Source organism: Schistocerca piceifrons, chromosome 1 (assembly GCF_021461385.2).
Source record: "Schistocerca piceifrons isolate TAMUIC-IGC-003096 chromosome 1, iqSchPice1.1, whole genome shotgun sequence".
In the NCBI taxonomy this organism is placed as follows: Eukaryota; Metazoa; Arthropoda; class Insecta; order Orthoptera; family Acrididae; genus Schistocerca; species Schistocerca piceifrons.
The window spans coordinates 192,595,106-192,667,194 of NC_060138.1; the positions used below are offsets into that span (position 1 = coordinate 192,595,106).

The 72,089-nt window shown below is 43.1% G+C and overlaps 1 protein-coding gene across 1 annotated transcript; it reads right to left on the reverse strand.

Moving 5' to 3' along the window:
• Positions 1 to 29,750: 29,750 nt before the first annotated feature.
• On the reverse strand, positions 29,751 to 54,145 carry LOC124799108 (brachyurin-like). The gene is made up of 6 exons (XM_047262680.1): positions 54,058 to 54,145; positions 53,077 to 53,170; positions 45,319 to 45,478; positions 43,036 to 43,214; positions 39,389 to 39,546; positions 29,751 to 29,924 (listed from the first exon to the last, which is right to left on the reverse strand). The coding sequence occupies exons 1-6, from the start codon at positions 54,124 to 54,126 to the stop codon at positions 29,751 to 29,753; spliced, it is 834 nt and encodes a 277-aa protein (XP_047118636.1). The 5' UTR covers positions 54,127 to 54,145.
• Between the last annotated feature and the right edge of the window lie 17,944 nt (positions 54,146 to 72,089).

Below are 72,089 nucleotides of genomic sequence, written 5' to 3' on the forward strand. Positions count from 1 at the left end.
TCTCTAAAGCCAGACTGATTGTCATCGAACAAATCCTATATTCTCTTTTTGCATTATTCTATATATTACTCTCGTCGGCAACGTGGATGCATTAGCTGTTGAGCTGATAATTCTCGCACCTGTCAGTTCTTGGAATCTTCGGAATTGTGTGGATGAAGTTTCTCGAAGGTCTGATGGTAATCGTCAGACTCATACATTTTACGCACCAGAGTTGTCACTTTCCCAAATAGCTTTAGAAATCATGATGGAATATTGTCTATCCTTCTCCCTTATTTGATCTTAAGTCATCCAAACTTCCCTTATCTCTTCTATATCAATTTCTTATTTCTTCTCCCATGATCTCTTCAGACAATCTTCCTCCTTACAGAGACCTTCAGTGTACTCTTTTCGCCTATTCGCTCTCTCCTCTGCATTTAACGGTGGAATTGGCATTGCATTCTTAATGTGACCACCACCCTTGTCTCTAATTTCACCTGAGGTAGTTTTGACTTTTCTATATGCTTAGTCAGCCCTAGTGACAATCATTTCTCTTTTGATTTCTTCACGTGTTGCATGTAGCTAGTTCGTCTTAGATTCCATGCTCTTCATATTCATTTCATTATTATGTGACTTGTATTTCTGTTTTCCTAACTTTCCCGGATCACTTTTGTACTTGCTTCTTTCACTGATCAGCTGAAATAGTTCTTGTTACCCATGGTTTCACTGTAGTTACCTTCTTTATACCTACGTTTTTATTACCAACTTCTGTGACTGCCCTTTTTAGAAATGTGCATTCCTCTTCAACCGAACTGCCTACTGAGCTATTCGTTATCGCAGTATTTGTAGCCTCAGAGAACCTTAAGCGTATCTCTCCGTTCCTTAGCACATCTGTATCCATGATAACTAATTGAAACCCTCAGCTGCGGACAGGTGTTGTTGACATACCTCGTTGGGGTCAGCTAAAAACGTGTCCCCCGCCAGGGATTCGAACCCGGGATCTCCTGTTCATATGGCAGACGCTCTCTCCATCTGAGCTACCGAGGACACAGATGAATAGCGTGACTGCAGAGACTTATCCCTTGCACGCTTCCCGTGAGACCCACATTCCCAACTGTCCACAATCTACATACGTAATGCACATAATAGATATTTGTCCATCCACTCATTACTCGCGCACACTAAGGTGACGATTCCCGTACGGGCAACCTGTGCGCATTCGCACAGACGAAGGTCAATGGCTGGGTAGCCTTTAGCTATATATATGAAGATAGTAACTGTTCTCGAAGGAACAGATACCATTGATGACTGTGCAACTTCTCTATAATAAATGATAATTAACTGAAACCCTCAGCTGCCGACAGGTGTTGTTGATATACCTCGATGGGGACAGCTGAAAATGTGTGCCCCGACCTTTGGGAATGTGGGTCTCACGGGAAGAGTGCAAGCGATAAGTCCCTGCAGTCGCGCTATTCATCTGTGTCCTCGGTGGCTCAGATGGATAGAGCGTCTGCCATGTGAGCAGGAGATCACGCGTTGGAGTCCCGGTCGGGGCACACATTTTCAGCTGTCCCCATCGAGGTATATCAACAACACCTGTCGCTAGCAGAGGGTTTCAATTAGTTATCATTTATTCTAGATAAGCTGCACGGTCATCAGTGGTACCTGTTCTTTCGAGAACAGTAACTATCTTCTTATATAAATCAGTATCCCTCTCGTGTATCACATTAATTTTTGCCTGACAAGCCTCTTAAGTTTCAGCCTATTCTTCAACACTACCACATCGTGATCTGTCTGGTCCTGGGTACACCTTACAATCCAGTATCTGATTTAGGAATCTTCCCGTATCACCTGGTCTTTTCCAAGAATATCTCCTCCTCTTCTGATTCTTGAACATAGTATTTGCTATTACTAGCTGAAAATTGTTGCAAAACAAAATCTTTCTCCTCTCTCATTCCTATTTCCATCCGATATTGTCCCGTAACGCTTTCTTCTTCTCCTTCCTCTCAACTGCATTCAGACCCTCATGACTATTAGAGTTTAATCTCCATTTACGTACTGAATTACCTGTTCAGCATCCTCATATATTTTCTGTATAACTTCGTCGTCCACTTGTGACGTCGTATGTCTACCTGAAATGCTGTTGACGGTGTTGGTTTGCTGTCGATTCAGATGAGAACAGCCCTATCACTGAACTGTTCATAGTAACTAACTCACTGCTCTATCTTTCTATTCATAACGAATCCTACTCCCGTCATACCATTCTCTGCTTCTGTTGGTATTACCCTATACTCATCTGACCAGAAGTCCTGGTCTTTTTTCCATTTCACTTCACCGACCCCCACTGCATCTAGATTGAGCCTTTGCATTTCCATTTTCAGATTTTCTAGCTTCCCTACCACATTCTGATCCGCGCTCCGAATCGTAGAATGTTGTCCTCTCGGTCGTTATTTGATCTTTTTCTCATGATCACCTTCTCCTTGCCGCCCCGTCCCTAAGATCCGAACGGGGGACCAGTCTGGAATCCCTTGCCAATGAAGAGATCATCACGATACTTTTTCTATTACAAGACACATGATCAGTGGATACACATTATGAGTATTGAATGCAATGGTTTCCACAGTCTTCTCCTTCCTGATGCGGTGAATCATTTGCTGATTCATCCACATTTAGGGCAGTTTCTCACCCCAAATGGCAAGAGAGTGTCCTGAACGTCTGTCCGGTCCTCCGTCCTCTTTGACAAGGCAGGTGGCAGAAAGAGGGATACTTCTTATGCTGGAAGTCTTCGGTTTCCATTACTGATGATATTTATTCAAATTTTAAACAGTTGCGCAATTCGAACTGGGGAGCGAGGACGTTTTGGTTTCTAATCAAAGACAGTACTCGTGGACAATTACAAAAGCTAAATCCACTGAAAGATACCATGATACGATCATATATCAAAATTTAAATACTTTTCAAATTTTAATAACTTCTATAAAAGCGAGGAAAATAAAATAAGAGAAGAATGAGGAACTGCTGGAGTAATGTTAAAAATGGTTCTCAGGGCGTGTTGTTGTTGGATTAGCTAACTGGGACCTATGTTACAGCAGAATTCGTTTACTCTTGATGAGAAGTAAACATTTCTACGTGTAACTAGCTCCACTTCCAATCATAACGTTTAACGTGATTATGATTTATGGAAAAGGTAGGAAACTAACTAACGCAAGAGCGAACCGGGACAGGCGTTAGTGTGTTTTCTGAGGTAGTGCAATTAATTGCCTTATAGTTGAACCTACAAATTCATCTGTGATGAACTTTGTTGGTTATAATACCAAAAGCCTTCTGATTTACCTGGATGGATGGATGTCCTTAGAAACAACCGTTGTGTGACTCAGTCGTCTGTCTTATTTTATATTTATTTTGTGTCGTTTCTTACCTCATTCTCTATGCTTCTTTTTTGCTTCTGATTATGTGCGAACCTATTGTATGGAATATTAATGAGCTATATATCTCCGTTACTGTTACCTATTTATGAAGTGGATATTCGCAAAACTTCTGCGTAACAGCTGTGTTGATGAGGAAGTACGATGGAAGTACAAAATCGGCATCGGAGGTTGTAAAATGTAAAGTGAATTTCAATAGCTCTGTATTTTACGCCTCATTGACTACAGTCCGCATAATACATTGACATAAATGTGAAAGGTTTATCTGGATAGTTTATCGCAGCTCTGCGATGCAGCACTGTTTAATTTTGAGCACTGCATCACATTTTCTGGTTCACCGCCGACACACTTGCTGTCCGCTTCTGGGATTAAATTCATTGTGCGCTAGTCGCTTCTGTCAGTCAACTGGAGTTTTATGCTATTTCCTGTTACAGACTACAGTGGCAATGGCAACGTATTCACAGTTCATTACAACTTCTTATCCGCGTATCTCTTTCATTGTGGGAAAGTTCACTGCAACGTTATCAGAGGTGAGACAGATGCCTTACAGAGAACGAATGACAAAACAGCTTTCATTCGGTGCTTTGACCTCTTATCTTTAGCGTGAAGAGCGAAACTGGAATCCAGGAACACTATCTTTGTTAGATCCTCGGAATAACATAGCTCTACTGCGATGTGTCCATACGGACAGAACTCTAATTACACGTACTAGTGCTGTGAGACGATTCACTAAGCTAAATGAAATAGACAGCATTGTACGGCCGCTCTCATACAGTAACACCTCAGTACTGTTTCCATTGCTGTCAGTTGGAACACGTTACTGAATAAGCGGGCGAAGTAGCGCCGTGGATAGCACACTAGACTTGCGTGCGCGAGGACGACGGTTCAAACCCGCGTCCGGCCATCCTGATTTAGATTCTCTGTGGCTTCCCTAAATCGCTTCAGACAAATGCCGCCATCCATCCCTAGCCCTAGTTTGTGTTTTGTCTCTAATGACCTCGTTGTCGACGTTGAACACTAATCTCCTCCTCTTCCTCCGTGCTGAAAAGTAAGGCCTCCGAATTTTTTACGTGTGAACTCTCAAGTCTTTCTAAGTAAAACAAACGTTATTAACACTCTGTATCTTTCTTCTACATGATTACATATTTATTTCTCGGCTTAGTCATGCTGACAACTGAAACGCCCCCTTAGAAAAATTATAAATGACTGCGCTTAAACTGACACACAATATTTTTAGCGCAACGCAATCTGACTTTCAAAAATCCCTACAAAAGAATGGCCCTGACAACAATAACCTATACCTCGCAAAAATCTTCGTTGCTAGAACTACTGCAATACAGCGTGCGCCTATACTGCCAGCTAAATGAAAGATTCTAACTACTGAAGGCTCTAACTACTGATAGGCATAGTTAGCAAATGAAAGATTTTGATAGAGAACAAACAATGTATTTACCTTAATAGTGTTCAAAAGTCATAATATACAGGGTGTTACAAAAAGGTAAGGCCAAATTTTCAGAAAACATTCCTCACACACAACGAAAGAAAATATGTTATGTGGACATGTGTCCGGAAACGCTTACTTTCCATGTTAGGGCTCATTTTATTACTTCTCTTCAAATCACATTAATAACGGAATGGAAACACACAGCAACAGAACGTACCAGCGTGACTTCAAACACTTTGTTACAGGAAATGTTCAAAATGTCCTCCGTTAGCGAGGATACATGCATCCACCCTCCCTCGCATGGAATCCCTGATGCGCTGATGCAGTCCTGGAGAATGGCGCATTGTTATCACAGCCGTCCACAATACGAGCACGAAGAGTCTCTACATTTGGTACCGGGGTTGCGTAGACAAGATCTTTCAAATGCCCCCATAAATGAAAGTCAAGAGGGTTGAGGTCAGGAGAGCGTGGAGGCCATGGAATTGGCCCGCCTCTACCAATCCATCGGTCACCGAATCTGTTGTTGAGAAGCGTACGAACACTTCGACTGAAATGTGTAGGAGCTCCATCGTGCATGAACCACATGTTGTGTCGTACTTGTAAAGGCACATGTTCTAGCAGCACAGGTAGAGAATCCCGTATGAAATCATGATAACGTGCTCCATTGAGCGTAGGTGGAAGAACAAACTAAAATGAGCTCTAACATGGAAATTAAGCGTTTCCGGACACATGTCCACATAACATCTTTTCTTTATTTGTGTGTGAGGAATGTTTCCTGTAAGTTTGGTCGTACCTTTTTGTAACACCCTGTATATATCAGTTCATGACATCCTGTCTTACAAATTTACTCTTTCTGATGGACAGACGTCCAGATCATCCGTTCTCAATACTCCGCCATCTCACTCCCCACATCCTTCACTGCTGGCGGCTCACCTCCAACCGCGGAACGCTTCGCGCTGTTAACAGCCAACTGTCCAACACTATAATAGCAAATTCCAACAATGCAAACCAGCGACAGACTGCACACAGCACAGCCAGTGATTTTCATACAGAGCGCTACGTGGCGTTACCAATATAAAAACCTAAACAGCCTACTTACACAACCAGCACACTTCTTCCAATGAGAAACTGTACAATGTTTGACTTTGTCGACGGAGCCACAACCTCACCTCTGCTTGCACCGCCTTATCAATATCAATGTGTCGTCCTCGAAGGTGTACTTCAAGTTTTAGAATCAGCTGACTGAATCCAAGGCGTAGGGGGTGCTGCTGATGTCGCAGCAGTCGAGTTTGGTCTCAAATTGTCTTGCTGAATAAGAGGGTCCTCCATGTGTGGATGAATTCGAATTCGAAACTTGATTACAGCAAACTGATTCTGACACACTGACATAGTTACGTTACACACCACCATCTTACACGTTACAATTCGGAACCCTCTAACGGCAGAGAGCTGCTAGTATGAATACATGAGAAAAAAAGATGTAGACTGTCAAAAACGTTTGTTTTACTTAAAAGCCATAAGAATTTTCCCATAAAATGCGTCAATTCTGAGCCATTACTTTTCAGCACACCTTCGTATTACCTGAATGGAACCGGGACATAACTCTACCAACTGTACATTTTTTCTCATAGCGGGTGAAATAAGGAAGCATTAGACTGATGCCTAAAGATGTTCAAAACTGGTTCAAATGGCTCTAAGCACTATGAGACTTAATATCTGAGGTCATCAGTCCCCTAAACGTAGAACTATGTAAACCTAACTAACCTAAGGACATCACACACATCCATGCCCGAGGCAGAATTCGAACCTGCGAAGCATGTTCAGGAGCTAAGCCATGTAAAGAAGACCACAGACAGGTAAGTTCTGAGGAAAGGGAATGATAGCTGGCTTTGGTATGTGCTACAGCTCCAACATCTAGAGCTTCCAAGATAGTCCAAATGTGTAACACCAACTTAAAATAGATGGACAACACGCAACTGCTGCCAATCTCCGAGAGCGTCGAACAACATGACACCCAGTTACAATGTAAGAGACAACGTGCAACTGCATCCAGAGCCGCATGAAGCATCATTTCAAGCCATGAGGGATTTAGTTAGACAAACACGCAATTCAATTCACACAATACCAATGAAACAGATGAAATGTGTATCACCCCATCCATCACTTATCTGGTTTTGGTGTGTGTTCACCCCAGCTAATTGACTAACAGATCAACAGAGAGTGCAAAACTGCGGCAATATTGGATAACACAAAGAAAGTAATAAGGCCCTGCGACTCCTGATTGAACTGCAGTGGCAGTGTTCACATTAATTGATTCAGAATTGATCACTTTTAATTAAAAAAGGGATGCACATTAATGTTATATGCGGCTATTGAACACCAGATGCAAATGTTGAACACAAAATTAATTAAGAAAGTGACTTGGGATTTCAACTACTTGACTGAAAACAGATGCAGTCGATTATCACAAATTTATTTTAACTTACGACCTTCAATCATCACATTACATGACTCTCTTACCAGGCAGTGGTAATAAATTGCGTTTGCGTGGAGTAAAGCTCGATAAATCAAAAGTAATTCCTATCGACAGACCCAGGCGCAATGCGAAGTGCGAGAAGAATTCTACAGTACACGGCCCATGAAACCCTCATGGAAACTTTGCCGACGTGATCCAACAAATTAATCAGTGGCCGGAGCGGGCGCAATATCACCGAATACAGCGTGGCGGAGTGGCGTGTGGACGTCGGCCGACCTCATGGTGCTGCAAGGCTGTGCTCATCTATTCACTCCTAGCTATCTTGCTCAGTACATAGCTGAACCAAAACTTTCTATCTCCAAGCTCAATCGTTCCATTTGCTAAGTCCTAAACTGCAGAGATGCTCACTTTTTCTCAGGCAAGCTGAGTGAAGAACGCCACGTCCACACTCTAGGCAAGGTGGGAACAGATGACCTCTACTGAGACTTCTGACAGTCCATTCTTCGCCTCAGTTTCCCCTCCAGCAAAATCACTTACGCCAATTGCAGCACAAGTCGCGTTAATTATGCGTCGCTTCCCAGCGCCAACCAATGCCTGCTCTGGGAAGTGAACAAATTCCCACAAAATTTCCCTTCCTCTCAACTTCTTCTATTTAGCTCCCCCCCCCCCCCCCCCCCCAGGCCACCCATCAAAGTTAGTGTCTGCACAAACACCAAGTTTTCCGGAATTCTGACTCCCAGGAGAGTACTTCAAATTCCTTGGTCCTACATTCCCATCGGAGGCCGGCGTATTTCACGCTGTCGCTTTTCACCCGATTTACTTCAGGCTCTGTGGACCGTGAATTCAGCATGAAGTTGCTATAGTCACAAACATGCATATTTTGACCTCTGTTGACCGCTGCACCGTAGCTTTGCGCGGCTTTCTCGCATGTTTCACAGAAAACGGGACGACGGACATTTATCAACAGTCATACAAGTTATGCGTCTGTTTCCCGGTACACCAGCATGGAGTTGCGGTCAACCACCCACTCACTGTCACTCATCTTAAGGTGGCTGGAGGCCACACCACGTTACCGCTTTCTCAGAGCTTGAGCCGCCCTAAGATGCCTATTGTCGCTTCCCTTCGCCGTTCCCCAGCCGTAAACTAGTGTCCAGTAAATCGACTCATTTCCACAAAGTTTTCGTGTCGTGTGAATTACTTAAAAACCATCACCCGACATTAATTATTCCAATACGTCCATACTATACCCTCTACAAGATGCATTGTGCCTTGTCAGTCATTTTTTGATCAGCCCTACTGTTCGCTCAACGTGAGTTAGGTGATCTTTAATGACTTCATGTAAGGGGCATAGTTCTTGCCATCTTACAAATGCATTCAAAGTTTGAACATGGACAACGATCAGCTGTATAATGAATGAGGACAATGAAAATTTGTACCAATCCGGGAGTCGACCCCGATTTCCCACTTATTGCGAGTGGTCGTTTTACCAGAGCACGACCCACGGTCAGACCTATACTTCCATATGTCGCCAAATATGTGCCAATAACTTGTACACGTATATTTATTATGTATATTCCTATACAGGGAACAGCTTTAATTGAGATTCACTTGCCCGGTGTCTGCAGATAAATACGATATTGCAGTGCCTGTGTCGTCCAGACGTATAAGTACAATGCAAAGTGTTTCCAAACATGCATGCTTGTCCGGAGGAATGGGCGCTATGGCGACTACAGCCACTATACCATTTTCATACAGGCACTATGAACCACATGACCGGCGATATGTTGCGTGCATTTTATTGTTGACACTCGCAACTAATGAGATAGTTATATCGTTCTGAATAAGGGCACTAGGTGCCTGAAACTGGCTAAGAAATTAGATATCTTTTATGCAACTGGTTGCTGATGATTTCAACATACACAATCTACAGTTGCTAAAGAAGATAGATGAAATACTAAATACAGGTAGTGTATTCACAGTTGCGAATATGGAAAACCATCAGCTCGATAATGGAAAGACATCAATGAGAATTTGTGCTGGACTTTGATTTGTACCCTGATTACCTGCTTATCGGGAGCAGTGGCCGTATCGGAGCACGACTTGCAGTCAGACCTATATTTTCATGTGTCGTCAACCATGTGTCTACAACCTACTATCGTACGTTCTTGTTGTATATTCCCATTCAGGGGAGAGATTTTTGTTAAAAGTCTCTTGACCGCGATCGGCGGATAAATATGATATTGTAGTGCCTGTGTTGTTAAGAATTACAATGCATCGTTGCTTCGGACGTACATACAAGATTCCAACCACGGAAAGTTTGTCTGTGTTGGAGACTATGTGAGCAAAGATAGTCTACAATACACCTCTCAGTGTGCTGTTTGATACTGCCTCCCTCCATTAAGAAATGTCCGTTAAAAAAATTGTTTTCCTTGGTACATACATCCCATACCGATTGACACATGCATTTTGTTTATGATGTATGGTCAGTCCTCCAGCACAGAAATGGAATCAGATGTGTAAAAAAGATTACCGCCAAGTGTCAGTGTACAATACGGCCTGTCATTCCCGTTTTTTAGTTGAGTAACGCTGTGTGTGGCACTGCCTCCTGTCACAGCTTCTGTATGTTCTTATTGCCGCAGAATAGCACTAGCGGTTCGTACATTTTTTTTATACTCGAAAGGCGTTAATCTTCGGTCAGTTTCGCTTTGTAGCAATAGTAAACTTGTTGCAGTACGCAAATTGTTAAATGCCGACGAACGCTCATCAGCTGTTCACCTACTGGCGTCAGTCTCGCAGTTGACCTACCACATATTGAGCGAATATGCACCGGTATTCGCACAGATCACATTTTTAGGCAGCCGGCCGCTGTTGCCAAGCGGTTCTAGGCGCTTCAGTCTGGAACCGCGCGACCGCTGCGTTCGCAGGTTCGAATCTTGCCTCGGACATGGATGTGTATGATGTCCTTAGGTTAGTTAGGTTTAAGTAGTTCTAAGTTCTAGGGGACTGATGACCTCAGATGTTAAGTCCCATAGTGCACAGAGCCATTTGAACCCAGAAAAGGCGTGCGACCATTATAAATAAACCCTAAACTACAAAGACAAACACAACATAACAGAATGAAGTATGGACAAACAGATTTTGTTCGTTCAATCTCAAACCAACTTCAGACAATAGTTCTGTAGTATTTTTGAACTGCCATTGCTGAACTAATAGAGGGGGTAATACGGACAAAAATCTGCATTTACATACTTCATTTGCTTTGGATGTCTTCTCCTGTATATTTTATTGTTTATTTAGCAACTTTTACCTCTTCACCCAGGTTCCTAGTTTCATTTTTTATTATATGTTTTCTAAATGGTTCAAATGGCTCTGAGCACTATGCGACTTAACTACTGAGGTCATCAGTCGCCTAGAACTTAGAACTAATTAAACCTAACTAACCTAAGGACATCACACACACCCATGCCCGAGGCAGGATTCGAACCTGCGACCGTAGCGGTCGCTCGGCTCCAGACTGTAGCGCCTAGAACCGCACGGCCACTCCGGCCGGCATACGTTTTCTACATAAAATATTTTTATTGCTAAACTCTTTATGGATTCCAAACTCGTCTCTGCCATATACTGGCATTAATTTTCATTTAAAATGCATGAAAAAATCTGTGGAGATTTTATGTCAGTTATTGTAATACGACGATGTATTGATGTACCACATTTCCGTGAGAGCTCTGATTTCTCTTGTTTTGTTATGATGATTGTGTCTCCCTACGTAGATCGGCGTCAACAAAATAATTTTACACTCGGAGGAGAGTGTTGGTGATTGATATTTTGTGGGAAGAGCCCGTCATAACTAGAAATAGCTTTGTTTTAATGATGTCCACCCCAAATCCTATATCATGTCCGTGACACTCTCTCCCCCATTCCTCGATAATACAAAACTTGCTGTCTTTCTTTGAACTTTCTCGGTGTACCGCGTTAATCGTATCTGGTAAGGGTCCCACATCGCACAGCAGTACTCCAAAAGAGGACGGACAAGTGTAGTGTACGTAGTCTCGTTAGTAAATCTGTTGCATCTTCTACGTGTTCTGCCAATTAAACGCCGTGTTTGCTTCGACTTCCGCACAACTTTTTCAGTGTCTTCTTTCCAGTTTAAGTTATTCGTAATTATATTTCCTAGGTATTTAGTTGAATTTATGACCTTTAGATTTGATTAATTTATCATGTAATAGAAGTTTAATGGATTTATTTAAGCACTCATATGGAATACTTCACAATTTTTATTATTTAGGGACAACTACCAATTTTCGTACTATACCGATATCTTATCTAAATCGTTTTGCAGGTGGTATAGATCTCCTGATGACTTTACTAGACGAAAAACTACAGCATCATCTGCTAAGAACGTAAGCGGCTGCTTAGATTGTTTCCTAAATCGTTTGTATACATAAGGAATAGCAGAGGATTTTAAACGCTACCTTGGGGAACGTCTGGTGTCATTTCTGTTTCACTCGACGATTTTCCGTCAATTGCTACGGACTGTGACCTCTCCGACAGGAAATCACGAATCCAATCACATAACTGAGACAATATTCTTTAACCACGTAACCTGCTTATACGCCACTTGTGAGGTACTATGTCAAAAGCTTTCTGGAAATCTTGACATACGGAATCAGTTTCAAATCCCTTGTCCGTAGCACTCAACACTTTCTGTGAGTAAAGAGCTAGTTGTTTCACAGGAACGATGGTTTCTAAATGTGTTTGCCGTTTTCTTGTAACAGATATTGAAATTACACTTACAGTTACGTGTTTGCCATTTACGGCAGCTCCACAACACTTACGCCACCTAGCGTCTGAAAGACGCCAGTCACGTCACTCGCCTGAAAGGAACTCACACATTAGGTCATTAAGTTACTTGCTGTGTGGACAAGTAAACTTTATGTTTCTTTCGTTTTAATTGATGTTCTTTTTTATATTCATTCCGTTCTAAAGGGTATCTATCTTGTTTCAAATGTCTTTGATATTAACACATGTTTTAGCATATATCCTCTTTTAAGGCACTCGCTATCTTGTTTCAAATGTCTTTGATATTCACTCATGTTTTAGTATACGTCCTCTTTTAAGACACTCGCTTAATTTTGCAAGATTGAAAAATTTTTTCTATTTTACCAATTTGTCATCAGGCCACTTGAAAATGGACAAAGCTGTAAACGCAAAATAAGTAATAAATGGGCCCAGAAACATTCTTTGAAATTATGCTTATGACCAACCAACTATTTTAAAGTAATTTTCGTCACTGCTCACTTATGATGGCAAAGAGAACCTATTCCTTGAGGCAGCAGATCAAGTTTTGTGCCATGATAGCAAAACAGTCTGATGAGTTATCGCGGCGCTTGGTAAATGTTCGTCAACAAACTTATACGAAAAGAGCTGTATGTTTTCTCTTTGAAACTTGATACAAAACGCAACTTTTCCTACGCTTATCTCACACATCGGGTAACTCTTGCGGGGATTTTCGTACATACGTATCGCCCATTTGTGTGGTCGGTTGCAACCAGCACAGGAGGTAACATCATTGAATACGATTACAGAGCATCGATGGTAGGCAATGAAAGCCTCGTAACTTTTTTTTTTAAATTTTATAGAGGGAGCAAAAACGGTTTCTTAAATACATGTGATAGAGTTAATGTTGCTACATGTGTGGTCCACACAAATAATGTTATTACATGTGCAGTAGAAATCTAGTTACTGACAGATTTGAGAAATCCATGCACTTTCAAATCTCGTTTTTGTAATGAAGTCGCTGATTACTGTAATAGGAGGTTATCACAGGCAGTTGGAGTTACGAAGTGTTCATTATCTACCATCGATATGTGTGTCACTAGTGGCCATGTTCAGGCAGGAGTATGTTCCGCACATGCAGATCAGTCTTCTGCCAATAAAACCTTTTAAATGTAAATAAAAGAGGAACACAAATATTTCTATCAGAACATACAACGTTCACGAATATAGCACGAAAAATTTCATTCAAGAATTCGCTCACACTATCAATGCTGAGAGGCGATAGCAAGTCCGAAGACGTTTCTAATCTCGAGTATGAAACACTTTATTGGGCTTTCACCCGCATCTGTGGACGTAACTCCGCTAGAGAGCTTGTTAAGCAAACGAGTTTTACAAACACGATGATATTTGCTAAAAAGGGCACGTGTCTCGGAGTCGACGGCCTTTTATCTTAATACGTCTCTGCATACGGCGTGGAATCTCGATATCTTCGTCGCAGGTGCTGGACCTGTCGGCACGTGCGGTCTTTGGCTGATGTCTCACTTTACAGTATTATCATTAGCGATCTGGGGTGCGACATGTAGACAACCTCCAAGATGGTGCACCTCGAACAACGGACTGCGATAGCAGGACGGCAGAAAGTTTACACAAATGGCGGCCGAACTAGATCATTGATCTCTCACGGCCACACACAGCGACAAAACAAGAAAAAGAAGAATGCTATCATCGAGAAAGGCTCTTCTGAGAGCCAACAGACTAAAGATATTGGACCCATCGTCCATGTTCTGCAAATTAATGTAGAAGGCCTAGCAAAATGGTTCAAATGGCTCTGAGCACTATGGGACTTAACATCCATGGTCATCAGTCCCCTAGAACTTTGATCTACTTAAACCTAACTAACCTAAGGACAGCACACAACATCCAGTCATCACAAGGCAGAGAAAATCCCTGACCCAGCCGGGAATCGAACCCGGGAGAAGAAGGCCTAGCAAGGGATAAATGTGATTACATAAGCAAGCTGGCTAACGATCATAAAATCGACATCATAGCACTCCAAGAAACTCATCAAGTGCAGGAGCGCATAACAGCATGCACCATTCCAGGCTACAGGATGGTCGCAGCACTACCATCGCACATTCATGGATCCGCTCTGTATCTTGGTAACAACATTGCTGGGTACAAAGAAGTGATATGCCAAGAAATTAATGACATAGAAATAATTGCTATTGAACTTCATGGAATGACCATAGCAGCCGTTTATATGCCCCCACAAAGTAAATGGCCAACACCAGCTTTACGAGTACTGCCCAACCCCTGCGCGTATGTGGGGGATTTTAATAGCCTTCATACTCTCTGGGGGTATGGCAACGTCGACGAAAACGGAGAAACTCTGTCTGAGTGGACTGAAGCACAAGACATGTATGTGATATATGATGGCAAGGACCCTAAGACATTCCAGTCGGCCAGATGGCAAATAGATACCAATCCTGATCTCTGCATTGTGTCCACTGATCATAATAGAGTCCCACTATACCATACAAAAAGAGTCCTGAAACACTTTCCAAAGAGCCAACAAAAAATGGTTCAAATGGCTCTGAGCACTATGGGACTCAACTGCCGTGGTCATAAGTCCCCTAGAACTTAGAACTACTTAAACCTAACTAACCTAAGGACATCACACACATCCATGCCCGAGGCAGGATTCGAACCTGCGACCGTAGCGGTCGTGCGGTTCCAGACTGTAGTGCCTTTAACCGCTCGGCTACTCCGGCCGGCAAAGAGCCAACATCGTCCCACCATACTTAACATAGGCCTCCAAATCCCAGTAGTAAAATCTATTAATAAACCGCGATGGAACTTTAAGAAAGCTAATTGGACAAGAAGTTGATCAAAATTTGCGCTGGATTACCCCAAAGCAAGAAAACTATCAACGATTCACTGGAGTCGTCATCGCTGCAGCCAAAAGGAATGTACCACCCGTAGTTAGACAACAGTATATTCCTTGCTGGGACAATAATATTAACAAACTTTATGATAATACCAAGGAACAGGAAACCCTGAAATCGGTGGCCAAATATTAGAGGGACTATACACACACAGAAAACACAAGTGGCAGGAACTCACGTCCCAGCTGAATTTCACACATTCCAGCAGAAAAGCCTGGTCATTATTGAGGAAACTTGGTAACTCCTCTTCAGCACGCCACCAGGAACCTAAAATAAAACCGTCGGACATGGCATTGCACATAAGGCGCGTGCTGAGAAAACCGCTCTTGATCCAACAACTGAAGCAGAAACTAAAGAAGAACTAAAAGAACTTAACTCTGAATGACGATACATCGCTTTCGTCACCATTTAGCGAAGAGGAAATCAAGGGTGCGATAAAGACCTTAAAAATACGCAAAGCGGCGGGATTGGACGGTATATTCCCAGAATTTATAAAAGACCTCGGACCTAATGGAAAAGCGTGGCTAAGAAACTTTTACACCAACATTTTAAACACTGGAATAGTCCCACCACAATTTAAAATAGCCCACACGCTAGCAATCCTTAAACCTGGAAAGCTACCACAACATCCAACTAGCTACCGCCCCATCGCCCTCTTGAGTGTATGAAGATGTTGGATCGCCAAATACTTAATAAAATTCAGGACATCGTGGAGGTTTCAGAAACAAGCGCAGCTGTTGCGAACAAGTTTTAGCCCTAACATCATATATAGAAAGTGAATTCCAGAACAGGATGAAGTGTAGCTTTTGTTGATCTGTCGTCGGCATATGACACTGTGTGGCTTCAGGGTCTTATGCTTAAGTTCAAGAGACACATACCTAGTTTAGAACTGGCAATCTTAATGAACAACATGCTGGCGGACAAGTCTTTCAAAGTGAGCATCTGCCACAACACCAGCAGATCGTATAAAATAAAAAATGGCCTTCCTCAAGGATCAGTGTTCACTCCAACCCTTTTTAATTTGTATATTAGCGACCTGACAAATACAGTTAGCAGGAAATTTTGCTACGCCGATGATTTGGCATTAGTTGTACAAACTAAAACACTTGGGGAAGGAGCGAACGTACTCACAGAAGATCTGGAGTCCTTGAATTCCTGTTATAAAAAATGGCGACTCTGCCCTAATCCAACCAAGTCTGAGGTGTGTGCTTTCCACTGGAACAATAAAATGGCCCACCAGGAACTGAATGTGAACTTCTGTGAACAAAGAGTCAGACACAACCCCTTGGCACAACACTAGACCGCTCCCTGACTTACAAAAAACATCTAGAAAACGTAAGCCAAAAGCTTAAGAGTCGCAACAACATCCTGAGAAAATTGGCTGGCTCGACTTCGGGAGCTCAAGCATCCACCTTACGTACTGTCGCAATAGCCCTGGTGTATCCTGTTGCCGAATATTGCTTTGCTGTCTGGCATTCGAGCACTCACATTAAGGAAATCAACGTCCAGTTGAACTAGTGTATGAGGATAATAATGGGTACTATTAAATCCACCCCAGTCCCTTGGCTGCATACTCTAAGCAATATCCCACCTCCACAATTGAGAAGGCAAGAAGCAGCAGCAAGAGAGTGGTCAAAAATTCATGACTCAATTTACCCACAGAATCTACCAATCCATGATGTTTTGAACGAAATACCATCGACCCGCTTGAAGTCACGGAAGCCTATATGGGTTAATACACAAGAACATCAACCTGACATCAAGGAGGAATGGCGGCACTTTTGGAATGATTCTGGAATTAATAAACAAGGTATCCAAATCCTACTCCTGAATTGCCGGGCTTTGACTTGAAGAGATGTACCAGGACTAAATTAAACCGTATCAGAACGGGCCTTGCAAGCTGCAATGCATATAAGTACAAGTGGGGTCTATGCGACTCACCAGCCTGTGACTGTGGAGCACCAGAACAGAACGTCCGCCATATTATTGAGGAATGCCTCTTAAGATGATACGCAGGACCTGCGCTCTGAGGTTATATATGTGAAATCCTCTGCTTTGGATTGGCTGTGCAATCTAGATATTGAGCTTTAAGTATATGAATAAGTTTCTAGTCAGGCTTGCCAAGCATTTAACGTGTAGTTATATTGTCTTGAGTGTTTGTACTTTATCCTTTTGTGCTATTGCTTGTTTTTTTTACACATGTACCATTTACACATTGTTTTGTTTTCTACATTTCGTTTACATATTGTTGTATTATATAAAATATTGTCGCTGTATTGTCATACGCAAAATAAAATAAAATTAGCGATCTTTTACAGAACCTCTAAATTTAGCATGGACTTCTATGCGAGGTGCTTATAATAGTTTTCACAATGACACTTTGTCTCGAAACCTGGACGAAAATCCAAAGAGATTCTGTTCATATGTGAAGTATGTTAGCGGCAAGGTACAATGAATGCCTTCTCTGCGCCATAGCAATCGATATACTATCAAATACAGTGCTGCTAAAGCAGAGTTACTAAAATACCTTCTTAAATGCCTTCACAAAAGAAGACGAAACAAATATTGGAGAATTCTAATCAAGAAGAGCTGCCAACATGAGTTACGTAGAAGTAGATGTCCTCGGAATAGTGAAGCAACTTAACTCACTTAATAAAAGCAAGTCTTCTGTTCTAGACTGTATACCAATTATGTTCCTTTCGCAGTATGCTGATGCATTAGCTCCATACTTATCAATCACATACAATCGTTCGCGCGACAATTGTTCCGTACCCAAAGACTGGAAAGCTGCACAGGTCACACAAATATTCAAGAAAGGTAGTGAAGTAATCCAATAAATTACAGGGCCATATCATTAACGCGGATATGCAGCAGGATCTTGGAACATATATAGTGCTCGAACATTGTGAATGACATCGAAGAAAACTGTCTATTGACACACAGTCAACACGGATTTAGAAAAACATCGTTCCTGTCAAACACAATTAGCTCTTTACTCGCACGAAGTGTTGAGTGCTATAGAGAAGGGATTTCGGATTGATTCCGTATTTCTGAATTTATGGAAGGCTTTTGACACTGTACCACACAAGCAGCTTGTAGTGAAGTTTCGTGCCTATGGAATATCGTCTCAGTTATGTGACTGCATTCGTGATTTCCTGCAGAGAGGTCACAGTTCGTAGTAATTGACGGAAAGTCATCGAGTAAAACAGAAGTGGTTTTGTCGTTCCCCAAGGTAGCGTAATAGGCCCTCTGCTGTTCCTTATCTATATAAACGATTTGGGAGACAATCAGAGCAGCCGTCTTAGGTTGTTTGTAGATGATGCTGTCGTTTATCGGCTAGTAGTCATCAGAAGATCAAAACAAATTCTAAAACGATTTAGAAATGATATCTGTATCGTGCGAAAATTGGAAATTGACACTAAATAACGAGAAGTGTGGGGTAGACCACATGAGTGCTAAAAGGAATCCGTTAAACTTCGGTAACACGATAAATCGGTCAAATGAAAAGGCCGTAAATTCAACTAAATACCTAGGAATTACAATTACGAACAATTTAAATTGGACGCAACACGTAGAAAATGTTGTGCGGGAGGCTGACGAAAGACTGCGTTATATTGGCCGGACACTTAGGAAATGTAACAGATCTACTGAGGAGACAGCCTACATTACGCTTGTCCGTCCTCTTTTAGAATACTGCTGCACGTTGTGGGATCCTTACCAGATAGGGTTGACGGAGTACATCGAAAAAAGTTCAGATAAAGGCAATATGTTTGTAAGTAGGCTGTTTAGGTTTTTACATTGGTAACGCCACCGCCACGTAGTGCTCTGTATGAAAATCACTGGCTGTGCTGCGTGCAGTCTGTAGCTGGTTTGCATTGTTGGAATATTCGCTATTGTAGTGTTGGGCAGTTGGATGTGAACAGCGCGTAGCGTAGCGCAGTTGGAGGTGAGCCGCCAGCAGTGGTGGATGTGGGGAAGTGAGATGGCGCATTTTTGAGAGCGCATGATCTGGACGTGTGTCCATCAGAAACACTACATTTGTAAGAATGGATGTCATGAACTGCTGTATATATATTATCATTTTTGAACACTATTAAGGTAAATACATTGTCTGTTCTCTATCAAAATCTTCTATTTGCTAACAATGCCTATCAGTAGTTAGTGCCTTCAGTAGTTTGAATCTTTAATTTAGCTGGCAGTAGTGGCGCTCGCTGTATTGCAGTAGTTCGAGTAACGAAGATTTTTGTGAGGTAAGTGATTTGTGAAACGTGTAGGTTAATAATAGTCAGGGCCATTCTTTTGTAGGGATTACTGAAAGTCAAATTGCGTTGCGCCAAAAATATTGTGTGTCAGTGAAGGCTACAGGTCTTGTGTCATTCAGATCGTCACCTACCTTTGTAGATAAGTTAGTGAACTGATCTGAAAGTTTGGCTACTTTATCCGATAGTGAAATTATTTCCTCTGTGTGTTTTTCTGAACCAAGTTTCAGAGTGTCCATTTCTGTTGAAATCGTATCTACTGTGTCCTTTAAGTTTTCCTGAGTTTTTGCAAGTTGCGTAACCGAATCGGTAGATGCAACTGAGTCACTTTTAGCTTGCAAGGTGTCGTGATTTTCGTGAACAATAGTTTGCAGTTCTTTTAAGGCTGCTTCGTGATTCTGTAATGCATTTTTATGACGCGAAAAAATAGGTTGGAAATGCTAACAAATTTGTGTTTTTATGTCATTACAGACTTTTTGACATTTCGATTCGATTTTAAGTAACTCAGCAGTTAAACCTTCACGTGTTTGTTCAAGTGTGGTGTCTAACTTTCGAAGATTTTCTTCCATTGTGTCTAACTTTTGAAGCTTTTGCTGTGTTTGTCTCTGATTTTGTTCCATCGTGTCTAACTTTTGAAGATTTTGTTCCATTGTGTCTAACTTTTGAAGATTTTGTCCCATTTGTTTCTGATTTTGTACAAGCGTTGTGTCTAACTTTTGTAGCCTTTGTCCCATTTGTTGCAATAACTGCAATAACAGTGCACTGGTGTCTGAAAAATGTTCCTCAGTGGTATTCGGCAGTTCATTTGAACCGGCAATATTCGCATTTTGAAAAGCAGAAAATGTGTATTGACTTATTTGAGAAAACGGTGAGGACGCAAAACCTGAATCTACAGTATTTGCAAGATTGTGTCCTGTCATTTCGGAATCCTGAGGCGAGCTGTTGCCGACCGATCGATCGATAATGCTTCCCTGTTCACTTATTGTTTTACTGTCTACACCATTATTTGCAGCCCGCTCCATTTCCCTATGCACAATTACCAAGTTACTACTATGAACAATAGTTAATTCATTACTCGGTGGCGCTAACGCACTGCTTTCGTCGTCACTGTCATTTCTCAGTTTACTTTGGAGCCTAGTATTACGTATATCACACGCCATTATTGACACAATATTTCACACGATAACACAGGAAAGGACAATTTGAAGAGCAAAAATAAGAGAACACATTAACATAGCACTGAAAATAATATCTCGTTAATTGCAAGCGCAGCTGCGAAATACTTGCTGCAAATCTACATGCATGCCACAACTGTTTTACTGTACAACAATGAAAAACTACAACTACAAAGGAAATTCTCTCTATAATTACGCGCTAGCAATAAACAATACCTACACTAATTACAGAAACTACAAGAAAAAATCAGAAGATTCCAGTGAGGTATCCTCGGATAAGGGTCGCCATATGTAACGTCCCCTTAGAAATATTAATGAATTGGTGTGCTGGTAAACCTCTTACATTATTTGCTTTTCAAACAGCTGAGGAAAACTGAACGCACTCAGACATTACTCTCTTTACTTATTGTGATCAACACTAAACTGACACACAATATGTTTTAGCGCAACGCAATCTGACTTTCAGTAATCCCTACAAAAGAATGGCCCTGACTGTTACTAACCTACACGTTTCACAAATCACTTACCTCACAAAAATCTTCTTTACTCGAACTACTGCAATACAGCGAGCGCCACTACTGCCAGCTAAATTAAAGATTCAAACTACTGAAGGCACTAACTACTGATAGGCATTGTTAGCAAATAGAAGATTTTGATAGAGAACAAACAATGTATTTACCTTAATAGTGTTCAAAAATGATAATATATATACAGCAGTTCATGACATCCATTCTTACAAATGTAGTGTTTCTGATGGACACACGTCCAGATCATCCACTCTCAAAAATGCGCCACCTCACTTCCCCACATCCACCACTGCTGGCGGCCCAACTCCAATTGCGCTACGCTACGCGCTGTTCACATCCAACTGCCCAACACTACAATAGCGAATATTCCAACAATGCAAACCAGCTACAGACTGCACGCAGCACAGCCAGTGATTTTCATACAGAGGCCGGCCGAAGTGGCCGTGCGGTTAAAGGCGCTGCAGTCTGGAACCGCAAGACCGCTACGGTCGCAGGCTCGAATCCTGCCTCGGGCATGGATGTTTGTGATGTCCTTAGGTTAGTTAGGTTTAACTAGTTCTAAGTTCTAGGGGACTAATGACCTCAGCAGTTGAGTCCCATAGTGCTCAGAGCCATTTCATACAGAGCACTACGTGGCGGTGGCGTTACCAATGTAAAAACCTAAACAGCCAACTTACATGTTTTGTACTGTCGCGAAATAAAGGGAGAGAGTGTCACTGAAATGATGTAAGATTTGGGATGGACATCATTAAAACAAAAGCGTTTTTCGTTGCAGAGGAATCTTCTCACGCAATTCCACTCACCAACTTTCTCCACCGAAATCTAAAATGTTTTTTTGACGTCGACGTACAAATGGAGAAACGATCACCACGACAAAATAAGGGAAATCAGAACTCTTACGGAAAGATATAAGCGTTCGTTGTTTATGCGCGCTATACGAGATTGGAATAATAGAGAATTGTGAAGGCTGTTCGTTGAACCCACTGCCAGGCACTCGAATGTGATTTGAGAGTATCGATGTAGATGTAAATGTAGATGACACTCACTGCGGAACCTTCTTCTACTTACATTGTAATGGCCCGGTTATGTTCACCGTACGCTCACTTTTTTTATTCCCTGGCAAAGTGCTAGCTCAAAACTTGGCATTGAAGCGATGCATCGAAAATGTTTGCTGAGTGGTGGGATTAAGGACTTTCAAGTGGAGGAAGTTCCGCTTACAAGTGGAGGAAGTTCCTATTATTAATTGCTTCTGGAAAACCTGTTATATGTTGAGTTTACGAGCTGCCGCGCAGCAATCCAACCTGGCGGACTGAGTACTTGGACGGAGGATGCGTTAGCGATGGAGGCGAGGAAACAATAAACCGGACTGCACGGAGTCTAGAGACACTGATGCCGTGACAAAAGAAGATACAAATAAAACTTCATATACGCCAATCGTTGTCCTGTGACAATTCCGGTCTAACGTTGGTTTTTTATTTCTCCAGGTCAGATTAAAACGAATTTAATCTTGACTGATTCTCATTTAAAGACAGACAATGGGATATTAAAGGAAAAAGTACATGTAAACGTGTTTTCATAATATATGCAAGAATTGTTTTGTTGAAGTAACTGTTTTTGTTTTATACACCGGTGGGAAAATCTTAAGAACGAAAGTAGCTTTTGCATGATGTGTCACTGCCCAGTCAGATATATCGATAAGACTTAGACCGTCCGTAGAAAGAACTGCAGCGGTATAGTATAAAAGGTAGCTGAAAGTAATATGCAACGAGAGAAACAGAAATGACGCTTTTATTTAAAAACAATAATTACAAAGGAGTCACGCCGTTTCATGTTAGTCCTCTGGACATTACAAGAGAAGGGGCTTTGTTCATAGCAGGGTGTCTCATCATAACGGACGGTAACGCATGCTCTGAAAAATGCTCCCACTCTGGTCGTAAGCTTGGTAAGGGGTTCTTGTGGAAAGGTGCTTCATTCCCCAACCATTGTGGTCCACAACTGCTGGATGATCGAAGAGTATCTCCACATGTGCAGTTTCTCCACATGTGCAGTTCGATGCGGTCCCGACTTGCAATCCATGGAAATGAATTAAGGGCAGAATGCACCTCTTAAAAGACGCACCTGGAGAACGAGTTCAGTGTTACAATAGCATTGACTGTACCGCGTTCGAAGACTGGAGATCAGTACAGCGCCGGCCGGAGTGGCCGAGCGGTTCTAGGCGCTACAGTCTGGAACCGCGCGACTGTTACGGTCGCAGGTTCGAATCCTGCCTCGGGCATGGATGTGTGTGATGGCCTTAGGTTAGTTAGGTTTAAGTAGTTCTAAGTTCTAGAAGACTGATGACCACAGCAGTTAAGTCCCATAGTGCTCAGAGCCATTTGAACCATTTGAAGCCAATCAGTACAGCTTTGCAACATTATGTCCTAGAACACCATAGCACCTGAACCACAAAACCAAGCATGCTCGACACTGTACCTGGGTACATTATGCATCCTCGTATCGCAATCCGTTGCAGCATGTATCCTCATATGCCAAAAGGTAGGAACACGTAACGCACTCATTAACGTTGTCGAACGTCTTAGTTTTGTGTGTCCTGGCCCACCCTGAGGACATACATTTATTGCGCTAACTTACCTTCACCTTTTCGTAATTGTCATAGGCCCCAGGTGTTGAAAGACAGCCCGTGACGGCCATACTTTAATTACTCTAACCTGCTTTCATCTTTTGGAGGTTGTCCTCAGCCGTGATGCAAGAAACACAAAACTCGAGGGTGTAAGGCTCTATGTTACTTCACAACAGCGCCTAAGTACTCTAAGCTTCGAAGCTCTTGAGTTCGACACCTGGCAATTGTGTATAGAATTTCGGCACACGTACTAAACACAACAATTATCGAACAGTCCGCAAGCTATGACAGCGTATTTAATAGCCTACAGCCCAGGAACCTACATACACCTAAGCTTTGTAATGAAATGGTTTTGTGTTCGACCGCTGACGTGCGTGATTTCCAGCGACTTTCGACACACGTACTATTACAAACTAATTACTGAACAGCCCCTAGCTTGAATGGCAACGTACTTTAGAGCATACCACTGCAGAGGGTTCGGCAAGATAGTGATGTAGTTGCAAGGCCCTAGGCATGTCGAAACAACTCCTAAGCTTCGGAGCTCCAAGGCCTTTGGTTCAATCTCTGGCATGCGTAATTTCATCGGAAAAGACAGAGAAGTACCCAGCTATAATCAAATTTCAAAAGCTTTGTAGTCGGATTGCTTTTGTTTCGACATCTGCCAAGAGTAATTTTCTTTAATTTCAACCAATTTTGCTGATATTTCGCAGTGCAAATACTTAATACACCGTGTAAATTTGGAAATTTTATCCAAAATTTTGGGCAGTAGGAGTAACTGCACTATTGTAATATGTCTGCATCGGTGCTCCCAGGGTTCAGCCCTGTGGCCTACGAGTCGTGTCGTGTAATTTCGCAACAAACCCCCGCCATATTCTCCGCTACCCCCTCAACTTTCTGCTACCAACGCCATCGAGAGATATTAAAGGAGGAAAATGTGGCACTGGCTGACGCCAACCCCGGTTCAAAGTAATGGAATTGGAGCTCAACCAGTACTGGTTTAATCACTTCCTGGAGAAACATTCTGTTCTCATTTTGAACGACATTTCCACTCGGTACTGATGTAATTGCATTCTTTACAAAACATTGTCTTTACACTTAGAAATTCACTATTACCTGGCACTGGGGTGTACACTAACAAACAACAATCATAATACAAAACTTAGTCACTGTATAGTTTTCCAGCAGCAGCTATACTTTTCCAAGAGACACACGAAACGTATGGTTTCTTAAAAGAAACGCGCCAATTGAGAGCGTATACAATGTAGGTGGAATGCTTAAGTACTGAACACATCAGAACGTAGAAAAAAATAAGCTTCCATGCTGTACATACGCAAAGGGAACAGCATCTGCACAGACTTTCGCCGTAGTGTCACAATAGCATAAATACACTACTGGCCATTAAAATTGCTACACGAAGAAGAAATGCAGATGATAAACGGGTATTCGTTGGACAAATATATTATACTAGGACTGACATGTGACTACATTTTCACGCAAATTGGGTGCATAGATCCTGAGAAATCAGTACCCAGAACGCGGTTAAAGGCGCTACAGTCTGGAACCGCACGACCGCTACGGTCGCAGGTTCGAATCCTGCCTCGGGCATGGATGTGTGTGATGTCCTTAGGTTAGTTAGGTTTAAGTTTTTCTAAGTTCTAGGGGACTTATGACCACAGCAGTGCTCAGAGCCATTTGAACCAGTACCCAGAACAAACACCTCCGGCCGTAATAACGGCCTTCACACGCCTGAGCATTGAGTCAAACAGACCTTGGATGGCGTGTACAGGTACCGCTGCCCGTGCAGCTTCAACACGATACCACAGTTCATCAAGAGTAGTGACTGGCGTATTGTGACGAGCCAGTTGCTCGGCCACCATTGACCAGACGTTTTCAGTTGGTGAGAGATCTGGAGAATGTGCTGGCCAGGGCAGCAGTCGAACATTTTCTGTATCCAGAAAGCCCCGTACAGGACCTGCAACATGCGTTCGTGCATTATCCTGCTGTAGGGTATTGCGGGGATCGAATGAAAGGTAGAGCCACGGGTCGTAACACATCTGAAATGTAACGTCTACTGTTCAAAGTGCCGTCAATGCGAACAAGAGGTGACCGAGGCGTGTAACCAATGGCACCCCATACCATCACGCCGGGTGATACGAAAATATGGCGATGACGAATATACGCTTCCAATGTGCGTTCACCACGATGTCGCCATTACGGATGCGACCAGCATGATGCTGTAAACAGAACCTGGATTCATCCGAAACAAAACGACGTTTTGTCATTCGTGCACCCAGGTTCGTCATTGAGTACACCATCGCAGGCGCTCCTGTCTGTGATGCAGCGTTAAGGGTAACCGCAGCCTTGGTCTCCGAGCTGATAGTCCATGCTGCTGCAAACGTCGTCGAACTGTTCGTGCAGGTGGTTGTTGTCTTGTAAACGTACCCATCTGTTGACTCAGGGATCGAGACGTGGATGCACTATCCGTTGCAGCCATGCGGATAAGATGCCTGTCATCTCGACTGCTAGTGATAAGAGGCCGTTGGGATCCTGTACGGCGTTCCATATTACTCTCCTGAACAAACCGATTCCATATTTTGCAAGAGTCAGTGGATCTCGACCAACACGAGCAGCAATGTCGCGACACGATAAACCGCAATCGCGATAGGTTACAATCCGACCGTTATCCAAGTCGGAAACGTGCTGGAATGCATTTCTCCTCCTTACACGAGGCATCACAACAACGTTTCACCAGGCAACGCCGGTGAACTGCTGTTTGTGTATGAGAAATCGGTTGGAAACTTTCCTCATGTCAGCAGGTTTTAGGTGTCGCCACCGGCGCCAACCTTGTGTGAATGCTCTGAAAAGCTAATCATTTGCATATCACAGTATCTTCTTCCTGTCGGTTAAATTTCGCGTCGGTGCACGTCATGTTCGTGGCGTAGCAATTTTAATGGCCAGTAGTGTATATACCTTACGTATTATTAACATGCAGGCTGACGGGTGAGCTATCAAAATCAGAGTAAACAGATCGGAAACAAATTACAATTGCACAGGTGCTACACATACTCGCTCGCGCTTCCAAAGAAAAAAAGTCGCAAAAATTCACAGCCGTGCGAGCAATCGATGAGACGTACTAGTCGAAAATTAGATCTAAACAAAATTTCCAAAGGGATTTACTTTATTCAGACACACTCGTTCATGCATGCATATTACATATAAGCAGGTTTGACAGTTTACCAGTGCCTCTCATTCTCAAGGCCAAGTGCTTGAATTATGCGAATGCAATTACATTAGCTGTGGACTGAAAGATGTATCAAACAGTATGCTCACTGCAGACTTACGTTACGGAGATTTTTGAGGCACAGATATAAATACAGGTTTCTGTATTCCATGTTCCGGACTCTAATAATTACGTCAGCCGCAGAGTGGGTCGTCAATTTGAAGGTAAATTTAAAACTTCTACTCCATAGCGTGTTTTTCGCGGTAGTTAAAAGAACAGATTTTGTTTGTTGCTTATTTGTAGCCGCGAATACCATTAGAAATATAAAAAATATCTTTTATAAGAGTCGATTTCAATACAACATTCGACACATTCCAAGCTGTCTTGTACTATAGTCTACGATTTTTTTTTCTCTGAATTTGAAGTATCTATTGACTCTCTTGACAGTCAGACATATTGCAGACATCATCCCTCACAACTGCATAAGAGTGATGTTAAAATGTGCATCTCAGATCCAAGATGACTGAGTGCATGATAAATATATCCTGAGGTAAATAAATCTTCGTTGAAATTATATATTTATACCAGGACAGTCTACAACTAATCAATACATAGCGAGAAGAGGAGGGATGTGACTCTCCTTGGAAATTTTAGTCAAATAAGAGGTAGCGCTGTGACGTACACCAATGAACAGTGGTTCCAAGGTACTTTGAACATGAGAGTCCACTGATATAGAAGCCGGCCGGAGTGGCCGAGCGGTTCTACACGCTACAGTCTGGAACCGCGCGACCGCTACGGTCGCAGGTTCGAATCCTGCCTCGGGCATGGATGTAGTACTTAGGTTAGTTAAGTTCTAGGGGACTGATGACCTCAGCAGTTAAGTCGCATAGTGCCCAGAGTCATTTGAACCATTTGAACTGATGTAGAAGATATATATACAACTGTATAACTAGTATAACAACAATTGAGTTCACGACATCCAGAGATTTATGGCTCCATTAGACATTTTAGTTGGTTTGGGGAGATGCATATGCGGCCTGAAGATGGCGCAATGAAATGCTGAAACTGGTAACCTTCAAAATAAAATAAAGTAACATCTTAAGTTACACGGCAGTTGGTGGATTTCATTGACATTGACAAGTGCTTTATGGTTGGTCACTATTTTGAATTTCTTGCCGAACAAATATGGTCCTAAGTGTTATACAGCCCACACGATGGCGAGAAATTCTTGCTACACCGTACTACAATTCTGCTTCGTCTTGTTAAGAGCTCTTGGTATAAAAGATATGGATAAATCCTTTCCCAGTATTCCCTGACTGAGGTACTCTTCCAAGGGCAAAGTTGCTAGTATACAGTCATTATCAACTCCTTTTGGAAGCTGGGTACTGCAATAGTGGCAGACAGATCAACTTTTCTTTTAGTTGTTGAAATGCCTCCTCCTGGTACAATTTCCGGCTATAAGAAACTCCTTTCTTTAACAAGTCATGCAATAGTTTCGCCACTTTACTGAAGCTTCTTACAAGCCAGCGATAATATCTGACGAGACCTAGGAGGGCTTTCAGCTGTGTCGTCGTCTTCAGTTGAGGATATTTTTTCCATAACAATTTCCACTGGTAAGTCAGACTACGGTCCTGAAGCTGTCAAGACATATCCTAACAAGGTGACTGATTTCTGCAGGAATTCACACTTAATCACTAACAACTTCGAATTGTCTGCCAGTGTCGCTCAACCTACCTTCCCATTCACAGCCCATCTGTTGCTCTGAATCTGCCTCTACAGTGAATGAAGGTGCTGAGTCTAGCAAAACAATCAAAGTCCAAGGTCTGCAAAACTCGACACAGACGGTGGTGACTGGATGCTGCCGTTATCTACTCTGATTTTATGTGCTGATGTATTCCTATTTATGTGGAGCGTAGGTTCACTATCACAAGAAGGCTTCCAGAATACTCTGTGATTCCCTAGCCGAGGCTGGTCATGTACACAGAAAGCTTTCATTACCAGTAAGGCTGGGTCTGGAAAACTCATCCTTGTGCTACCCAAGTGTTGGCATGGCGACGGTCACACCGTCCTGTGTGTAGCTCTGTTTGTTTGTCGCATGGCGTCACAAAGTCGTCCCTCGCTGTTTTCTTTTTCAAACGCTGTGGTAACACTTCCCGCTTCCGCTGTGGATGCTTTCTGACCTGTTTCTGTGGAACAACTTTCAAGTTTTCTAATGAATATTTCTGATGAGATTGGCAACATCACATTCCGTTCCTAATCTATTACGTATTGAAACATTTCTATACATCTTTCTTCTGTTCATAGTGCTAAATTTGCACCTAATCAATTTCCCAGCATACATCGACTCTGCACTGACGTTTACAATATCCATAAAGTTTCGTTGTCATACGGTAATTACAGCCCACACTGGACCTCTGTGAATAGCTGCACTTAAACTGTAACCACCCGGTACATTTTCCTTACCAAATCTTTCTTGCCCATATGGTACATTGCCAACTGAAATGTACGAGTGTGCACACGTAACTGACATTCAGTGAATTTTTGCTCAAAAATGTGCTGTGCTCAGTATTCCTCTCCTCCAAATACTTTGTTGAACAAGAGTTGTACCTGAGTTGAAGTTCACTTCTCACAGGTTTAGATGGGTACAGATCGATACTGTCATTACAATGGTATAATTATGTCGTAGTGCTGCCTTACAAAGAGGCACAATTAAATAATTAGGTGTCATGAGCATTGAGAAATGATATCCATACTAACCACTATGGGTATAAAATTTTTTTATTTATTTCTGTTGATATATTTACGTATAAATACTGTACATTAAATACTGCAAACAACATAAATACTATAACGCATAAATTAACATGTAACTATCTTTCACGTTTTCCAGCAGAAAACAGATGAGTATCACTGCCTTAGAGTGATGTCGGTGTTGTTGGCTATCCACTGGAGGTGGGAGGTGACCCTGGCGTAGACGCTGGGGAAGTGACTCTCGCACGAGCTGATGCCGAAGGACACAGCACCCACCAGCGTGGGCTGCCCGTCTGCCTCCAACACCACCAGGGGTCCGCCGCTGTCTCCCTGCACAACACAAAACAAACACAACCTGTTTGAAAACTGGAGCAGCCGCACTCACAGTCAACACGCTGCATAGCGCACTTGTTGACTATTTTGCGATATGCCGGCTCATAGCAAGGCTATCTACACACTGGTTTTCTGCATGATATAGTGCGTGTGACTGTCTAGGTAGGTTCTTCGTGCCCATAAATACGAGAAGTACGTTCTAGCTCGAAAAGCGTCGATTTTAAAGTAAATGCACTACTGGCCATTAAAATTGCTACACCGAGAAGAAATGCAGACGATAAACGGGTATTCATTGGAGAAATATATTATACTAGAACTGACATGTGATTCCATTTTCACGCAGTTTGGTGCATGGATGCTGAGAAATCAGTACCCAGAACAACCACCTAATAACGTAAACTGCCTTGATACGCCTGGGAGTTGAGTGAAACAGAGCTTGGATGGCGTGTACAGCTACAGCTGCCCATGCAGCTTCAACACGATACCACAGTTCATCAACAGTAGTGACTGGCGTATTGTTGCTCGGCCACCAGACGTTTTCAATTGGTGAGAGATCTGGAGAATGTGCTGGCCAGTGTAGCAGTCGAACATTTTACGTATGCAGAAAGGCCCGTACAGGACCTGCAACATGCGGTCGTGCATTATCCTGCTGAAGTGTAGGGTTTCACAGGGATCGAACGAAAGGTAGAGCCACGGGTCACACATCTGGAATGTAACATCCACTGTTCAAAGTGCCGCCAATGCGAACAAGAGGTGACCGAGACGCGTAACCAATGGCACCTCATACCATCACGCCGGGTGATAAACCAGTATGGCGATGATGAATACACGCTTCCAATGTGTGTTCACCGCGATGTCACCAAACACGGATGCGACCATCATGATGCTGTAAACAGAACCTGGATTCATCCGAAAAAAATGAGGTTTTGCCATTCGTGCTCCCAGGTTCGTCGTTGAGTACACCATCGCAGGCGCTCCTGTCGGTGATGCAGCGTCAAGGGTAACCGCAGCCATGGTCTCCGAGCTGATAGTTCATGCTACTGCAAATGTCGTCGAACTGTTCGTGCAGATGATTGTTGCCTTGCAAACGTATCCATCTGTTGACTCAGGGATCGAGGCGTGGCTGCACGACCTGTTACAGCCATGCGTCTAAGATGCCTGTCATCTTGACTGGTAGTGATACGAGGCCGTTGGGATCCAGCACGGCGTTCCGTATTACCCTCCTGAACCGACCGATTCCATATTCTGCTAACAGTCATTTGATCTCGACCAACGCGAGCACCAATGTCGCTACTCGATAAACCGAAATCGCGATAGGCTACGATCCGACCTTTATCAAAGTCGGAAACGTGATGGTACGCATTTCTCCTCCTTACACGAGCCATCACAACAACGTTCACCAGGCAACGCCGGTCAACTGCTGTTTGTGTATGAGAAATCGGTTGGAAACTTTCCTCATGTCAACACGTTGTAGGTGTCGCCACCGGCGCCAACCTTGTGTGAATGCTCTGAAAAGCTAATCATTTGCATATCGCAGCATCTTCTTCCTCTAGTTTAAATTTCGCATCTGTAGCACGTCGTGTTGTCCTAATCATCATCATTTCATCCCCATCGACGCGCAGGTCGCCGAAGTGGCGTCAAATCGAAAGACCTGCACCAGGCGGGAGGCCCTAGCCACACGACATTTCCATTTCCATCTTCGTGGTGTAGCAATTTTAATGGGCAGTAGTGTACATGCAACAGAAACTCCCGTTTTATTTGTAATTTGGATAACTGGTGCTGTACCAGGCCAGAAGGGGAATGGAGAAACATACTAGAATGTTGGTGTATTAGACTGTAGATGTAGCATCCCGTGTATTCTTGTGTGGGTCAGCAGGCAATTGGGTCGTCTGGCTGTCTACTAGAGTAGCTTATCCTTGGATCGGAACTGGAAAGAATGTCTTAAGCAACTCTCCTCAATGAAGTGAGCCAGCCAGTAGGTTTATGAAGAACAATTGATTAGAGAGTGTCGCATGGACAACATGGCCAACAAACAAAGCATTCTGCTTCATGCCCTGAGGATGTCCTGATCTGTTTAGAATAGGCGCTTTGTGTTGTGGTACAGAAATGGGCACATTTGAAGCAATATCGTTCTAGAGCATGGTGAAATAGTTGCTTGCTTGCTCCGCATTTGCGTGGTTTTCTTTGTGAAAGATCAGAATTACTTACGCGAGATAAATGGTTCAAATGGCTCTGAGCACTATGGGACATAACATCTTAGGTCATCAGTCCCCTAGAACTTAGAACTACTTAAACCTAACCAACGTAAGGACATCACACACATCCATGCCAGAGGCAGGATTCGAACCTGCGACCGTAGCAGTCCCACGGTTCCGGACTGTAGCGCCTAGAACCGCACGACCAGCGCGGCCGGTATTTACGCGAGATACTTCGCAATCATGTATAAAGTGAGCAATATTAATTTTTTGATTGAGTTCACTGCTTTTTTGGAACTCGTGAGAGTCAATAACCAATTTATATTCAGTCATCCTGACTTAAAAAATGCCGAACTGGTTAGCCGCGCGGTCTCGAGTGCCTTGTCACGATTCGCGCGGCTCCCCACGTCGGAGGTTCGAGTCCTACCTCGGGCGTGGGTGTGTGTATTGTCCTTAGCGTAAGTTATTTTAAGTTAGATTGCGTAGTGCTTAAGCCTAGGGACCAATGACCTCAGCAGTTTGGTCCCATAGAATCTTACCATTAATTTCAAAATTTTTCTGACTTGCAAGTTGATTATGTCATTACTTTCAACTCCTTAAATACGAGTAATATCATTTTTATTGGCTTTCAGTGTATACAGCCATATAAACGGTGGAAAGTCAGTTATAACAGTACGAACGTCAGGACAACACAACACCCAGTCCCTGAGCGAAAAAAAAATCTCCGACCTAGCTGGGAATCAAACCCGGGACCCTTCAGTTAGCAATCCATCGCATTCACCGCGGAGCTATCGAGGCAGACAAGTAATATCATGGGCGTTCATACATATATATGTGGATTTTCCCCCTTTTTTGCGCATGTATGACTATTTAAAGACACGTGGTCCGTTGAAGGGTACTTTTGTGTTACACGTGAGATTTTGTGTTCGTTTTTATAAAAGTATATTTTGACGGTTTTTATATAATCTGAGATTCTTGTTACTCTGATTTTTATGCAAATCTTTACATGTGTTTACTTACGAATTAAGCTCTCTAATGAACTACGTTTTTCTTTCCCTGTGTTTCAGGCAGAGAAGGAAAAAAACTACGTTCAGTAATTATCGTACTTGCTTACTTTTAAGTTAAATAACCAGCTAGTCAATTAAGGTGCAGTGAAACTTCAAGGCACGTGGTTGCAGCGGTAGAGATTTCGGTATTTTGCTGTCACACTAGCTCAAATATTTTCTGTTTATTACGTGTTTTAAGGTACAGAGTGCATACACATTTGTAGCGTACGAGTCACACGTATAAGCTATAATTGAATGATAGCCAATAGCAAGAGATCTGTTATACGGATTATAGTTTCAGTTTTGTCTCAGCTTAGCTTACTTTAAGCCCCCCTATGATTGAAAACCTGGGTCTTTGTCTTTTATTAAACCACAGACAAAAACAGTGATAGGCTTTGAAACTGTACTGTGTGCAGATGCGGTGGCAGACAGGAAAAAGAAACATAAAGGGATGAGGAAAGCAGGAGATAGCCGAGCGATCTAAGGCGCTGCAATCATGGACTGTGCAGCTGGTGCCGGAGGAGGTTCGAGTCCTCCCTCGGGCATGGGTGTGTGTATTTGTCCTTAGGATAATTTAGGTTAAGTAGTGTGTAAACTTAGGGACTGATGACCTTAGCACTTAAGTCCCATAAGATTTCACACACATTTGAACATTTGAACAAAGCGCGAGATACTGGACAGAAGAAAAACAACTGCAGTGTGTCGAGAGGGAAGCTATGACAAAGCAAACATATAAAGTTTCCATATCCTCTTTAATGCAGAACGCTTTCGAGTAACACATCCGTTACCAAATAATATCTTCCAGACTACTACGGAGAAAACATCGCGAAGATCGGGTCATCTATCCGGTTCTACCCGCCCTCATTGTGTATGATGATCAAACAATCCAATGTTACACATATAATACGCAAGCACTTACGGCTAACTCGAGTTCTCTACAATTTTCACTATATGCACCGTGTTGGATGACTACACAGAAGAAAGATTCGCCACGACTAATGGCAGGAATACTTTTATTCTCTTTTACTTGCAAATATTGCATTTTCGGAAGGTATGAACGACATTTCCGTACAAGGCCTTATTTAGATTACTTCACAAATGTCTCACTGTGGTATCTTTGTGAGGGGTGAGCATATTTTTATGTTATAAGCAAAAATTTCTCTCAGATTTGGGAACACCAAAGCTTTTCTTCACGGTCCAATCTCACTAATGTGACTACCTGTCAAAAGCATGAATAGCCACCTTTACAACCTGGACGTGCAGGAAGTGTGTCAGTGAGGTTCTGCAAGGTATCGATAGGAAGGTGGGCCGTACCGCCGCGCACCTTATGGTGATTTGTGAAGTATCTATGTAGATGTAGATGTACTGACTCCAGTGCCGTAGCAAGCTACGGTAGATTTCTCTGTTGAGGATCCTTGGCGCAGATAGCCCGATCGACTTGGTCCCACAGATTCTAAATTGGGTTTAAGTCTGGGGAGTTTGGTAGCCTGCGGAGTACGGTTAAAACATCCTGGTGCTATTGAAGCCACGCTGGTACACTGCGAGTTGTGTGCTACACTGCACTGTCTTGCTGGTAGAAGCCATCCTGCGGAGGAAAACAAACAGCATGTATAGATGGACATAGGCTCAAAGAATAGATGCCAATTGTGCTGATCCTTTGTGTCTTCCAGAATGACGAGTTCAACCGGGGAATTCCACGAAAATATTTCCCAGATCATAAACATTCTTACTCCGGCCTAGACCCATCCGACGATTGATGCAGGGCCACACACGCCAACGGCCATCTGTCCGATGGAACATAAAACTTGATTCACCTTACGAGTGCGTCTCTGGCCACTCACTGGACATCCAGTTGCAGTACTGCCGCACAAATTCCAGCCTGAATGGATAGATCAGGCCCCAGCTGCAAAGGCCCATGCGCAGCAACATTAGCTAAACAGTAGTTGAAGGGGCACTGTAGGTCCATGTGGGTGATAAGTTGCTCAACAGTTGCATGTCTATTTGCTCATACACATCTCCACAGCCGTCGTTCAGGCAAGTCAACTACGGTGCATGGTGCACAACAGTTGTCTCGGTGCTGGTTTGGATAGCGTCATTTTGCCGTGCACTGTGTACTTTAGCCACTAAGGTACACGAACAATTTACACCTTTAGCCGATTCGGAAATGCTTCCACCCTTGGCCCGAAAGTCAATGTTCATGCCCCTTTGCATGTTAGATAAATCGCTACGTTTCCGCATTACGATAACTACTGCTCTGTTTTTTGCGTCCCCCGTCCCCTCCCTCGACATGCTTTATATACACTCCACTGCCAGTGCTGCCACCTGCTGTCTGGGAGTGCCTATTGCACATTGACGTTCGACATAGGCGTAATTCACATCAGTGTGACTGGACCGTATACGCCAGCTGCTGTGGCCGAGCAGCTCTAGGCGCTTCCGTCCGGAACCGCGCTGCTGCTACTGTCTCAGGTTCGAATCCTGCCTCGGGCATGGATGTGTGTGACTTCCTTAGTTAGGTTTAAGTAGTTATAAGTCCAGGGGACTGATGACCTCAGATGCTAAGTCCCTTAGTGCTTAGAGCCATTTGAACCATATTTTGGGCCCTATACAAACTTCGTATTATGCGACGGGGTAAGTACCCCTGGTCTAAGGGTAGCGTCTTTGATTCATAATCAAAACGTCTACGGTCCCGGGTTCGATCCCCGCCACTGCCTAAATTTTGATAAATAATCAGCATTGGCGGCCGAAGAATTCCGGCATAAGAAGTCAGCCTCATTCTGCCCACGGACTTGTCAAACAGGGCGGAGGAGCGGACAGAGGTTCAGGGCACTCTCTTGTCCTAGGGGTGGGAAATTGCCCCTAAAGGCGGAAGAATCAGCAATGATCAACGACATGAGGATGCGGAAGGCGATGGAAACCACTGCATTAAAGACACGTAACGTGTATCCACAGGACATGTGGCCTGTAATTGGAGAAGTGTCATGATTATCTCTCCATTGGCAAAAGATTCAGGAATAGTCCCCCATTCGGATCTCCGGGAGGGGACTGCCAAGGGGGAGGTTACCATTAGAAAAAGATTGAATAATCAACGAAAGGATAACGTTTTACGAGTCGGGGTGTGGAATGTCAGAAGCTTGAACGTGGTAGGGAAACTAGAAAATCTGGAAAGGGAAATGCAAAAGCTCAATCTAGATATAGTAGGGGTCAATGAAGTGAAGTGGAAGGAAGACAAGGATTTCTGGTCAGATGAGTATCGGGTAATATCAACAGCAGCAGAAAATGGTATAACAGGTGTAGGATTCGTTATAAATAGGAAGGTAGGGCAGAGGGTGTGTTACTGTGAACAGTTCAATGACCGGGTTGTTCCAATCAGAATCGACAGCAGACCAACACCAACAACGATAGTTCACGTATACATGCCGACGTCGCAAGCTGAAGATGAACAGATAGAGAAAGTGTATGAGGATATTGAAAGGGTAATGCAGTATGTAAAGGGGGACGAAAATCTAATAGTCATGGGCGACTGGAATGCAGTTGTAGGGAAAGGAGTAGAAGAAAAGGTTACAGGAGAATATGGGCTTGGGACAAGGAATGAAAGAGAAAGACTAATTGAGTTCTGTAACAAGTTTCAGCTAGTAATAGCGAATACCCTGTTCAAGAATCACAAGAGGAGGAGGTATACTTGGAATAGGCCGGGAGATTCCGGGAAGATTTCAATTAGATTACATCATGGTCAGACAGAGATTCCGAAATCAGATACTGGATTGTAAGGCGTACCCAGGAGCAGATATAGACTCAGATCACAATATAGTAGTGATGAAGAGTAGGCTGAAGTTCAAGACATAAGTCAGGAATAATCAATACGCAAAGAAGTGGGATACGGAAGTACTAAGGAATGACGAGATACGTTTGAAGTTCTATAACGCTATAGATACAGCAATAAGGAATAGCGCAGTAGGCAGTACAGTTGAAGAGGAATGGACATCTCTAAAAAGGGCCATCACAGAAGTTGGGAAGGAAAACATAGGTACAAAGAAGGTAGCTGCGAAGACACCATGGGTAACAGAAAAAATACTTCAGTTGATTGATGAAAGGAGGGAGTACAAACATGTTCCGGGAAAATCAGGAATACAGAAATACAAGTTGCTGAGAAATGAAATAAATAGAAAGTGCAGGGAAGCTAAGACGAAATGGCTGCAGGAAAAATGTGAAGACATCGAAAAAGATATGATTGTCGGAAGGTCAGACTCAGCATACAGGAAAGTAAAAACAACCTTTGGTGACATTAAAAGCAACGGTGGTAACATTAAGAGTGCAATGGGAATTCCACTGTTAAATGCGGTGGAGAGAGCAGATAGGTGGAAAGAATACATTGAAAGCCTCTATGAGGGTGAAGATTTGTCTGATGTGATAGAAGAAGAAACAGGAGTCGACTTAGAAGAGATAGGGGATCCAGTATTAGAAAAGAGCTTTGGAGGACTTATGGTCAAATAAGGCAGAAGGGATAGATAACATTCCATCAGAATTTCTAAAATCATTGGGGGAAATGGCAACAAAACGACTATTCACGTTGGTGTGTAGAATATAGGAGTCTGGCGACATACCATCTGACTTTCGGAAAAACATCATCCACACAATTCCGAAGACGGCAAGAGCTGACAAGTGCGAGAATTATCGCACAATCAGCTTAACAGCTCATGCATCGAAGCTGCTTACAAGAATAATATACAGAAGAATGGGAAAGAAAATTGAGAATGCGCTAGGTGACGATCAGTTTGGCTTTAGGAAATGTAAAGGGACGAGAGAGGCAATTCTGACGTTACGGTTATAATGGAAGCAAGACTAAAGAAAAATCAAGACACTTTCATAGGATTTGTCGACCTGGAAATAGCGTTCGACAATATAAAATGGTGCAAGCTGTTCGAGATTCTGAAAAAAGTAGGTTTAAGCTATAGGGAGAGACGGGTTATATACAATATGTACAACAACCAAGAGGGAATAATAAGAGTGGACGATCAAGAACGAAGTGCTCGTATTAAGAAGGGTGTAAGACAAGGCTGTAGCCTCTCGCCCCTACTCTTCAATCTGTACATCAAGGAAGCAATGATGGAAATAAAGGAAAGGTTCAGAAGTGGAATTAAAATACAAGGTGAAAGGATATAAATGATACGATTCGCTGATGACATTGCTATCCTGAGTGAAAGTGAAGAAGAATTAAATGATCTGCTGAACGTAATGAACAGTCTGATGAGTACACAGTATGGTTTGAGAGTAAATCGGAGAAAGACGAAGGTAATGAGAAGTAGTAGGAATGAGAACAGGGAGAAACTTAACATCAGGATTGATGGTCACGAAGTCAATGAAGTTAAGGAATTCTGCTACCTAGGCAGTAAAATAACCAATGACGGACGGAGCAAGGAGGACATCAAAAGCGGACTCGCTATGGCAAAAAAGGCATTTCTGGCCAAGAGAAGTCTACTAATATCAAATACCGGCCTTAATTTGATGCCCGCAGCACGTGGTCGTGTGGTAGCGTTCTCGCTTCCCGCGCCCGGGTTCCCGGGTTCGATTCCCGGCGGGGTCAGGGATATTCTCTGCCTCGTGATGGCTGGGTGTTGTGTGATGTCCTTAGGTTAGTTAGGTTTAAGTAGTTCTAAGTTCTAGGGGACTGATGACCATAGATGTTAAGTCCCATAGTGCTCAGAGCCATTTGAACCATTTTTTCTTAATTTGAGGAAGAAATTTCTGAGGATGAACGTCTGGAGTACAGCATTGTATGGTAGTGAAACATGGACTGTGGGAAAACCGGAACAGAAGAGAATCGAAGCATTTGAGATGTGGTGCTATAGACGAATGTTGAAAATTAGGCTGACTGATAAGGTAAGGAATGAGGAGGTTCTACGCAGAATCGGAGAGGAAAGGAATATGAGGAAAACACTGATAAGGAGATGAGACAGGATGAGAGGACATCTGCTAAGACATGAGGGAATGACTTCCATGGTACTAGAGGGAGCTATAGAGGGCAAAAACTGTAGAGGAAGACAGAGATTGGAATACGTCAAGCAAATAATTGAGGACGTAGGTTGCAAGTGCTACTCTGAGATGAAGAGGTTAGCACAGGAAAGGAATTCGTGGCGGGCCGCATCAAACCAGTCAGTAGACTGATGACCAAAAAAAAAGAAATTATGTGACGCATTAGAGTTTACTGGAAATAGCCACTCACGTCGCAAGGGCTGGCGTACTCCGATTCACTGGGACTGATGGTACAGATCTGGTTGGTCTGCACGCCGTACAGCAGTGTCAGGTAATACACCTGGCACACTGGAAGTGACGTCACTTTCGTTTGTGCCGTCTTCAGCACGGGGCTCATATAGTCGATGGCTGCAAAGACGGGAGGAAAGGTAATACGAAAATCAACATTGTGTTGTAGCTATTGGCAAGATTAGCTTACTCTGTATACTTACAGTCATTGTATTTGCCCCATCCGCTGACAGTAGCAGTCTCTTCTTCGAAAGTTAGGGTACTCTGACTGATACTTGGTAAACGGACTGTCTTGATTTCTTCTGCAATGAGAGAAGGTTATGAGTACACTTGACACAAGATCTTCCAATGCGTGTTAAGCAGTGGATAGTATATAATACAGAAGCATAATAGAAATGTAGTATACTTGCATGAGCGATCAAAACATGTTAGAGGAGGACTTGAAGTTGCGAAACTGCGGCATCGTTCGTCAGAAGACAAAGTAGGAGAAATGTGAACGGTCAGTGATGTGGAGGAGAGAGCAGACGCAGATCAGTAAAGGTATCTGTGTGGGAATGGCAGACACATTCACATTCACCAACAACGGAGATCGACTTCAATATCTCCGGCCGCTGCGACCCAGCGGTTCTAGGCGCCTCAATTTGGAACCGTGCTGCTGCTACGGTCGCAGGTTCGAATCCTGCCTCGTGCTTGTATGTGTGTGATGACCTCAAATGTTAAGTCCCATAGTGCTTAGAGCCATTTGAACCATTTTCTCAAAAGCCTCTATCGGCTGCGATCACGCTTCTCTCTCCGTATGGTGATAATATACCCACTGGAGGAAAAATTAATCACCCTCAGGACAGATCTCGCTGATGCAGCGTAGCATCACTTCTAGCCTTGACAACAATCTTAGTTCGGAGAGGAAGAGTGGCTGTGAAACGTATGCCATATCTAGCTGAAGACACTCATAGACGCACGGATTCTGTAGGCTACCAAAATTCGAAGATGTCGGTTGTGACGTTTCATCCGCTTTTCCAGTTAAGCTCAGACATTTCCTATGGGATCAAAACAGATCGTTTACCAGCCTGGTGCATGAGTATTCGCCAAAGTAGGAATACACTCTAAGACATAAACACGACGCTCCACGAAGGAGTTATATAAATTGGTCACAAATTGATATTTGTGCTTGGATCGACGGAAAATGCAAAACTCTAAACTTAGTCGGCGTCCGGATAAATGTCTGACGCTGCAACGCAACTTCACCGCGCATCTAGCAAGAACAGTAAACAGTGGCCAGTTCGATACCAGGGCATAAATTCTTTGAAAACTTCATTCCGTGTACTCAGTTGGACAGTAACTATGCCTGGCAGACAGGTGCGTGAACAATATACATAGATGCCGGTATCTGAGAGAGGACGTGTAGCTGGGCTCAAAGAAGGCGGTTGGAGTAAGCGGCAAATCTCTCGACATTTTAATAGGAACAGTGCAACTATTCGACGATGTTGGCAGGAATGGGTGAACTACGCCGGATCATAGCGTCAAGAAGCAAGCTGTGGACCTAGAGAGAAGACAGGACGTGAAGACCGAGAAATCGTCATTACCATCGATCCGACGTGCAATTGGTGCTACAGTGACCACAAGGACCATTAATAGGCGGCTGACAGAAACGGAGCTGAGTTCACGGGGCCCCTAGCTCCGACTACCATTGGCCTATGTACACCAAGAAGCCCGTTCGCATCGTGTCGGGAATGCCTGGTATCTCATAGACTGGAGTAGAAATGTCTTCAGTGATCACTCCAGCTTCGAAATTAGGTTTCGATGATGAGCGGAGACGTACACAGGCAACGGTGGAATACCAATCCGATCCTCGCCCGCCGTAAGGCCTGACAACCTCGAGTGATGGTCTGGGGTGCCATTTCATTTAATAGCTAGACCATTGTGGTTCTCATACGCGGACACAAGAGCTCAGCGGTTCATCCACCATATTCTACACCCCGTTTTGTTGCCCTACATTGCAAGCCCCCCTCATGGGCTTACGTTTCAGCGAAATAATGTCCACCCCCATAGGCGAGAATTTCTATTGCTTGTCTTCGTGCTCGCTAAGCCCTGCCTTGGCGAACAAGGTCGCCCAATTCAGAACATTTGGAGCATTATGGGCAGGTTCCTCTAATCAGATGGAGACTTTGACGATCCAACTCACCATTTGGACAGAAGACAGACTTTGGAACGACATCCCTATAATTCCTTCGTGGTGCATTTTTTTGTGTGTTTCGTTTTTTGAGTGTTTATCCACGAAATCTTGCGAAAGTGTCTGTCGCCATCTTGGAAGACGATGGTGTCCACAGCACACTCTTCATGGAGATGGAAGATGTGTCAGAAAGGACAACACTTGATCAACGGAAGTGTGGAAATAAACATATTGGTTCATATTCACGATAGCAGGTCCAAGTAGTGGCATAAAATAAATAAATAAATAAATAAAATCCCCAATACACCACAGAATCGCATCAGGCCCTCGTAACAGAGCCAGTTAAATGTCTCAGAGTTCTGTCAGTTCACCCGTTCCGGAAATCGAGAATCTCGTTGAGATTTGTCTGTTAATGACATTAATACTCAGAATATAACGGTCCCGGGGATGCCAGGACTTTCGAGAACGTTTTAATTTCATGCTTGAAGTTGGATAACAAATGAAAGAGAAATACTTTTTTCTTGTAATATAATTATAACAATTTTCAGATTCTTCTCATTTACTTATATCGTAAAAATTAGCTTCTTACATAATTTCGTGATTCTACGTCCACGGGAAGTACCCTATATGTTTTAATGAGTGAGTTTGCAAGTATCAATATATCTGACATAACTGGCCGTATGTTTTGATTTAATTGACTTAGAAGCTTAAGGGCTATACGCCACCAAAGGACCATAGACTTCAGTAAAAGGCATAAATTTCAGCATGACTCACTCGTCTATCTATTTCTGATAAAAAAGGGATTTTAACACACGGAGGAACGAACAGACAGTCGGACAGGGAATAAGAGATCTTTTTTCGTGTGATATAATTACAAATTTCGGATTTTTCTCCTTTAATTGTGCTGTGAAACGTTTCTCTTTGCAAAATTTAATTATTCTAGACCAGCGGGAAGTATTCAATAGCTTTTGATGAAGGAGTTTGTATCGAAATATGTGACATAAATCGCAGTATCTTTTGGCTGCACGGCGAACAAGCTTACATTTATTACACAGCCAAGGGAATATAAACCTTAGTAAGTGACATAAATTTCTACTTGATACGCCGACCCATTCGTGAGAAAAAGTGTCTTTAACACACGGACGGACATAACAGACAGACGGACAATGAATTGCCCATATAAGGGTAACGTTTCTACCGACTGAGGCACACAATCCTATAAAGTTAATTTTCTAGCGGATACCGGCACCGGAAATGAAAACTTAAAATGTGAACTGCAAACATCTCAGAAGCTTCTTGCGGAGTTTAAGTATGTTTCTAGCGCAGGCCGTATTGGAGAGAGGTGATGAGATTGTGTAGAAAAAAAATTGTGTTCTTTCCTGCGAGTCGCTTAGAGTTTCGTTGATTTCGGATACGCGCCGCTGGTGGTACCATCTTACCTGAGAGAGGAACTGGTTCCGAGAGCTTGAGGAGGGCGATGTCGTTCATTTTCTTCCTGGCGACGTACTGGGGGTGGACAATTGCGGCGCTGGAGTCCATCGTCCTCGTAACGTGGTTCACGCCATCCGACGCTTCGAAGACGCGGTATCCACCCAGGATGACTGTAAACTCAGTAACGCTGAAAAGATATTTCCCGTGTACTCATTAGTGTGTTCGTCATGTCATGAGAGAGTACCGAGGCTCTTTTGCCCCGTCTACTCTGTCAGTGAGGACGTTAATTTAGGAACGCACACTTTACTCTTCCAGCAAGGGGTCCCGTCATTGCCTGTCTTGATGCCTTGTACATTTTGCGTCCTGTATAATATTCTGATGGAGATAACTGTTTTTTGTAATTTTGAACAATAATTATTATGTTACAAACACTCGGAAAAGGAAGATAAAGAGTTAGACCAAAAGCATACATGTAGTGTATAAACTGGCGAAATGCATCACGCCTGTTATGCTCACAATGTTCCACGTTGGAACAAATCTTGTTTTACGGTATAGGAAAAGAAGGGTAATATGCAATGTGTACAAAACGAAAGAGGAAACAATAATGCTGGAGAACCAAGAACTAAGTGCTAAGATTAAAAAGGATGTAAGACAACGAGTCTTTCGCCCCTACTGTTCAAACTGTGTATCGAAGAGGCAATGACGGAATAAAGGAAAAGTTCAAGAGCAGAGTTAAAATTCAAGGTGAAAGGACATCACTGATTGCTACTATTCTCAGTGAAAGCGAAGAAGAAGTACAAGAACTCTTGAATGAAATGAACAGTATAACGGGGACAGAATGTGGATTGAGAGTAAATGGAAAAGACGAAAGTAATGAGAAGTATCAGAAATGAGAACAGCGAGAAATTTATCAAAATTTGTGGTGCGCGAAGTAGATGAAATTAAGGAATTATGAAACCAAGGCAGCAAAATAACCCATGATGGACGGAGCAAAGAGAACATATAAAGCCGACTAGCACTGGCAAAGAGGGTATCCCTGGCCAATAGAAGTCTATTAATATCAAACGCCTAAATTTCAGGAAAAAATTTCTGAGAATGTACGTCTGGAGTGCAGAATTGTACAGCACTGAAACACGTTCTGTGAGAAAAATGGAGGAAAAGAGAATCGTAGCAATTGAAATATGGTGCTACAAAATAATGGTGAAAAGTAGGTGGAGTGATAAGATGGAAGGAATGAGGAAGTTGTCCGGAGAATCAGTGAGGAAAGGAATATATGGAAAACACCAACAAGAACAAGGAATATGATGGTAGGACATCTGTTAAGACAGCAGGAAATAATTTTCATAGTACTAGAAGGAGCTGTAGAGGGTAAAAACAGTGGAGGCAAAAAGAGATTCGAATTTGTAAATAATTGAGGACGTATGTTGCAATTGCTAGTATGAGATGAAGAGGTTGGCACAGGAGAGGAATTCGAGATGGGCTCCATCAAAGTTTGAAATATTGATTATTCAAAATTACTCAAAAAAGGAAAGAAACAGTTTGACGGACATAGTTCTTCAAAGAACAGAAAAATTAAAATCTTGGGTCGCGAACTTCTCCTTCAGTAGCTTCTGCATGGTATCTGATGGACGCGATCCGTGGTTTCTTGCAATCCCAGCAGTATACGAGGAAAAAAATCTTCCTGGCGGATTATAACTGTGTGACGGGCCGAGACTCGAACTCGGAACCTTTGCTTTTCGCGGGCAATTCCTTTACAAACTGAGTTATCCACGCATTACTCGTGACCTCTGCTCACAGATTTACTGGTGGAAGTAAAGCTGTGAGGACGTATCCTGAGTTGTGCTCTGGCATCTCAGTTGTTAGCACCCTTCCTCGCGAAAAGTATAGGTCCCGAGTTGGAGTCTCGGTCCGGCACACAGTTTTAATCTGTCAGGAAGTTTCATATCATAGCACACACAGATGCAGAGGGAAAAATTGATTTTGTTGTCAAAGGCAAAAGGTTTCAGAAATTAGTGATAAAGAATGAGGTCGTTTGTGTGTATAACACATTTGGCTCTTAGTAAAAAGCCGTAATGGGAACGCTGTAGATCGGAAGTTGGCAACCTCAATTTTGTAATAGGAGAAATAACGTGATGGAATGAAGAAATAAGTATTTTGACGTTTGTTAGGAGCAGGAATAATGTCAAAAAGAGTACAATATAATGAGGACGGCAGACTAAGTGGATGAGAAGAAGTGTAGCTGCGAGTTGAGGAGCAGTTAGAGCAGTGAGGGAGTTGTTAAAGGTACTCACTTGACGGTGCAGTGCGCAGCTGTAAGGACGAAGCTGGGTGCGATGAGCGAACCGCCGCAGAAATAGTCCAAGCCGTCGATGGTGAGGTAGATAGCCGCCTGGTACGGTACTGATCCCTCAGCGGCTTCGGAGCCGCCCACTACTCGGGGACTGCCCGTGTCTGGTGACAGATGATCCATGTATGTCGGTAAGGAATTCGAATTTACCTGCGTACTCTGAATCAGTTTGTTATAAGAAATTACTAAGAATCTTAACTAATGAACCAAAACATTATCACTGCTTATCACCGCGAGATAAAATATTACCAGGTGTCGTTGCAGGCACATGAAGCAATAAGGAAAGTACACTGCCTGACAAAGAAAGTGGAGCAGTAATAAGACATGAACGGATGTCGATTGTACACTAACGGCGGGATTGCCATTCTCTGTGACGGAACGGCCGCTACAGTGCATTAGTGTTGTTCATGTTTACTGCTGTTACCAAGCCTGCTAGGATGTATAAGCACGTGAACAGCGCCAGATATTGACTGCTACGGAAATCAACGTAACCGTGTGAGACAGCATTATCAGCACCTGACAGACTTTAAAAGAGCTCTCATTTGTGGTCTCAATTTGGCCGACTGGTAGAGCCGTGCAACATCTAGGTTTGTGGTGTATTCGGTGACACAGTGGCCTGATATTCATGGCAACGTGAGGGCAGGCATACTCGTCATCAAGGTTCGGGTCAATCTCGTCCTGCAACCAGAAGGGAATGTCGCCGTATTATACACCAGGCACATCGTAATCCCTTCACATGTGGACCTGGCAACGAAGAATAAGTAATGAACTCCATGCAGTAGCATCTGACATCTCGTAACATTAGCCAGAGACTAGCTGCAACTAGAGTTACCATCCCATGCGTTGGATCCTGTTAACTCCACGGTACAGACGGCAGCTTTTGGAGTGATCCCGAGACCAGAAAGCATGGACTGCTAATTTACGGCGTCCCATCGTGTTATACGATGAATCCTGGTTTTCCTCTACACCAGATGACCATTGGTCGAACGTGGTGACGACGTGGAGACAGCTCCCCTTATTCCAATATTTTGGAGATGCGTGGCAATGTTGTTCTTGGCTTCTTGGCATAGGGCGCGATCGGGTATGATTTCAGGTCTTGGTTGTTAATGACTGAGTGACCTCTGATGACACAGTGGTACATCACGGACTTCTTCTGTCTTCATATGTTACCTCTTTTGCGACCGTATCATGGTGCTATTTTTCAACAGGACAACGCTCGTCTACACACGACACGTCTCTCTACGAACCATCTGTGTGATACTGAAGCATTCCTGTGGCCAGTAAGATCTCCAAATCCGTCCCCGGTGGACTGTGTGTGGGACCAGTTCAGACGTCAATTCCGTTCCACTTCCAGTGTCAAGGATATCAAGGACCTGTTAAAACAGCTGTGTGCCATGTTGCTTCAGGGGAAGATACAACGGCTCTTTAATACCCTTTCCAACAGAATCAGTGTGTGGATCCTTTCCAGAAGCGCCACCACGTTATACTGATAAGTCAGCTAATAGTGCCTCGTTCATTCTAATTTGACTCATTTCGTAATAAATGAAATAACATCGCATGCTCTGTCAAGTCGTGATGTTTCGTTTCGTCTCCTTCTACCCTTTTGGGAGCTTCGCTTTTCTGTCAGTTAATGTTTTAAGAGGAGCAGAGGTGAATGTGGAACCACTCTAGCAATGATACGGGGAAATCGACTAACATGAGCGACTTTGTCATAAGGAGTACTGTTATTTGGACTGACTCTCTGAGAAGAGGCGAAGCTGGCCGGCTGTTCGCCTGCTACTGTCACAACCATCAATGGAAAGTGGTTGATGGATTATGAAGCCACAAGGGGTTGGACGACCACAACTCATTGCAGACCAAGAAGATCAGAGATTCGTCTACTCTGTAACGTAGGAAAGCAGAAGTCTGTGGCAAATCTCATGTGAGGGTACAATGGTGGGGCAGGTAAAATGTTTGAGAGCATATCGTTCAGCACACATGGGTACTTCGTGGGACTCTGCAGCAAACGACACTTAAGTGTTCCCAAGTCTACCGACCGACATCGTCAATTACGATTGCAGTGCAACAGGGATCCTGAAGACTGGGCTGTAGATCAAAGGAAACGATGAGTTACGTTTATTGTTACACCAGGATACTAAGTACGTGAGGTAATACACAGTAGAGTTATGAACAGGATGATGAGATTCTAGATATTTTCATTCTGGAGCACTGAGCCTCTAGTCTCGCAATCCAAAATTAGCTGTTCCGGGGTTTCTCTGTGTCACATACGTATACTATACCAATTGTTTCTTTGTACTCTTCACAGCTGATTTCCGCCTCATCGTTCTCTACCCACCATCAACTCCATCAGTTGTGACTTCGTGGTCGATGGGTCGCTAACCGTCATATTCCGTCCATCTTACAATGAGGATCCTCCTAAGCATTAGAGGCAAGTTAACGCTACGCATGTAATTCCGTAAACAACAGTGGAATGCATTTCTGTTTTTGGTAAACATGTTTTATGATAGTATCCTTCATATTTCGTTACAAAAGATAACTTTATCATCAGCAGCAAATAGAAAGGCATGTCTGACAACAAGTACAATTTTGAACTGTGGACTAGCCTCACTGCTAGAAACTGCCATCATTTTGCAATTTACAGCTCTTGTAACATATTTGATGGTGACTGCGCACGGCTAACTAATGACTGAAATAGCATGTGTTTGGCTTGACTGCTACCCAGAATTCTTATTGGCTCTACATTCCTTAGACTGTCTGTTTGGAGGTTAATAAAACTTGCTCTTTACCGACGGACATTGCAAACAAGACATTTTTTTTCACATCGTTGTGATATAAAGATATCATAATGATGTCCGTAAGGTAAGACGTTTGAGTGTCTTTCATCCACCCCATTCTGTAAAGATTCTTACAACGACAATACGCACCGTGAATCACTGCATAAAGCAAACTGCGACGCAAATGTGGAGATGACAGATTAACACCGCTTTGGGATCACTATATTTAGTGCTTTTTTCTCTACTATGATGTCTCCATAGCAGCTGTGAAGTCTGGGCATAATTTGTTTCATTTATCGCCCTTGTTGCTTCGGTTCCTCAGTGTACCGGACATCGTCAGTAGACGTGGCTAGTCTCCATTGTTATTCCCATGAAGCGTTCGCACTTAACTAAACATAAAGGTTTGTCAGACACTATAAAAAGACCAGCTGTCGGGTGCAGCAACGCTAAAATTCCACAGTGGCGAAGAAGATTTAAAATTTCGGTATTTTCTCGAGCTACTTAAGTGAAATTTCAGGACAGCTTCGGTCACATTCCGCCATAATCGGCACTTGCGTTCCGCGTCTCAAGACCTCACCTCCATTGTGACGTTAAACTCTAATCTGCCGTCCTTTTAAGCTTGAAGAAGTCCGGAACATTCATCTACGTTGCAACCCACATCTACATCTTTGTTTATACTCTGCAAATCAACTTACGGTATGTGGCGGAGTCCAGCTGTTAACCACGACACACACCCCCACCCTCATTTCCTGTTCCAGTCACGAATGGTATGCAATATGAGCCGTGTGATGTCGGATCTATCTAATTATGCCTTCACGGCTTTTCCGATATATGTGTGTCGAGGAGAGAAACAATTGGTTCATTCTGCTAGGAACGTACACTCTCTGAGTTTTAAAAGTGAACCACAACAGAATGCGCAACGCCTCTCTTGTATCATCTACTTCTCAAGTTGGACGAGCATCTTCGTGAAGCTTTCACATTTCCAAAAAGAACCCTTGACGAAACGAGCTAATCTTCCCTAGAACTGCTCTATTTCTTCTCTCAATTCTACATGGCTTGTATGCTACCTCCTTCTTGGGTGGTTTACAAATCCTGAGAATTCTTCCACTGAATTTCAGTCTGCGATGTCCCTTTCCTGCTGATAGTTCTACGTCGTAGTTTCATTTTAAATCTCGCCAGTTTGTCAATCGTACATTCATACAAAGACGGGGCTTTGTGTCTCTTTATGCACAGTGAATTAAGTTTGTTAATGCAGAGGAACAAGTGTCGATACCTTCATCATGCGTCGATCCTCTGCCGATTTCCCTACATTTCACTACATATTTCTAGCGTTGTGATTTTCTGTATACGACAAGATCATCAGCGAACAGCCCCATGGTCTTTCCGACATTATATGCTGCGTCGTACATATAAGGGCCAATGAAAGGATAACGAGATAGATGGAAAAATGTTCAAATGTGTCTAAATTCCTGTGGGACCAAACTGCTTAGGTAAATGGAAATGAGTGTTTGGCGTCATTGGCCGGGAGGCCCGTAGCAGGACAGGTCTGGCCGCCTTGATGCAGGTCTTATTACATTCGACGCCACACTGGACGATCTGCGCGCCGGATGGGGATGAAATGTTGATGAAGACAGCACAACACCCAGTCCCTGAGCGAGAAAATCCAAGACCCAGCCGGGAATCGAACCTGGGCCCGTAGGACGACAATCCGTCACGCTGACCATTTTTTTATTTTTTTATTTTTTTAATAGTTCGTTGCGTTTGGTCTGGGCGGACGTCACAAGTCATCCGTTCAAGTTGATCGTTGATTCATTGACTCAGTTTTATTATCACAGGGAACACGCAGTCCGCTGACTGAACACGCTGAGCTACCGTGCCGCGAATTGGTGCTGCGGCCGGGACTCGAAACTCCGGCGGGAGAGGCCGCAGATAGATGGAAAACAAGTAAATAAACTGTTTATTATTTCAAAAGCAATCGCCATATTGTCAATACATTTATACCGCTGTGAGACAAGACGGTCAATGCCTTCATGAAAAAAAAGAAAGAAAAAGAATGTTCCCGATTGCCCAAGGAACGATGGTTGTGCCATGGAGAGCATCTCTTCGTTCGAAGCAAATGCCTTTCTTCATGGCTGCAATAACACGGAAATCACATGGGGAGAGATCAGTGCAGCATGGTAGATGTCTAAGGGTTCCTATCGAAACTTCTGCTGCACAGTCGAAACAACATGCCAACAAAACGCCTGCCCACTTGTAGCACAGATTCTTTCGACTACGCTGCTGAAGTTTTGCTGGGAACCCTAACACATCTGCCATACAGCTCCGATCTCTGCCCATGCGACTTCCGTATTTTTTCGAGTCCTGAACAAAAATATTCATGGACGTCGAATCGCTTCGGACGAAGAGGGGCACTTCTTGGTACAGTCATGTAGGCAGTGGCAAAAATTTTCTCATGAAGCCATAGGCCATCTTGTGCCCCAGGGCGATTAATGTGGCTAGTAGTTATGGAGATTTTTTCCACTAGTCCCGTTTCATTTGACCACCCTTGCATAAGTATACTGAACTGACCGACCCATGCTGACTGCTCCAGCAACATAGCAGCGCTGCTCACTAGCTGCTGGAGTACCAGCGCTGCTCACGCGCTAGTGGAGAACCGGTTATTTTTTTCTGTTTCACTGCCTCTGTTGATGTTGTTGTTGTTGTGGTCTTCAGTCCTGAGACTGGTTTGATGCAGCTCTCCATGCTACTCTATCCTGTGCAAGCTTCTTCATCTCCCAGTACCTACTGCAACCTACATCCTTCTGAATCTGCTTAGTGTATTGATCTCTTGGTCTCCCTCTACGATTTTTACCCTCCACGCTGCCCTCCAATGCTAAATTTGTGATCCCTTGATGCCTCAGAACATGTCCTACCAACCGATCCCTTCTTCTAGTCAAGTTGTGCCACAAACTTCTCTTCTCCCCAATCCTATTCAATACCTCCCCATTAGATACGTGATCTACCCACCTTATCTTCAGCATTCTTCTGTAGCACCACATTTCGAAAGCTTCTATTCTCTTCTTGTCCAAACTGGTTATCGTCCATGTTTCACTTCCATACATGGCTACACTCCATACAAATACTTTCAGAAATGACTTCCTGACACTTAAATCTATACTCGATGTTAACAAATTTCTCTTCTTCAGAAACGATTTCCTTGCCATTGCCAGTCTACATTTTATGTCCTCTCTACTTCGACCATCATCAGTTATTTTGCTCCCTAAATAGCAAAACTCCTTTACTACTTTAAGTGTCTCATTTCCTAATCTAATCCCCTCAGCATCACACGATTTAATTTGACTACATTCCATTATCCTCGTTTTGCTTTTGTTGATGTTCATCTTATATCCTCCTTTCAAGACACTGTCCATTCCGTTCAACTGCTCTTCCAAGTCCATTGCTGTCTCTGACAGAATTACAATGTCATCGGCGAACCTCAAAGTTTTTACTTCTTCTCCATGAATTTTAATACCTACTCCGAATTTTTCTTTTGTTTCCTTTACTGCTTGCTCAATATACAGATTGAATAACATCGGGGAGAGGCTACAACCCTGTCTCACACCCTTCCCAACCACTGCTTCCCTTTCATGCCCCTCGACTCTTATAACTGCCATCTGGTTTCTGTACAAATTGTAAATAACCTTGCGCTCCCTGTATTTTACCCCTCCCACCTTCAGAATTTGAAAGAGAGTATTCCAGTTAACGTTGTCAAAAGCTTTCTCTAAGTCTACAAATGCTAGACACTTAGGTTTGCTTTTTCTTAATCTTTCTTCTAAGATAAGTCATAAGGTTAGTATTGCCTCACGTGTTCCAACATTTCTACAGAATCCAAACTGATCTTCCCCGGGGTCCGCGTCTAGCAGTTTTTCCATTCGTCTGTAAAGAATTCGCGTTAGTATCTTGCAGCTGTGACTTATTAAACTGATAGTTCGCTAATTTTCACATCTGTCAACACCTGCTTTCTTTGGGATTGGAATTATTATATTCTTCTTGAAGTCTGTGGGTATTTCGCCTGTCTCATACATCTTGCTCATACATCTCTGTTGATATGTATATATAAAACAAATATCACACTACACCAACAGGGGAACACTGTCGAACGGGCGTTTAACATTCCGCTTTACAGCTAAATCTGTGTCTAATGGGAAACAAATCGAAGCTTTCCATCGACATTGGGCATGGCATGAAAGACGTGATGAGGAGCATTTTTTTTCAGGATTCTCTAGGTACACATTGCTAAAACGAAGTTGCACATATATTCAGAAACATCGGGGAAAATACGCCTCACGACTCTTAGGAGGTAGACCAAGACATATATATTTTCGTTCAAATGATTCTGAGCACTATGGGACTTAACAGATGAGGTCATCAGTCCCCTAGAACGTAGAACTGCCTAAAACTGACTAACCTAAGGACATCACACACATCCATGCCCGAGGCAGGATTCGAACCTGCGACAGTAGCAGTCGCGCAGTTCCGGACTGAAGCGCCTAGAACCGCTCTCCCACCGCGGCCGGCTACATACATATTTTGACCATTAGTGTATCTATAAAAGTCCCTTGATATTTTGTGTTTATCGTTACGTTTTCTGGTTGCAGCCTGCTATTTTGTAGGAATATACTGAATCGATTTGTCGGTTTGAGGATGTTAGTGTACCTGTTTTATACTAGAACTGTTTAATAACTCATAGGTAACTATGAAAGTATAGCACTTTGTGCGGTTATGACTCAGACATTATGAATATCTTCATGAGCCATTATTTGATACTGACGTCTACAATACATATGAGTATATACGTTGTCCTAATTCACAGCGTGTAGTACACGCTGATCAAACGATAATAGAAAGTGACAGCTCATTCAGATACAGCGGAGGCATTGTCTACTCACCTCTGCTGATACCAGGCAGGTTAATGGTAGGCGCAATGTCTGGGTACAGGACAGAGACAGGCCGCGCTCTCTCTATGTCCACTCCGCGACCCATCTGCAATAAAAGTGAACGACACTTGAGCAGTTGCTGCACACTGCAGAATTAGCTTACCTGGAGTGCACTGCCGTGCCATGCCACTTAATAGCATAATATTTCGTATTAATTCTTTAGTATATTAGTAATATTACAAGAAAAAGAAAGAAGCTTTTTCGAAATAATCTGGTCTCACTGTACATATTACATTTCAAGAGAAGTGCCTGACATATAAATAAATGCCAGTTTATACCAAAGAACTGGATAGTCAGTGAAAATTTTTAGAGGTAGGAAATATCAGCAGACACTGTTTTTATGAAACAAATAATGTCGCACAGATTTTCCACTAAGGGATTCTTTGACACGCTATTTGTGTTCTGTGTTCTAAGTTGGCTAAGGCAAGGAGAAAGTACGAGTTCTATAATTTTGTGGCTGGAGAAGTGGGAGTCAAGAAGAAAGTTTTGCACTGAAGTAAAACAAATGACCATGGAAAAACATAGAAAATGAAAATATATGAAAATAAAAAAAAAATGAGTATAGAAAATGAAATGAAATACATCTGGATGTGATACTAGAAGAAAATGTTACGAATTATGTGAACAAATAAAAGTGCGAATAGACAAGACTAGAAAAAATAGCGAGGTGAAGCGTTTTTGTGTAATAAAGGAATAGTTAATACAACGTGCGCTAATGCGTCCCTGAATCAGGGATGTATACAGTCTGAAAAGTTTAGAATTATATGGAGACACAAAGGTTAGATTTTATGTTACCGTGAAAGAAATGTGCAGGAGCTACACACACCAAAGGAGTTGAGCACAAAATAGAGTAAGGTGGAGGGTGGTATGTGTAACTCAGTTTAAGTGCGGCAGGGAGAATGGCTGCGCTGATGGCGGGGAGCTAGTGTTTACCTGTGCAGAAGCGACAAGCATCAGGGCGAGCTGCAGTGCAGTCCGCGACAAAGTGTAGAGGCTGTCCATTGTGACGGCTGCAGTGAAGGCAGTGTTGCTGGTAACTAGTGAGAGCAGCCTTCCTGTTTTATATGGCCACACACGGCTGATGTAACCGCGGCTGTCCCCGTGTTCGCAGCGCGTGATTTCCCGTGATTTACGACGGAGGCAGCGGATCGACCTATCGCAAAGAACGTCACCCAGATACCCACGGCTGCGCTACGTCTCTTCAGCCTTCTCACTTATTGTCTGGCCTTTGCGTGGAGAGTGATGACCTCTTCAGCTGTAAGAACGTACACTCGAGACCATGAAACCGTCGTCTCGCCGTCTTCTGCAGATTCTCGTCTCTACAAGAGGCGTTTCCATTTTAGTATGGGCGTTGCTATCTTTTCGATACCTTCAGCATCCTCAAAGAGTTTCCATAATTAATAAACATATTTTTTTCCGTAAACATGACAGAGATAAAAGTGCTGGCGATACCACCTCATCTTGTAAATTTTGTAAAGCACACAATGTGACGAAAGCTATCTGGACACCTGCGAGGGGCGTTCAAAATGCAACACATTTTTTCTCAGCCAATTTCGGTTTAAGAAATACGGAATTTATCGTGAGACATCGTGGAGTATGCCCGCTTCACTTTCGATCTGTGCCGGTGCTATGCGCTATGTGATCAAAAGTGTCCGGACACCCCCAAAAACATACGTTTGTCGTATTAGGTGCATTGTGCTGCCGCCTACTGACAGGTACTACATATCAGCGACCTCAGTAGTCATTAGGCATGCACCTCTACATCCGCATCCAGAAGCGCCTGTGGACATGAGGTTGACACGGCGGCCGGTCGGTACTGTTGGGCCTTCATGGCCTGATCGGGAGGAGTTTAGCTTTAAGCAACCCTAGGTCTACTATTTCCGATGTGGTAGTGAAGCGGAAACTTGAAGGGACACGTACAGCACAAAAACGTACAGGCCGACCTCGTCTCTTGACAGACAGAGACCGACCACAGTTGACGAGGGTCGTAATGTGTAATAGGCAGACATATATCCATATCATCACACAGGAATTCCAAACTGTTTCAGGATCCGCTGCAACTACTATGACAGTTAGGCGGGAGGTGTGAAAACTTGGATTTCATGGTCGGCGGCTGCTCATAAGCCACACATCACGCCGGTAAATGCCAAACAATGCTCGCTTGGTGTAAGGAGCGTAAACATTGTACGATTTAACAGTGGAAAAACGTTGTGTGGAGTGACGAATCACGGTACACAATGTGGCGATCCGATGGCAGGGTGTGGGTATGGCGAATGCCCGGTGAACGCCGTCTGCCAGCGTGTGTTGTGGAAACAGCAACATTCGGAGTCGGTGGTGTTATGATGTGGTCGTTTTTTTGACGGATGGGGCTTGCACCCGTTGTTGTTTTGCGTGGTACTATGACAGCACAGGCCTACATTGATGTTTTAAGCACCTTCTTGCTTCCCACTGTTGAAGAGCAATTCGGGGATGGCAACTGCGTCTTTCAACACGATAGAGCACCGGTTCATAATGCACGGCCTGTGGCTGAGTGGCTATACGACAATAACATTCCTGTAACGGACTGGCCTGCACAGACTCCTGACCAGAATCCTATTGAACACCTTTGGGATGTTTTGGAACGCCAACTTCGTGCTAGGCCTCATCGACCGACGTCGATACCTCTCCTCAGAGCAGCACTCCGTGAAGAATGATGTGCCGTTCCTCGAGAAACCTTCCAGCACCTGATTGAACGAATGCCTACGAGAGCGGAAGCTGTCATCAAGGCTAAGGCTTGGGCAAACACCCTATTGAATTCCAGCATTACCGACGGAGGGCGCCACGAACGTTTAAGTAATTTTCAGCCAGGTGTCCGACACTTTTGATCACGTAGTGTACGTAGCCTTCAAAATGGTGTCTGCTTTCCAAGGAGAGATCTGTAATTGAGTTTCTTTTGGTGGAAAACCAGAGCATCTCATACATTCCTAGGCACTTGCAGAACATCTACGGAGTCCTGGCAGTGAACAAAAGCACGTGAGTCGTTGGGCGAGTTGTCTGTAATCATCGCAATCAGGTCGCGCCAACATGTCTGATCCCTCACGTGCCGGCCGGCCACATACACCTCTAACTCCTGCAGTGCTGGAACGTGCGGACACTCTTACTCTCGGTGATCAATGGATCAGAATCAGACATATCACCGCACAAAAGGACGTCTCTGTTGGTAATTCTGGAGCACTCGTCCTCCATTTGGGTCACTGATCCACGCTACAACCCAGATCTCGCTACTTCCATTTCTTTGGACCAATGCAGGAAGCACTCTGCAGGAAGCAGTACGTGGATGACGCGAAGGTTATTGAGGCAGGAAGGCATCGACTCCGATGTCGACCAGTAGAGTGCTACCATGCGGACGTACAGGTCTCACAGTAAGGTGGCGTAAGGCCGTCGCATTGAACGGAAGTTATGTTGCAAAATAGGGATTTGTAGCCAGAAGAGTGGGCAATAATGTTGTATATTGAAATTCTGAATCAAACCAACCCACTTTCAGAAAAAAAATGTGTTACATCATTTATTGAACACCCCTTGTATTATACTAAAATGCCCACCCTTTGTCGTCGGCTGCTGTGTCCTAGCGGTCCTAGGCGCTTCAGTCCGGAACCGCGCTGCTGCTGCGGTCGCAGGTTCGAATCTTGCCTCGGGCATAGATGTGTGTGATGGCCTTAGATTAGTTAGGTTTAAGTAGTTCTATGTCTAGGGGACTGATGACCTCAGATGTTAATTCGCATAGAGCTTAGAGCATTTTGAGCCCACCCTTCGTCTTTATGAGAGATTGAACTCCGCTTAGGTTCGTGAATGTCTGTGCAGGGATGGCAGCCAATTCTTCCTCAAGAGGTGAAATAAGTGAATGGAGGATGTTGAACACTCTGGTCTAGCTAATCCCAAAGATGTGCCACACTGTATGCAATGTTTCATTACTGAAAATCACACGTTTCCGATGGTGTGTTCGTATATGAAGTTACACTGACTTCCAGCATGCCTTTTGGGTGCTTCACCTTTCTTTCACGTAGTGTATGACAAAATAATTCACCCGTCTGCGTCCAAATCACGTCCTTTGGGCGGAACATTTCGGCAAATGACCACGTTCCCATCACCAACGCTCTTGAGAGTGGCAACTTGATTATTTGCCGAAATATTGTGCCCGTTACATGCCGAGGTCCGACGGACCTGCGAATCAATATGTCATCAATTATGCTGAGAGAAATTGAAGAGTCTTATCACTGTACGGAAACAGATTTTAACAATAAAATAACAGAATACCTTTACAAATTACAGTGGAATTTCAGTGTGGTCAGAATATTGGAATGTCAGCAGACATGAGAGGTACTGATTATAACCGCCCACGACATACGTGCGTCATAAATGGAAGCCTCTGTATTGGACAGAAGTGTTTGCAGGACTGCGCAGTTATCCAGTCCTACACAGTCGATGAAGTGGCCGGTCACAATTACGAATTTTCCGGTTAAATGAACTGGGGTGCTCTATTTTCGTGAACACGAGACAAAGCGTATAAATTAGAGCTTTGCGTTCCCAAACCACTCAATTTTGATGATGAATTATATACAGAGTCTGAGAACATAATGGCGTAGTACCAGCCATTGTCCTGGTTAACTTTGGTGCTGAATGTTTACAGTCAGCATTTAACTTTAATCGTAATTATGAATTCAATAAAGCTAAATCTTGTTTACTCCAGTACGACAAAAAAATAGATTAAAATATAATTCACACGCCTACTTTGCATTTTCTGAGTGTCCTGAACGTGTCCACTTTGCTTACATTTCCGCCATTGTACAACACTAGGTAAGGTATACTTAGGGGCTCCAGTATTTAATGTTAATGCGTTAGTTATGACTATATCTGCAGTCGCAGGGGTAAAATGCAGGGAGCGAAAGGCTATTTACAATTTGTACAGAAACCAGATGGCAGTTATAAGAGTCGAGGGGCAGAAGAAGTGGTTGGGAAGGAAGTGAGACAGGGTTGTAGCCTCTCCCCGATGTTATTCAATCTGTATATTGAGCAGGCCGGCCGGTGCGGCAGTGCGGTTCTAGGCGCTTCAGACTGGAACCGCGTGACTGCTATGGTCGCAGGTTCGAATCCTGCCTCGGGCATGGGTGTGTGTGATGTCCTTAGGTTAGTTAGGTTTAAGTAGTTCTAAGTTCTAGGGGACTGATGACCATAGCTGTTAAGTCCCATAGTGCTCAGAGCCATTTGAACCATTTATATTCAGCAAACAGTAAAGGAAACAAAAGAAAATTTTGGAGTAGGTATTAAAATCCAGGGAGAAGAAATAAAAACTTTGAGGTTAGCCGATGACATTGTAATTCTGTCAGAGACAGCAAAGGACTTGGAAGAGCAGTTGAACGGTATGGACAGTGTCTTGAAAGGAGGATATAAGATGAACATCAACAAAAGTAAAACGAGGATAATGGAATGTAGTGGAATTAAGTCGGGTGATGCTGAGAGAATTAGATTAGGCAAGGAAAGCGTTTCTGAAGAAGAGAAATTTGTTAACATGTGTAGCCATGTATGGAAGTGAAACATGGACAATAAATAGTTTAGACAGGAAGAGAATAGAATCAAACGAAATTTGGTGCTACAGAAAAATGTTGAAGATTAAATGGGTACATCACGTAACTAATGAGGAGGTATTGAATAGGATTGGGGAGAAGAGGAGTTTGTGGCACAACTTGACTAGAAGAAGGGATCGGTTGGTAGGCCATGTCCTGAAGCATCAAGGGATCACAAATTTAGCACTGGAGGGCAGCGTGGAGGGTAAAAATCGTAGAGGGAGACCAAGAGATGAATACACTAAGCAGATTCAGAAGGATGTAGGTTGCAGTAGGTACTGGGAGATGAATGAGCTTGCGTAGAGTAGATTACCATGGAGAGCTGCATCAAACCAGTCTCAGGACTGAAGTCCACAACAACAAACAATATCTTCAGTGAGCGAATGTGTATTTACATGAATATATGAATTAATGTGACATTTTCATTTTAGAGTCTGGTTTATTGTCGATCTACTTTCCAAGTAACCCGTCTTATGTCATACTAGGATTGCTTCATTTAAGTCAGTTATTTTGGCCAGTGATGTGTCTAACAAGTACGACATTCAGCTTTTTCTTTATTTGCCTTTCACAGATTAGGCCTACAGGCCTGGTCTGGTTTCAGTTCCTTCTTTTAACTCCCCGTCCTTTCCTTTTTTAACCGTAAAGTCATCTTTGGAATCCTTGTTTCTTTGATTCGTTCCAGGCGTCCCTTCCCATTTTCTTTGTGTTCTTCTATCTTGTCTGCATACAGTAGAACAAGTACAGCAATCGTTATAGATAATTCATCTTTTTTTAATCATCTCCTTATAGTGCTACACGTACTCTGATATCTCAGTAATTTAGTATTTCATATCTTCGTTAAAAGCAATATAGCTCCGTAGGTATGTGAAGTGCTGGAACTGTTCCAAAATCTACTGTTCAATTACAATTTTGTTCGTAGGGGATAGCATTGTACTTTGGAACACTTCAGACTTCCTCCTCCAGTTAGCCCTGTAATAAAAGTTTAAGATGTTTTCTTTTTCCTTTTTTGAACGATGGCTTTCGTTTTTATGTTCTGAAGTCGCTTTTCAAATGTGAAAAAATGTTCCAGCGTACAACGGGGTTATGCATCTAGGGATAAATATTCTCCTGAAATTTAAAAGCGTTCAAATCGACACAGTCTTCTCAGTGCAGTATGTAATCGCCTGTCTGTTACATCAGCACTCAGCTGCATCAGGAACCAATAAGTAAAATCTAATTAAGCAGAAGTATTGTCAAAAACCCGTTCAAAGTTTAATATATTTTCAGACTGGAGCTATTAGAAACTAAAAAAAATGTCCGTTTTAAAGTCAGATAAACCTGTTACGACATAACTAATTTGGAAATATCACATGTTCCTTGGTAAACGAGCTTATTCTGTTTCAAGGTTCAAGATTGTACGCGACCGGAGAAGCTCTAATTAACCGCCCACATGTTATATAAACAGTTCTAAAAATGCATGGAATTTTACTTGCCAGAAAAGTTTGTAACTTAAGAACTAACAATATGCTCGAAATAGCATTCATATATTTTACAGCAATTAAAAGTGTAAACCTCGAAATATTTGCAGTTGTTGGCAAAAACGTAACCTCATCTCTAACAGCGACAAGGACTTCAGGAAATGGCGGAATCTGCTTAGGGTGGTTAGTGCGAATCCCAAAATGTGATTCGATGATGAGCCATTGGACTGAAATACCGACCATCATACATCATGTATTTCAGGGTACCCTGTGCTTTGGATACAACATTCTCCCTTGCTATGTATTTCCCATGGAATGTCATTATTTTAGTTTTACTTAATGCTGTCTTAAAATTATGATAATTTCCATTTAAGTTTAAACGATGAATTGATTTTTGTAGTTCGTTTTCAGTATTTGCTTTTAACACAACTGCATGAGCATATATTAGTATTTCAGTACATTGTTCGCCTCCGTAGCGCAGCGAGCCCGGGTTCGATTCCCGGCAGGGTGTTTTGTGTCCTTCACAATCATTTTCATCAACATTGTCACTCAAGTCGCCGAAGTGGCGTCAACTAAAAAGACTAGCAATATGGTAGCCGGACCCCGAAGGGAATATCCCGACCAATAAATGCAACACGGACATTTCATTTCAGTTCATTTATTCCTGGAGTTCTGTATTTCCATTTTCGGATAGCGTCGTCTATGTAAGCATTAAAAGCAGACGCGATAAAGTGTATCTTTTCTCATACGTTGGTTTATTAAAACCTCTCCCCTGTGTAGTTGGGCACGTAAAGCACAATATAGCATGCTTCTCATGAAGTTCATTAATTGATTTTGGTATCCAAGTCATGTCATAATTTCCCATGGGCTCACTCTATCCACCCTGTTAAATGCTTTCTCAGAATCAGTTAGTGCCATGTCTCTTCTTTTCTATGTTATGTATCGTATAGTAAATATATAATCGTCACGTGAACTTTCCCTTATGAAGCTGCTTTGTTCTTCTAGAAGTGACACTTTCGTAATAATATTTAATCTGTTATGGAACACACCTAAATTTCTTTTTGTAGGCAGTGTTTTTTTTGTTTTTTGTTGTTTTTCCTACCTCTAGTTTTGCTGCGCTAGTGGAAACACATTTGCTGTTAGCTAGTCTTCCGGAATTTGTGTTTAGGCAACGTATATTGATTAGGTGTAAAATTCGAAACTTAAACAGTAATCTACCATGTTTGATTAATTCTAGATTAATACCGTTATTTTCTGGGCATTTAGTGCATATTTGATTTTTAATTACATCTTCCATTTCGTGTAAAATAATTAAATCTGTGTAAACATAATCAGTGTTTTTATACTGGCTTTGGATCTTTGGATTATACCACAGATTCTTCTAATGTTCTGTCCATTCTTTCTGACTTATAACATACATTTTTGCTGTATCTTTCTTTAATTTTTTAAGTGTCTTAATATTCTGAAAGCGGGTTCTTGTACATCATGCTCTAATTACTGCTACAGATTTATACGAGCTATCTCGATAACCCTTCCTTATTTGGAACTCTTCTGTATTTCTCATAAGCCTATAACTTTCTGTTGTTTGGTATCTAAGAGACTACAGCAAATACTCGTATTCTCTTTGTTTTACTTTAATTATTTCTTCAATTTCTTCATTTCAAGTTTTAAGCAATTACTTACTTTGCCGTTTAGACTGATTTCTTACGGCTTAACTTGCTGTTTTATATATACAGTTTATGTTGCTTTCCCATTTAAATTTGGGTAGGTGTTTTTGTTATATGAGCAGCATGCAGTGCAATGCCTCTTTTTCTTAAGTGGGAACACATGTACAAAGCAGTCTCATCTACATGTGCAAAGTAAAGGAAAGAAAATGATTTTTTGTACACTGAGCTAAATTTGAAAACTTTGTACAGGGGTTATATTCAAATTTTTTTATCTTTCCGTTTTCTGCAAAAACCAGTAGATTTTCGGCTGTTCCACTAGTGAGGAAAATAAGAGACAGATAGCGCATCACACTTTTAATGCATTCCAAGCCAACTAATTACCGGAAATAAATACTAACAGGTCGTTCCGGACGATCATACATGTCTACCATTCGCATGCTTGGTCACAACCCTACAAATAATGGGCAATGTACATACCAAATTTGACTGAATTTGCTCCAGACGTTCCTGAATTGTCTTTCTGCGTCACCCCTTCTTCATCCCCTCCCCTTTGGGTGGTAGGTGGCTTTTACCTAAACAGAAACCCTTACGGGCGCGCATCCAACAACTCGCCAAAGATTCACTGTAATGAGGTGAATAGTTCAGGAGCGCATAAAAGTCGAAAAAAGATTCATTTTTATATATCGGAGTAGACAATTCAATCTTTGATGGTAGAGACTTGGAGGCTCTCTTAGAAATATTAATGCAATTTTGTCAAATGATGACATGGTTGGAGACCGTGGCTGTTACTTGAAGACAAATGTTGATGGTGTTGAGACAGCAACCAGCCACAAATTTATTTTCAGTTCCTTTATTCAAAAGGTACCGTTACCGGTTTCGAATCATTACGATTCATCTTCAGACGGTTTCCATGCTTTCATTAGAACATGTGGTGCGTTTTCTTACAGATTAATTGTCCTAAAATATAAATAATACATAATTATAAGCACGCCACGCATATGGTTGCATTACAAAATGGCTCTGAGCACTATGGGACTTATCTTCTGAGCTCATCAGTCCCCTAGAACTTAGAACTACTTAAGCCTAACTAAGGACATCACAAACATCCATGCCCGAGGCAGGATTCGAACCTGCGACTGTAGCGGTCGCGTGGTTCCAGACTGTAGCGCCTAGAACCGCTCGGCCAAACCAGTTGCGTTACAGATTTGCATTTCACGTAAGTCACATGCAACACAAATCTGTAACGGCGTGCTTATAATTATGTATTATTTATATTTTAGAACAATTAATCTGTAAAAAGAGGCACCACATGTTCTAATGAAAGCATGGAAACAGTCTGAAGATGAATCGTAATGTTTCGAAACCGGTAACGGTACCTTTTGAATAAAGGAACTGTAAATAAAGTTGTGGCTGGTTGTTGTCTCAACACCATCAACATTTGTCGTAAAAAGATTACTTTAAAAACGGGTGATTTCTGTTATAAAATTGTTAGTGTTTATACATATTGTTGACCTCTGGCATATTTTGACAATATAATTGATATACATGTTATTATTGGCATTTGGTTACGAATTATGCCTACAGTACGAAGAGATTACGAATTTTAGTTGTCTCTGCTCTGTATTACGACACATTGTACGATAGACACATATTGCGATTACGACAGTACTTAACTGACTGGACGATCAGAGCTGTTTGTTCTTTTATCAGTATGAGTGAAGTGCACGGGTGATTATTTAATAGCAACTTACTCATATTCCGATTCAATTTTCTCTACAGAATTTGCCCTGAGTAATCGAACACGTCCATAGCGTTAATTTCTAAACACAATGCGAACCAGTCTTGCTATTACTGGTAAATCAGTGTAAAATATGACTGTTGGTTCTACACTACTGGCCATTAAAATTGCTACACCACAAAGATGACGTGCTACAGACGTGAAATTTAACCGAGAGGAAGAAGATGCTGTGATATGTAAATGATTAGATTTTCAGAGCATTCACACAAGGTTGGCGCCGGTGGCGACTCCTACAACTTGCTGACATGAGGAAAGTTTCCAACCGATTTCTCATACACAAACAGCAGCTGACCGGGGTTGTCTGGTGAAACGTTGTTGTGATGCCTAGTGTAAGGAGAAGAAATGCGTCCCATCACGTTTCCGACTATGATAAAGGTCGGATTGTAGCCTATCGCGATTTCGGTTTATCGAGTAGCGACAATGCTGTTCGCGTTGGTCTAGATCCAATGACTGTTAGCAGAATATGGAATCGGTCGGTTCAGGAGGGTAATACGGAACGCCGTGCTGGATCCCAACGGCTTCGTATCACTAGCAGTCAAGATGACAGGCATCTTATCCGCATGGCTGTAACGGATCGTGCAGCCACGTCTCGATCCCTGAGTCAACAGATGGGGACGTTTGCAGGACAACAACCATCTGCACGAACAGTTCGACGACGTTTGCAGCAGCATGGACTATCAGCTCGGAGACCATGGCTGCGGTTACCCTTGACGCTGCATCACAGACAGGAGCGCATGTGATGGTGCACTCAACGACGAACCTGGGTGCACGAATGGCAAAACGTCGTTTTTTCGGATGAATCCAGGTTCAGTTTACAGCATCATGATGGTCGCATCCGTGTTTGGCGACATTGCGGTGAACTCACATTGGAAGTGTGTATTCGTCATCGCCATACTGGCGTATCACCCGACGTGACGGTATGGTGTGCCATTGATTAAACGTCTCGGTCAACTCTTGTTCGCATTGACGACACTTTGAACAGTGGACGATACATTTCAGATGTGTTACGACCCGTGGCTCTACCCTTCATTCGATCCCTGCGAAACCCTACATTTCAGCAGGATAATGCACGACCGCATGTAGCAGGTCCTGTACGGGCCTTTCTGGATACAGAAAATGTTCGACTGCTGCCCTAGCCAGCACATTCTCCAGATCTCTCACCAATTGAAAACATCTGGTCAATGGTAGCCGAGCAACTGGCTCGTCACAATACGCCAGTCACTACTCTTGATGAAATGTTGTATCATGTTGAAGCTGCATGGGCAGCTGTACCTGTACACGCCATCCAAGCTCTGTTTGACTCAATGTCCAGGCGTATCAAGGCCGTTATCACGGCCAGAGGTGGTTGTTCTGGGTACTGATTTCTCAGGATCTATGCACCCAAATTGCGTGAAAATATAATCACATGTCAGTTCTAGTATAATATATTTGTCCAATGAATACCCGTTTATCTTCTGCATTTTTTCTTGGTGTAGCAATTTTAAAGGCCAGTGGTGTATTATGTATGTCTCGTTCGCCAGAAAATGACTAAGTTGGGTCTTGTGATAGTTGTAACATATTATAAATACGATTTGACTGTACAGCTTATTAACAGAAGCCTCATACTGAGACAGGGAAGCATTGATCAGAACGTTCCACGATGAACGCTGATAGTGTGCTGGCAGGATGTATCCAAATCCCAGCTGATTTCTTAAAAAGGGAGTCAGAACGTAGGAAATCGTTTAACACAATTCATGATACCCGCTAAACCCACAAAACTGGTTACAACCAGAACTGTCACGAGAGGCTACATATAAGCACAATGAATCTTTAGATTATCTTTGTCTGTCTTATCAAGCGTGCATCGCAAGCTGTACGTTGATATATGAAATCGAATAAAATACTAATATAGGACACGAAACGGTTTTTGGTACGAAACACGCTTAATTGAGCATCAGCTTCCTTCTACAACGTTGCTATGAAAAATGCCTTGGCCTGTTTGCCTACTGAATTATTTATCAAAACTTGGACAGAATAAAATAACTCTAGGGAGACGAGTAGAACGTGATTCAGTCTTAGCAATAGACGCTCGCTGCACATTTTCTGGTTTTAGAAAACGTTGAGAGAAAGTGAGCAAGGTTCTAAGAAATAGGGAACACAAATTGTTTTGAGTGACACCAGTGGAGATCACCACAATTTGATCGACTGTCGTCCCTAATGATTGCAAACTATTTGCCAACCACTTGCTGTCATCCATCATTTACTTCCATCACTCAATAAAAACAAGAGTGGTATGAACATACATTCACTAAACTACAGTGACACGCAATGCTCTGTTATGAAATAGTTCGGATTCTACATCTCCTCAGTTACTAAAGGAAACATTAAGTATGTATTATAAATTTGAATAGTTGCATCCACTGTTCAAACATGTTAAAAAGGCGAGAATTGGGACGTTTACATTTTTAATTTAACTAACTTAATAAAAAATTAATATTGCAATGTCGACGTCTGTGCACGTATTCGAAGGGAATTGAGTTAAATATGCCGGCCGGTGTAGCCGCGCGGTCTGGGCGCTTCAGTCTGGAACCGGGTGACCGCTCCGGTCGCAGGTTCGAATCCTGCCTCGGGCATGGATGTGTGTGATGTCCTTAGGTTAGTTAGATTTAAGTAGTTCTAAGTTCTAGGGGACTGATGATCACAGAAGTTAAGTCCCATAGTGCTCAGAGCCATTTGAACCATTTTTTTGAGTTAAATATTTCGATTATAGTTTCGTTGATTAGGTGAAGCAAATTTCGCTCTAAATACAAAATCCTTTAGTTTTACGTTTTCTTCAGGTAATATCTGCTGTGTTCAGCATGTCTCTTGTTTAGCCCTCGCAATGCTACAGACGTGCTCTCTGCATTCCGTGCCAAGGCAGCTTGCCACATGCAGGTGAATGTGCTGGGAGACGGCGTTCCGACCGATATGAAATCATCCGAATTATCGAAAACTATGAAGTGCAAAACAGATTTTAGCATATCATACAGTCAGATATCTTCATTCGATATAGAACTGAATTTCTTTTCGTTATTAACCATACTTACTACGCTGTAGGCCCGCCCGGTTAGCCGTGAGGTATAACGCACTACTTTCCGGAGTGGGAAGCAGAGCCCGGCGGACTTGTGCCGAGGTCTGGTGAGCCGGTCAGTCTGTGGGTGGTTTTTAGGTGGTTTTCCATCTGCCTCGGCGAATGCGGACTGGTTCCCCTTACTCCGCCTCTTACTGCGCGAACTTCTCCACGTACGCAACACTACCATTACTGTACCATGCAAACATAGGGCATACATTCGTCTGATATGAGACGTTCCCTCCGGGGAGGAGTGGGCGGGGGGGAGGGGGGAGGGTTCACTGGGGGCCGAACCGCATAATAGCCCTGAAAAGAGTGGTTCGGTGTGGGGTGACGGAGGGGTGAAGTGGAATACGGTAGTCGTTGTGGGGTTGTGGACCACTGCGGCTGCGGCAGGGACGGAGCCTCTCCGTCGTTTCCAAGCCCCAGGTTAACATACGATACAATACAATAAAATACTGCGCTGTATCAAATGAAGGAAAACATTACAGAATTTGCAGAGGTAAAAACGCACTGCGTAAAATTTGCGTGCGGTTGGTTTAGCTCATGTATAGCAATAAATGAAAGTTAGATAAGATATCGAAATTTCATTTAAAATTGAGTGCAGAACGACATCTCATTTAGTTCTCGAGTTACTGGGTTTTATTCACGTCCTTGCGCATCGCGAATCATGTGGTCATAATAATTGTCATACCTCATTAACGACTCAAGGTATCGAAATGAGGTTTTTCCCAAATGATAGCAAGCAATGGGGCACGTATGTTGTATGATAAGTACTCGACACTTCGTTATTTACCGAGATAAGGAACTCGTCCGCAGCAGTGAGAGGTCGACGAGTTAGGAATCATACAGACATCCATAGCAATGCACGAAAACGCAAGCGTCGCTCGTATACACGGACGCAGCACGTGGGGAACGGCGCGTGGGGCGTTAGAAAAGTTTGTGCAAAGCCCGAGAGATGGCACTACAGGCGCGTATCGAGGTCATGTTTAGTTAGTAGCAGCTTTGGAAAGAACGCACACCAAGTTTCATCAGCCATATTGGTCTATTTGTTTGTGTTTGGCATTCGTGTGAATCAAGTAAGTCGAGTGACTGTCAAAAAATTGACGAAAAAGAATTTCGTTTGGTGATTAAACATTACTTTATGAAAAACGAAACGCCTCAGGAGACTAAAGAGAAGCTTGATAAATATTACGGTGACTCTGCACCTTCGATTAGAACAGTTTATAAGTGGTTTCAATATTTTCGGAGTGGCCATATGAGTACAAGTGATGCTGCCCTGTGGAGGTTACGACTCCAGAAATCATTGATGAAATCTATGATATGGTGATGGATGACAGAAGAGTTAAGGTCCGTGAGATTGCTAGTGCTGTGGGCATCTCGAATGAACGGGTACATAATATTTTGCATAGACATTTGGACATGGGAAAGCTATCCGCAAGATCGGTTCCGCGATTGCTCACGCTTGACCAAAAACGGAATCGTGTGAAGTGTTGCAAGGAAGGTCTGCAGCTGTTCGGGAAGAATCCGCAGGACTTTAAGCGTCATTTCGTCACTGTGGATGAAACATGGATACATTACAATACTCCCGAGACAAAACAACAATCTAAACAGTGGGTTACCTAGGGAGAATGTGCACCAAAAAGACCATTCCTTCGGCCGGACACGTTATGGTGGCTGTCTTTTGAGATTCGCGAGAAATAATCCTCATCGACTGTCTGGAAAAGGGTCAAACTATTACAGGTGAATATTATCCATCATTATTGGACCGTTTGAAAACCGAGCTGCAAGGAAAACGCCGGCAATTGGGCCGCAAAAACGTCCTTTTCCATCACGACAATGCACCAGCACACACCTCAGCAGTTGTGGTCGCAAAATTAATTGAAATAGGATTCCAACTCGTTTCACATACCCCTATTCTCAAGACTTGGCTCCCTTGGACTACTATTTGTTTCCCAATTTGAAGAAATGGCTAGCGGGACAAATATTTTATTCAAACAAGGGGGTGATTGCAGCAACTAATAGCTATTTTGCAGCCTTGGACAATTCCTGTTATTCGGAAGGGATAAACAAATTAGAACAGCGTTGGATGAAGTGGATGTCTAAAAGGAGACTATGTCGAAAAATGAAAAACGTTTACTCCAAACATGTAAGTAGTTTTAATTTTTGCACCGACTTTTCAAACGCCCCTATTCTTTTTCGTTTACCTTAAATCTAGTTTCTGTAGCATGTAGTTAATGGTTACAGGTCGCACTGTCGATACCACTTGTACGATGAAATTCTGCCGACGTTCATGAAAATTTCTGGCAGCTGTGTTGGAAAAAATCAAGAAACCAAGAGTAAAACTCCAAGCACTGTGTATAATAGCAAAGAAAAGAGGCCTATTGATCAACATCGGAAAGAGTGAATTAATTACCAGTATTGAAGACGCCCTTAGCACGATGGGAGTCTGCACTGCCAGATGTATCAAGAGACCCAAAACAGTGAAATACCTCAGAGAATTGGTGATGGTGTGGTGGCTCCCGAACAAAGGCAGACAGGGCATATTAGGCTTACGGAAAAATGTACGCCTCGAAACATCCATCGCTGAGTTTTAATCTAAGACAATCAGACCTCTTTGCAGCGGTGTGCCTATCCCTACCCAGGAATACCCGAAAAAGAGCTCTCGAATTCCATGTAAGGAAATATGTTAGAAAGACACTAGAACCAAGTATCCTACCAGATAGGAGACGCTGGCACGAACGTAATCGTGAATTCAATGAATGCCAAGAACACCTAACCAACACCATCAGAAGAAGGCGACTAGCTACCAATGGCCAATTGCACAGAATGAACAACCAGAGGCTGTCTCATAAATTCTTCAAGTAGCCACTGAATCGCTGTGGCCACGCAAATGGGATATATACCTTGTAGAACATCATATAAGGCAAGACGTAATACACTCCTGGAAATTGAAATAAGAACACCGTGAATTCATTGTCCCAGGAAGGTGAAACTTTATTGACACATTCCTGGGGTCAGATACATCACATGATCACACTGACAGAACCACAGGCACATAGACACAGGCAACAGAGCATGCACAATGTCGGCAATAGTACAGTGTATATCCACCTTTCGCAGCAATGCAGGCTGCTATTCTCCCATGGAGAAGATCGTAGAGATGCTGGATGTAGTCCTGTGGAACGGCTTGCCATGCCATTTCCACCTGGCGCCTCAGTTGGACCGGCGTTCGTGCTGGACGTGCAGACTGCGTGAGACGACGCTTCATCCAGTCCCAAACATGCTCAATGGGGGACAGATCCGGAGATCTTGCTGGCCAGGGTAGTTGACTTACACCTTCTAGAGCACGTTGGGTGGCACGGGATACATGCGGACGAGCATTGTCCTGTTGGAACAGCAAGTTCCCTTGCCGGTCTAGGAATGGTAGAACGATGGATTCGATGACGGTTTGGATGTACCGTGCACTATTCAGTGTCCCCTCGACGATCACCAGTGGTGTACGGCCAGTGTAGGAGATCGCTCCCCACACCATGATGCCGGGTGTTGGCCCTGTGTGCCTCGGTCGTATGCAGTCCTGATTGTGGCGCTCACCTGCACGGCGCCAAACACGCATACGACCATCATTGGCACCAAGGCAGAAGGGACTCTCATCGCTGAAGACGACACGTCTCCATGCGTCCCTCCATTCACGCCTGTCGCGACACCACTGGAGGCGGGCTGCACGATGTTGGGGCGTGAGCGGAAGACGGCCTAACGGTGTGCGGGACCGTAGCCCAGCTTCATGGAGACGGTTGCGCATGGTCCTCGCCGATACCCCAGGAGCAACAGTGTCCCTAATTTGGTTGGAAGTGGCGGTGCGGTACCCTACGGCACTGCGTAGGATCCTACGGTCTTGGCGTGCATCCGTGCGTCGCTGCGGTCCGGTCCCAGGTCGACGGGCACGTGCACCTTCCGCCGACCACTGGCGACAACATCGATGTACTGTGGAGACCTCACGCCCCACGTGTTGAGCAATTCGGCGGTACGTCCACCCGGCCTCCCGCATGCCCACTATACGCCCTCGCTCAAAGTCCGTCAACTGCACATACGGTTCACGTCCACGCTGTCGCGGCATGCTACCAGTGTTAAAGACTGCGATGGAGCTCCGTATGCCACGGCAAACTGGCTGACACTGACGGCGGCGGTGCACAAATGCTGCGCAGCTGGCGCCATTCGACGGCCAACACCGCGGTTCCTGGTGTGTCCGCTGTGGCGTGCGTGTGATCATTGCTTGTACAGCCCTCTCGCAGTGTCCGGAGCAAGTATGGTGGGTCTGACACACCGGTGTCAATGTGTTCTTTTTTCCATTTCCAGGAGTGTAATTAGCTATTGAAACCAGATCCCTTCTAATATCCCTTACAGAAATGAATCAGAATTTGATCGGGAAATGGTTCGAAGAACCCAAGGTAGAGTTAAGCAGGAATATCAAAGATTACTGACTTAACAGAAAATCTCTAGACGCAGAAAAGACAACAGCTAGTAAACTACTCCAACAACGCCAGAAGGGGTAGACAACAGCAAAATAAATAAATAGATAAATTAATAAAAAAGCACCGTGGTCCGCAGGTGGTGAAAAGGAATATTTTATTTTTTTAAATAAAAAGAACGATGTCATTTGATCTCAAAAAATTGGTTCAAATGGCTCTGAGCACTATGCGACTTAACTTCTGAGGTCATCAGTCGCCTAGAACTTAGAACTAATTAAACCTAACTAACCTAAGGGCATCACACACATCCATGCCCGAGGCAGGATTCGAACCTGCGACCGTAGCGGTCTCGTGGTTCCAGACTGTAGCGCCTAGAACCGCACGGCCACTCCGGCCGGCATTTGATCTCATACCTTGATTTTAGTTAGCTACTTATTTTACAATGACGTTGTTGTGCCCTAAGTACTTCACTGTCACAAATATCAGTTTCACTTATAAGGTATATTGCAGCTCTGAATCAGTATTTTTCTTTTCTTTCTTTTTTTTAATGCATGATACACCAGCAATTAGTGTACGTATGTTTCACATCTCCTCCTAAACCACTGGACTGATTTCAACGTCACTTGGTACACATGTTGGCAAAAAATCACTGAGGGGGTAAAAACTACCCACCTCTCAAAGGAGGTGTGGGTGGAGATGAAAAAGCAGTGTAGCCCACGGCGTGCGAATACCCATAGTTTAGTCATCCAGTATTTCAGTATTAGAGCACTTAGACTTGCAATAAACTTATTATATAATTTCAAACCTTTGCGAAACTATTTCTCGCTGACTACCCCCCAAGATGATGAAAGGAACAAATTTTATCGTTTACTACGTGTTCTCTATT

What these genes read in the sequence shown, in the direction of transcription:
- LOC124799108 (XM_047262680.1), bottom strand. Translation starts at nt 54,126, where the DNA reads ATGGACAGCCTCTACACTTTGTCGCGGACTGCACTGCAGCTCGCCCTG. An exon ending in GGAACCAGTTCCTCTCTCAG is followed by an intron (nt 39,547 to 43,035) that starts GTAAGATGGTAC and finishes CCGTCTTTGCAG; the next exon opens with CCATCGACTATATGAGCCCC. An exon ending in AGTACGCCAGCCCTTGCGAC is followed by an intron (nt 29,925 to 39,388) that starts GTGAGTGGCTAT and finishes TGTGTTGTGCAG; the next exon opens with GGAGACAGCGGCGGACCCCT.